This window comes from Caretta caretta, chromosome 24 (genome assembly GCF_965140235.1).
Source record: "Caretta caretta isolate rCarCar2 chromosome 24, rCarCar1.hap1, whole genome shotgun sequence".
NCBI lineage: Eukaryota > Metazoa > Chordata > Testudines > Cheloniidae > Caretta > Caretta caretta.
Genome location: NC_134229.1, coordinates 16,436,086 through 16,508,174, shown reverse-complemented (window position 1 = coordinate 16,508,174; position 72,089 = coordinate 16,436,086). Strand labels below are relative to the sequence as shown.

At 48.9% G+C, this 72,089-nt stretch overlaps 3 long non-coding RNA genes across 3 annotated transcripts; 1 reads left to right on the top strand and 2 right to left on the bottom strand.

Moving 5' to 3' along the window:
• Window positions 1-4,767: 4,767 nt before the first annotated feature.
• On the bottom strand, window positions 4,768-9,230 carry LOC125625980 (uncharacterized). Its single transcript, XR_007353666.2, has 5 exons — window positions 9,176-9,230; window positions 8,053-8,076; window positions 7,544-7,600; window positions 6,859-6,882; window positions 4,768-4,978 (listed from the first exon to the last, which is right to left on the bottom strand). It is a non-coding gene; the product is annotated as an uncharacterized LOC125625980 (long non-coding RNA).
• A 29,381-nt stretch (window positions 9,231-38,611) lies between these two features.
• LOC125625981 (uncharacterized) lies at window positions 38,612-42,364 on the bottom strand. Its single transcript, XR_012665903.1, has 5 exons — window positions 42,266-42,364; window positions 41,807-41,827; window positions 40,218-40,274; window positions 39,119-39,142; window positions 38,612-38,666 (listed from the first exon to the last, which is right to left on the bottom strand). It is a non-coding gene; the product is annotated as an uncharacterized LOC125625981 (long non-coding RNA).
• A 21,130-nt stretch (window positions 42,365-63,494) lies between these two features.
• On the top strand, window positions 63,495-68,666 carry LOC142069974 (uncharacterized). The gene is made up of 2 exons (XR_012665933.1): window positions 63,495-63,686; window positions 66,189-68,666. It is a non-coding gene; the product is annotated as an uncharacterized LOC142069974 (long non-coding RNA).
• The last annotated feature ends 3,423 nt before the right edge of the window (window positions 68,667-72,089 follow it).

Below are 72,089 nucleotides of genomic sequence, written 5' to 3'. Positions count from 1 at the left end.
CCCGGCACTCGTGGCAGGATTAAGTATTATCTAGACCATTCCTGACAGATGTTTGTCTAAATTGCTATTCAAAATCTCCAATGATGGAGATTCCACCACCACGCTAGGCAATTTATTCCAGCGCTTAACTATCCTGACAGGAAGGTTTTCCTAATGTCCAACCTAAACCGTCCTTGCTGAAATTTAAGCCCATTGCTTCTTGTCCTAAGGAATTTAGGAACATAAGAATTGCCACACCGGATCAGACCTATGGGCCAATCTGCCCTGGTATCCCTCCTGCCCCTCACACAACAATGGGGCCATAGTCTGGTATCCTGTCTCCTTCAGTGGCCATCAGCAGCTGTTCTAGGAGAATGGGAACAAAGTTCCCCCTAGTGGACAATGTTGGAACATCATGGGGGAAGGTTTTCTCTTAACTCCCTTTAGTTAGAGGTTGATCTTACCCTTGAGCAGAAGGGTTTAGATCCCTTCCCAAACTCTTAGTTATTTTTCAGAAGTCCTTATTATCCTGACGCTGGATGTTCTTCTTATCCATATCAACGGCTAGGATACCTCTCTGCAGCCTGCGGCAGTGAGCCTCCCAGCTAGGGTTGCCAACCCTCCAGGATTGTCCAGGAATTAAAGATTCATCTTTAATTAACGATTATGGCATGTGATGAAACCTCCAGGAATACGTCCCACCAAATTTGGCAGCTCTACTCCCAGCCCGGGTCGACAGATGTGGGCTTGCTGACTCGCACTCCTGGTCTAAGAATAGCCACCCCTCTCGCGAGCCTTCAGAGCCCAAACTCCAGCCGGAGCTGCAATTTCAGAGCTTTGTTTACACCGCTATTTTTAGAGTGAGAGCCCTGCAATCCGGGCTGGGAGCCTTGCTTCCACGGGCTGAGTACATGTACTTGTAGATGTAACTTAGGGCCCAGATCTTCAAAGGTAGCTAGGTCTGGGTGTTGGGAGTCTAGGCCCCATTTTCCAAAGTGAACTAGGCACTTAAGAGCCTAACTGTTACCAAGCCAAAGGCAGTTAGGCTCCTAGAGAGGCAGAGGGGCCAGCTACCCCATGACAGAAGGTTACTGTATTTGACCATCCTAAAATGGAGGCACCCAAAATCACTGGTGTCATAAAAATAAAGGGAAGGGTGAAACCCCTTTAAAATCCCTCCTGGCCAGAGGAAAAATCCTCTCACCTGTAAAGGGTTAAGAAGCTAAAGGTAACCTCGCTGGCACCTGACCACAATGACCAATGAGGAGACAAGATACTTTCAAAAGCTGGGAGGAGGGAGAAAAACAAAGGGTCTGTGTCTGTCGGTGTGATGCTTTTGCCGGAGACAGAACAGGAATGGAGTCTTAGAACTTTTAGTAAGTAATCTAGCTAGGTATGTGTTAGATTATGATTTCTTTAAATGGCTGAGAAAAGAACTGTGCTGAATAGAATAACTATTTCTGCCTATGTATCTTTTTTGTAACTTAAGGTTTTGCCGAGAGGGGTTCTCTATGTTTTGAATCTAATTACCCTGTAAGGTATCTACCATCCTGATTTTACAGGGGGGATTTCTTTATTTCTATTTACTTCTATTTTTATTAAAAGTCTTCTTGTAAGAAAACTGAATGCTTTTTCATTGTTCTCAGATCCAAGGGTTTGGGTCTGTGGTCACCTATGCAAATTGGTGAGGCTTTTTTATCCAACATTTCCCAGGAAAGGGGGGGTGCAAGTGTTGGGAGGATTGTTCATTGTTCTTAAGATCCAAGGGTCTGGGTCTGTAGTCACCTAGGCAAATTGGTGAGGCTTTTTACCAAACCTTGTCCAGGAAGTGGGGTGCAAGGTTTTGGGAAGTATTTTGGTGGGAAAGACATGTCCAAACAGCTCTTCCCAAGTAACCAGTATTAGTTTGGTGGTGGTAGCGGCCAATCCAAGGACAAAGGGTGGAATATTTTGTACTTTGGGGAAGTTTTGACCTAAGCTGGTAAAGATAAGCTTAGGAGGTTTTTCATGCAGGTCCCCACATCTGTACCCTAGAGTTCAGAGTGGGGGAGGAACCTTGACAGCATATAAGTATTCTGGAAAGGATTCATTTTATAGAGACACCTGCAGATTTCTGGGGATTATGTGCCGGAACTTCCTTTCCTCCTTTAAGTCACTATTTTTTGTAAGGTTTCAGAGTAACAGCCGTGTTAGTCTGTATTCGCAAAAAGAAAAGGAGTACTTGTGGCACCTTGGAGACTAACCAATTTTGTAAAGCACTTTTCCTCCTCCGAAGGAACGTACTGGAGAAGGACCGAGTAACAAACAAAAAATAATTTCCTTCTGGGGTATCTGGCTGGTGAGTCTTGCCCACGTGCTCAGGGTTTAGCTGATCGCCATATTTGGGGTGGGGAAGAAATTTTCCTCCAGGGCAGATTGGCAGAAGCCCTGAGGGTTTTTCGCCTTCCTCTTCAGCATGGGGCATGGGTCACTTGCTGGAGGATACTCTGCACCTTGAAGTCTTTAAACCATGATTTGAGGACTTCAGTAGCTCAGACATAGGTGAGAGGTTTATTGCAGGAGTGCGTGGGTGAGATTCAGTGGCCTGCATTGTGCAGGAGGTCAGACTAGATGATCATAATGATCCCTTCTGACCTTAATATCTATGAGTCTATGATTGGATCTAAACAGGGTTAATGAAATCCTCCCCAGCACCTGTCACATTTGCACTGCTACCTGGGGGCGGTAGCCTTATGGGTAGGTGGATCATAACAGAAGAGACAAGCGCTGTCATTGCCAATGGCTTCTGGGTGTACTGATTAGGGATTATTTCTCAGTCAGTGCTGGAATTGAGCAATGAGGCTGACCCCTCGCCCTGTGAGATACTGATGTGAAAGAGCCTTAGAGGCAAGAGAACATCTGATATTTACCACAGCTCTTTTGTCCAGCACTTTGTCCGCTACCCCTTTTGCAGGTTCCTGCAAAATACAACCAGGAGTTCCTTGTTTCTGCTCTGTCACGCAGATCACTGGAACAAAGCTGATTTAATTGGCAGAAGCAGAGGGGGAGGCCCTGGATGATAGTGGGAAGTATTTATTCCTCTTGGAAACTTCCACATTTGGCACAAACATCTCAGCCAGAGAGTGCTGCCTTTGGGCAACACTGACTGTGCCAGGGATATCTTCTGTGGCCAGCGTCGTGTTCTTAGGTGTATTAGGAAGCACCATGGAAGGGGCTTCCGCCACAGCTATAAAGACCAGAGAAAACCAGACCACAACAATATGGACTATACACTAGGAACCAAAGCTGCAACCTGCTCAAGGTTACACCAGGTCCTTCCACAATCCATTTGTTAATAACCTGTATCAAAATGCTATCTCTGCAGGGAGGACTGTTCTGATCACTAGTAACTCTTTCCAAGGAGCATTATTGATAGGAACTGGCACAGCAATCAAGTCAGAAAGAAGAAGGGGGATAGAGGAGGCATTTGTAGAGAGGTGGGACTAATTCAATACTCCTGGTTGAGAGAAGGATTAAATTTTATAAATGTATTATTTCTCCAAATTAATCTCAAACATCACCGCTTCCTGCCTGAATCATTCCTGCGAAGGTCGGACACAGGAACGAGAACTACAAGGTGCATGGGGGCAAAGTGTTATTTTCTGAGATTTACTTCCTATCTTAAGAGGAACCAGGGTTTGGCTCTAGACTGTTCTCAATGGTAGCAGATGACAGAACGAGGAGTAATGGTCTCAAGTTGCAGTGGGGGAGGTTTAGATTGGATATTAGGAAAAACTTTTTCACTAAGAGGGTGGTGAAACACTGGAATGCGTTACCTAGGGAGGTGGTAGAATCTCCTTCCTTAGAGGTTTTTAAGGTCAGGCTTGACAAAGCCCTGGCTGGGATGATTTAACTGGGAATTGGTCCTGCTTCGAGCAGGGGGTTGGACTAGATGACCTTCTGGGGTCCCTTCCAACCCTGATATTCTATGATTCTATGATTCTATGATTCTCCTTCATCTGCTGGTTGTTCTTCAGTAGCTGGGGATGATTCCATTGATTTACTGTCCGGGGGAGATCACAGTGCATGGAAGCACCTGGGGAGGTCCAGTAATTAAAGCTGTGGGGACCCGACTTCACTGAGACTCAGTGAGCCCCAGGTTATAAAGCAAGAGCTGAAAACCACTCTGGTGCCCCCCGGGAGTTTCCACTCTCAACAGATTCACCATTGACTAGATACTGATATCTCCTTATTTGGGGCTTTTCCGGGGACAACTCTACCCCATTGGTGTCATTGCCTTGGGAAGGAGCATTGCTGATGGGTCTGGCACAAGGACGCCTTTGGGGCATGGAGAGGGCGCAATGTACAATGAAAAGTCAAATCAGAGACAGAAGATTCTGAAAGTCCCGAAGGGATCATTGTGATCATCTCCTCTGACTTTCTGCATAACACAGGCCAGAGAGCCTCACCGAGGCATTTCTGCCTGCACAAATAATGAGTCTCAGATCTCACTTGGGGCAGGGACTGTTCCTCACTGTGTGTCTATGCAGCACATAGCACAATGGGGCACAGCCCCCCATGGAGTCGGGGCAGTCTCTCAGTACATGACGGTGCTGGGCCAGGTGCAGTGGGGCCCTGATCTTGGTTGGGGCTACTACCATGAAGAATTGTTTATTCTGAGTGATTTTGAGGTTGTGGTTGCAGAATGTGGCAATTTTCAGTGTGCTGCCATGGAGGTGGGGGGGGAGTCCCTGTTCAAAAGCTTGGGAAACTGCTGCTCAAAAGCCGTTAAGACACAAGATGAGGATCTGAGTGGAAACAGGTTTATTTGCATTATTGCAGAGGCATCCGAGGGGCAATGGAAGGGTAAGAACTGTGCCCTACAGTCAAATCATTGAACAAGGCAAAATCAAATTCCACTGGAGAGTGCTGCGTTACTCATGGTCAGGCTGAGATGGGTGAGAGCACGGGACAGAAAGCATCAGGGCAGTTGTCGTGGTGGGTTTCTGGGAGCCTCGTACTGGGAGATAAGAAGAAAAGAAACATCCATCAGGACCAAAATACAGTGGGACCCCAATAAATTGTCATAGATTTTAAGGCCAAAAGAGACCAATGTGAACATCTAGTCTGACTTCCTGCATCACACAGGCCAGAGAACCTCGCCCAGTAATTTCTGCATTAAGCCCGTAACTTTTGTTTGAGTGAGAGCATATATTTTAGAAAGAGATCCAGCCTTGACTTAAAGACTTCAATCCACCACTTGCCTAAGGAACTTGTTCAAATAGCTAATTCCCCTCCCTGTTAAAAAGTGCACCTTATTTCTAGACTGAATTTATCTGCCATTAGGACTTGTTATGCCTCGGTTAGATTAAAGAGCTACCTACTATCAGGAGTCTCATCCCCCCATATAGGTGATTGTATACCAGGATCAAGTAATCTTTTAACCTTCTCTTGGATAAGCTAAATAGATTAAACACCTTGAGATGCTTTTTTCCAGGCTTTGAATCTGTCCCAGAGCTCTTCTTCAAACCCTCTCCAATTATCTCAACATCCTTTCTAAAGTAGGAACACCAGAATGAGACAAAGTGGGGCCAATTCTCTACTGATGTAACTTCATTTCAAGTAAATGGAAAGTTTGGTCCAGTATTCCACTGCTGGCCTCATCGACTTCAGCTCCCTGCTACTGTAACATTGCTAGGCTCTGCTGAGAGAAGCTCAGAGCAAAGGTAGTTTCTGATTCATAGATATCTGGGGCTCCTTTGTTATTGTGGAAGAAAAAAACCATGTGTTATTCCCATTCAGATGACTTGATGCACATTTAATATAATAGCAAAGGAATCAGCCAAAGCATGCTTCATAGGAAACAATTTACCCTGACTTCCTAGGACAGTTGCCAAGACCACTGCATTCTGGGTGATTTTAGAGGACCCTCCTGTAAGAGATTTCATGGGTACCCAAAAGAAATTATGGGACACTTTCATGCCTCTCGAGTGGACTTGTGGGAGAAGAGGTCATCCTCCAATAAAGCCATGGGAAATTGTCATGAGGCCCCTGCTGCCAGCTGACTCTGTATTCTAGAATTCCTGGGACAGCTCCCAGCTGCAATAAATTCCAGGTGATTTTAGAGGAACTTTTTGCAAAATGTTCCATGAGTCCTGAAGGGAACTATCGAGATGTCAACATTCCATAGCCCCTGGCAATCTCCCATAACCACCCTGGAGCTACTGTGTATTCACTAGGAGACTGTTCGACATAACTCCCAGTAGCAATGCCTTCTGGGTGATACAGAAAGCTTTTTGTTTTCTGCATCATGGATACACGGATATGCCGTAAGCCCTCTGGAGCAGCTGGTCTCTCCAAAGTGCCTTTGCAGCATTTGAAAACACAGCCAATACACCTTACTTGGCAAATGTTACCAGCCAACAAACCAGCCAAAACATGGTTGATTCCCCTGATGTGTGTGAAAACAAATGACATGGAGAAGTAATCTCTGCTACTTACACTGTTGTCTTTACAGCTGTTGCCACTTACGGTATTGCTGTTGAAACTACTGAAGCCCCGCAAGTTGCAGAATATTTATTATGTGTATTATGGTAAAACCTGGAGGTCCCCAACTGATAATCAAATGACTCAAAGTTATGGACTGTTTAAACCAGCTGGGGATCTGACCCCAACATCACTCTCATCCACTGCTGGAAAAGAATATAATCCTTGCAAAAGTTGATACATCTAAATACTGCATAAATAGTTTCACCACAACTCATTGATGAAATACAGGGGGACAGAAGTTGCTTAGAAAATTTCGAAAGCAAAGGGTTAGGCTGATAGTGAGCAGCGATGCAGGATACTCTTGAGGCAAAATATGATAGTCAGACAGCAAAGATAACTGCTGATACTCACCGCTGACTAGAATTGGTTGTTTTGCTACAACAGAAAGAGAAGTTAGGAATGCACACTGTTCAACCCCCCACCAGTGTAAGAGAGGTTGTACCATCTAGTAACTTCAGAATAGGACAAAGTAACAGTGGGACACTTAATGCTTCTACAGTGGACATGTGGGAGAAGAGATCATCCTCCCATGAGGCCATGGGAAATTCTGATGAGGCCCCAAGTGGGGATGGGCAGGTATCCCAAAACACTTCTCCCAGGTGCATTGCATTGTGGGTGATGTCAAAGACTCTCTTGCAGGATATTTCATGGGTGCCCAGAGGAATTGTGGAGAGGGCAACCTCCCATCAACCCTGGCAATCTCTTATAAGCCTTCCAAATATGTGTTCCCCTAGGCACCCCGTGAGGTAGCTCCCAGCAGAAGTGTCTTCTGAGCAAAATCAAAAAACCTCTTCTGGTATTTCTCATTGCTACCCCAGGGACTGTGTGAGAGGAGGTCAAACTGCTATAAGTCCCGGGAGATACTCATAAGCCCTGTGGAGTGGGAGGACTGTCCATGCTACCTTTGCAACATGGGCAAACGTAGCCAATGCTCCACGGAGGCAAACGTTACCAGACCTCAAACTAGCTGAAACGGGATCCATTCACTGATGTGTGTGAAGCTACATGGCATGGAGAGGTAATCTCTGGTACTTACGCTGTTGTCGTCAAAGCTGCCGTCACCCACGTTGCCGGTGTTTACGCTTCCGGAGTCCTGCAAGATGGGGAATGTTTGTTTTGTGTATTGTGGTAACACGTATAGGGCTCCAACGGTTAGTTTATTGATCCCACAGGGCCATGGACAATTTCTAGCACCTGGGGATGTGGCGTATTGATTCCAGTGCTTCTATGGACAATTTACACCAGTGCGAAACTGGCCCTGTTGATTTCTATGAAGCTACGGCAAATTTACATGAACTGGGGATCTGGCCCCAATATCATTCTCATGCACCGGTGGAAACGAAGAGAGAATCCTTGGTAAAGCGCCGACATCACAAGGCTGCAGATTTGTTATACCAAGCCCAACTCATGGGATCAAAGGGGTGAGAATGGAAATTACGTAGAGGCCTTTGCCAGCAAAAGGTCGGGCTGTTAATGAGCAGCGATACAGAATACTATTGAGGCAAAGCATGATAGCCGATAGCAAAGATAACTGCTGATACTCACCACTGACCAGAATTGGTTGTTTTTCTACAACAGAAAGAGAAGTTAGGAATGCACAGTGTTTAACCACCCACCAGGGTTTCAGAGGCTGTACCATCTAGTAACTTCAGAATAACCACACCAGATCAGACCAATACGTCAGTCTACACTGATGACCCTCCCCGGGCTGGAGCGGGGGAACGGGCGCCCCCTAATCCTATCTCCTAAAAGGCCCACTCTTCCAGTGCTGGCCTGATCAATACCACAGACATAGGTAATATCTCCTCGATGCTACTCTAACATTTTGGTTTTATACGTTGCTGAGAATTCCTCACACATAAATAGGTTTCTTATTCATAGATATCTAGGTCTCCTTTATTATGCCACAAAAACAACCCAAGTATTATTCCCACTCAGATGACATGATGCAAATTTATTTTAATACCAAAGGAGTCAGCCAAAGGAATCCTTGATAGGACACAATTTGCCCTCCATTCCTAGGACTGCTGCCAAGAGCAGGGCATTCAATGTGATTTCGGAAGGATCTCTTGTGAGAGATTTAGTGGGTGACCAAAGGAACTGTGAGACACTTCATGCCTGTCCAGCGGACTTGTAGGAGAAGAGATCATCCTTCCATGAGACCATGTGAAATTCTCATGAGGCCCCCAGTGTGGATGGGGATGAATCCAAAAAATTTAGGATATCTCCCAGGTGCAATTCATTGTCGGTGATGTCAAAGACTCTCTTTCCGGCTATTTCAGGTTGCCCAAAGGAATAGTGGATATGACAACCTCCCATCAACCCTGGCAATCTCATATAAGCCTCCCAAATATTTGTTCACCTGGGAACCCCCTGAGGTAGCTCTCAGGAAAAGTACATTTGTTCTGAGTCATGTCAAAAAGCCTCTCCTGGCATGCCTCATTGCTACCCTGGGGACTGTGGGAGAGGAGGTCAACCTGCTATAAGCCTTTGGAGATATTCATAAGCTCTGTGGAGTTGGAGGTCATTCCTTGCAGCCTTTCCAACATGGACAAACGCACCCAATGCTACTCGCAGCGAAAGAGTACCAAACATCAAATTAGCTGAAACGGGGTCATTCACTGTATGTGAACCTACATGGCGTGGAGAGGTAATCTCCTGTACTTACGCTGTTGTCGTCAAAGCTGCCGTCGCCCACGTTGCCGGTATTTACGCTTCCGTAGTCCTGCAAGATGGGGAATGTTTGTTTTGTGTATTGTGGTAACACCTATAGGGCTCCAACGGTTAGTTTATTGATCCCACAGGGCCATGGACAATTTCTAGCACCTGGGGATGTGGCGTATTGATTCCAGTGCTTCTATGGACAATTTACACCAGTGCGAACCTGGCCTTGTTGATTTCTTTGAAGCTACAGCAAATTTACATGAACTGGGGATCTGGCCCCAATATCATTCTCATCCACCGGTGGAAACCAAGAGATAATCCTTGGTAAAGCTCCGACATCACAAGGCTGCAGATTTGTTATACCAAGCCCAACTCATGGGATCAAAGGGGTCAGAATGGAAATTACGTAGAGGCCTTTGCCAGCAAAGGGTTGGGCTGTTAGTGAGCAGCGATATAGAATAGTATTGAGGCAAAGCATGTTAGACCGATAGCAAAGATTTTTGCTGATACTCACCACTGACCAGAACTGGTTGTTTTTCTACAAGAGAAAGAGAAGTTAGGAATGCCCCCTGTTCAACTCCCCACCAGGATAGCAGGGGTTGTACCATCTAGTAATTTCAAAACAGCCACACCAGATCAGAGCAATCGGTCAAGCTACCCTGATGTCCCTCCCCGGGCTGGAACACAGGAATGGGCTCCTCAGTCATATCTCCTAAAAGGCCCACTACTCCAGGGCTGGCCTCAGCAATGCCATAGACATAGGTAATATCTCCTCAGTGCTAATCTACAACTTCAGCTCTTATACTATTCTGAGATCCCCTCACAGCTGAGGACGTTCCTTATTCATAGATATGTGGGTCTCCTTTATTATTCCACAAGAAACAAGCCACATGTTATTCTCAGTCAGGTGACACGATGCAAATTTTATCTAATAGCAAAGGAGTCAGCCAGGGTATCCTTGATAAGCCACAATTTACATGGAGTTCCAAGGACTGTTGCCAAGAGCAGTGCATTTCGTGTGATTTCGGACGGATCACTGATGAGATATTTTGTGGGCACCCAAAGTAACTGTGGGACACTTCCTGCCTATCGAGTGGACTTGTAGAAGAACAGATCATCTTCCATGAGGCCATGGGAAATTCTCATGAGGCCCCAAGTGGGGATGGGCAGGTATCCCAAAACTCTTGGGATATCTCCCAGGTGCAATGCATTGTGGGTGATGTCAAAGACTCTCTTGCAGGATATTTCATGGGTGCCCAAAGGAACTGTGGGGACGGCAACCTCCCCTCCGTCCTGGCAATCTCCTATAAGCCTTCCAAATATGTGTTCCTCTCGTGACCCCCTGAGGTAGCTCCCAGCAGAAGTGTCTTCTGAGCAAAATCAATAAACCTCTTCTGGCATTTCTCATTGCTACCCCAGGGACTGTGTGAGAGAAGGTCAAACTGCTATAAGCCCTGGGAGATATTCATCAACTCTGTGCAGTAGAAGGACTGTCCATGCCACATTCGCAACATGGGCAAACGCAGCCATTGCTCCACGCAGGTAAACGTTACCAGACCTCAAAGTAGCTGAAATGGGGTCCATTCACTGATGTGTGTGAAACTACATAGCTTGGAAAGATAATCTCTGGTACTTACGCTGTTGTCGTCAAAGCTGCCGTCGCCCACGTTGCCGGTGTTTACGCTTCCGGAGTCCTGCAAGATGGGGAATGTTTATTATGTGTATTGTGGTAACACCTATAGGGCTGCAACACATATTCCATCACACCAGTGCGGCCATGGACAATTTCTAGCTTCTGGGAATGTGGCGTATTGATTCCAGTGATTCTCTGAACAATTGCACCAGTGGCAGCCAGGCCCTGTGGATTTCTATGAAGCTACGGCAAATTTACATGAACTGGGCATCTGCCCTCAACATCATTCTCATCCATGGGTGGAAATCAAGAGATAATTCTTGGTAAAGCTCCGACGTCCCAAGGCTGCAGATTTGTTATAGCAAGCCCGACTGATGGGATCAAACGGGTCTGGACGGCAATTGCCTCGAGAGCTTTGCCAGCAAAGGGTTGGGCTGTTAGTGAGCAGAGATACAGAATAGAATCATACAATCATAAAATCATAGAATATCAGGGTTGGAAGGGACCTCAGGAGGTCATCTAGTCCAACCCCCTGCTCAAAGCAGGACCGATCCCCAATTAAATCGTCCCAGCCAGGGCTTTGTCAAGCCTGACCTTAAAAACTTCTAAGGAAGGAGATTCCACCACCTCCCTAGGTAACGCATTCCAGTGTTTCACCACCCTCCTAGTGAAAAAGTTTTTCCTAATATCCAACCTAAATCTCCCCCACTGCAATTGAGACCATTACTCCTTATTCTGTCATCTGTTACCACTCAGAACAGTCTAGAGCCAACCTCTTTGGAACCCCCTTTAGGTAGTTGAAAGCAGCTATCAAATCCCCCCTCATTCTTCTCTTCCACAGACTAAACAATCCCAGTTCCCTCAGCCTCTCCCCATCAGTCATGTGTTCCAGTTCCCCCATCATTTTTGTTGCCCTCCGCTGGACTCTTTCCAATTTTTCCACATCCTTCTTGTAGTGTGGGGCCCAAAACTGGACACAGTACTCCAGATGAGGCCTCACCAGTGTCGAATAGAGGGGAACGATCACATCCCTTGATCTGCTGGCAATGCCCCTACTTATACAACCCAAAATGCCATTGGCCTTCTTGGCAACAAGGGCACACTGCTGACTCATATCCAGCTTCTCGTCCACTGTCACCCCTAGGTCCTTTTCCGCAGAACTGCTGCCTAGCCATTCGGTCCCTAGTCTGTAGCTGTGCATCGGGTTCTTCGGTCCTAAGTGCAGGACCCTGCACTTATCCTTATTGAACCTCATCAGATTTCTTTTGGCCCAATCCTCCAATTTGTCTAGGTCCCTCTGTATCCTATCCCTACCCTCCAGCGTATCTACCTCTCCTCCCAGTTTAGTGTCAATAGTATTGAGGCAAAACATGTCAGTCCGATAGCAAAGATAACTGCTGATACTCACCACTGACCAGAACTGGTTGTTTTTCTACAACAGAAAGAGAAGTTAGGAATGCCCTCTGTTCAACCCCCCACCAGGATAGCAGAGGTTGCACCATCTAGTAACTTCAAAACAGCCACACCAGATCAGAGCAATCGGTCAAGCTACCCTGATGACCTTCCACAGGCTGGAACAGAGGAATGGGCCCCCCAATCATCTCTACTAAAAGGACCGGTATTCCAATGCTGGCCTCAGCAATGCCGTAGACATAGGTAATATCTCCTCAGTGCTAATCTACAACTTCAGCTCTTATATTATGCTGAGATCCCCTCACAACTGAGGACGTTCCTTATTCATAGATATGTGGGTCTCCTTTATTATTCCACAAGAAACAAGCCGCATGTTAATCCCACTCAGATGAGATGATGCAAATTTAATCTAATAGAAAAGGAGTCAGCCAAGATAGGCCTCAATTTGTCCTCCGTTCCTACGACTCTTGCCAAAAGCAGTGCATTACGTGTAATTTCGGAAGGATCTCTTGTGAGAGATTTAGTGGGTGCCCAAAGGAACTGTGAGACACTTCATGCCTATCCAGTAGACTTGTAGGAGAAGAGATCATCTACCATGAGACCATGGGAAATTCTCATGAGGCCCCCAGTGGGGATGAGGATGAATCCGAAAAATTTGGGATATCTCCCAGGTGCAATTCATTGTGGGTGATGTCAAAGACTCTCTTTCAGGATATTTCAGGGGTGCCCAAAGGAATTGTGGATATGACAACCTCACATCTCTCCTATAAGCCTCCCAAATATTTGTTCACCTGGGGACCCCCTGAGATATCTCCCAGCAGAAGTGCATTCTATGTCATGTCAAAAAGCTTCTTCTGGCATGCCTCATTGCTATCCTGGGGACTGTGGAAGAGGCGACCTGCTATAAGCCTCTGGAGATAGTTATAAGCCCTGTGGAGTAGGAGGACATTCCTTGCTGCCTTCGCAACATGGGCAAATGGAGCCAATGCTACTCACAGGCGTACGTTAACAGACATCAAACTAGCTGAAACGGGATCCATTCACTGATGTGTGTGAAGCTACATGGCATGGAGAGGTAATCTCTGGTACTTACGCTGTTGTCGTCAAAGCTGCCGTCTCCCACGTTGCCGGTCTTTACACTTCCGGAGTCCTGCAAAATGGGGAATGTTTATTATGTGTATTGTGGTAACACCTATAGGGCTGCAACACATATTCCATCACACCAGTGCAGCCATGGACAATTTCTAGCGTCTGGGAATGTGACGTATTGATCCAGTGATTCTCTGAACAATTTGCACCAGTGGCAGCCAGGCCCTGTGGATTTCTATGAAGCTACGGCAAATTTACATGAACTGGGCATCTGCCCCCAACATCATTCTCATCCACCGGTGGAAATCAAGAGATAATCCTTGGTAAAGCTCCAACATCCCAAGGCTGCAGATCTGTTACACCACGCCCAAGTGATGGGATCAAAGGGGTCAGGACAGCAATTGCCTGGAGGGCTTTGCCAGCAAAGGGTTGAGCTGTTAGTGAGCAGCGATACAGAATAGTATTGAGGCAAAACACATTAGACCGATAGCAAAGATAACTGCTGATACTCACCACTGACCAGAACTGGTTGTTTTTCTACAAGAGAAAGAGAAGTTAGGAATGCCCCCTATTCAACTCCCCATCAGGGTAGCAGAGGTTGTACTATCTAGTAACTTAAGAATAGCCACAGCAGATCAGAGCAATAGGTCAATCTACCCTGATGACCCTCCCCAGATTAGAACAGTGGAATGGGCCCCTCAATCATATCTCCTAAAACGCCCACACTTCCAGTGCTGGCCTGATGAATGCCACAAACCTAGGTAATATCTCCTTGGTGCTACTCTAACATTTTGGTTTTATACGGTGCTGATATCCTCTCACAGCTAAGTAGGTTTCTTATTCATAGATATCTAGGTCTCCTTTATTATGCCACAAAAACAACCCAAGTATTATTCCCACTCAGATGACATGATGCAAATTTATTTTAATACCAAAGGAGTCAGCCAAAGGAATCCTGGTAGGACACAATTTGCCCTCCATTCCTAGGACTGTTGCCAAAAGCAGGGCATTCCATGTGATTTCGGAAGGATCTCTTGTGAGAGATTTAGTGGGTGACCAAAGGAACTGTGAGACAATTCATGCCTGTCCAGCGGACTTTTGGAGAAGAGATCATCCTCCCATGAGGCCATGTGAAATTCTCATGAGGCCCCCAGTGCGGATGGGGATGAATCCAAAAAAATTGGGATATCTCCCGGGTGCAATTCATTGTCGGTGATGTCAAAGACCCTCTTTCCGGCTATTTCAGGGTTGCCCAAAGGAATAGAGGATATGACAGCCTCCCATCAACCCTGGCAATCTCATATAAGCCTGCCAAATATTTGTTCACCTGGGAACCCACTGAGGTAGCTCCCAGGAAAAGTGCATTTGTTCTGAGTCATGTCAAAAAGCCTCTCCTGGCACGCCTCATTGCTACCCCGGTGACTGTGGAAGAGGAGGTCAACCTGCTATAAGCCTCTGGAGATATTCATAAGCTCTGTGGAGTTGGAGGACATTCCTTGCAGCCTTTCCAACATGGGCAAACGCACCCAATGCTACTCGCAGCGAAAGATTACCAAACATCAAATTAGCTGAAACGGGATCATTCACTGTATGTGAACCTACATGGTGTGGAGAGGTAATCTCCTGTACTTACGCTGTTGTCGTCAAAACTGCCGTCACCCACGTTGCCGGTGTTTACGCTTCCGTAGTCCTGCAAGATGGGGAATGTTTGTTTTGTGTATTGTGGTAACACCTATAGGGCTCCAACGGTTAGTTTATTGATCCCACAGGGTCATGGACAATTTCTAGCACCTGGGGATGTGGCATATTGATTCCAGTGCTTCTATGGACAATTTACACCGGTGCGAAACTGGCCCTGTGGATTTCTATGAAGCTACGGCAAATTTACATGAACTGGGCATCTGCCCCCAACATCATTCTCATCCACGGGTGGAAACGAAGAGATAATCCTTGGTAAAGCTCCGACATCACAAGGCTGCAGATCAGTTACACCAAGCCCAACTGATGGGATCAAAGGGGTCGGGACAGCAATTGCCTGGAGGGCTTTGCCAGCAAAGGGTTGAGCTGTTAGTGAGCAGCGATACAGAACAGTATTGAGGCAAAACACATTAGACCGATAGCAAAGATAACTGCTGATACTCACCACTGACCAGAACTGGTTGTTTTTCTACAAGAGAAAGAGAAGTTAGGAATGCCCCCTATTCAACTCCCCATCAGGGTAGCAGAGGTTGTACTATCTAGTAACTTAAGAATAGCCACAGCAGATCAGAGCAATAGGTCAATCTACCCTGATGACCCTCCCCAGATTAGAACAGTGGAATGGGCCCCTCAATCATATCTCCTAAAACGCCCACACTTCCAGTGCTGGCCTGATGAATGCCACAAACCTAGGTAATATCTCCTTGGTGCTACTCTAACATTTTGGTTTTATACGGTGCTGATATCCTCTCACAGCTAAGTAGGTTTCTTATTCATAGATATCTAGGTCTCCCTTATTATGCCACAAAAACAACCCAAGTATTATTCCCACTCAGATGACATGATGCAAATTTATTTTAATACCAAAGGAGTCAGCCAAAGGAATCCTGGATAGGACACAATTTGCCCTCCATTCCTAGGACTGTTGCCAAAAGCAGGGCATTCCATGTGATTTCAGAAGGATCTCTTGTGAGAGATTTAGTGGGTGACCAAAGGAACTGTGAGACAATTCATGCCTGTCCAGCGGACTTTTGGAGAAGAGATCATCCTCCCATGAGGCCATGGGAAATTCTCATGAGGCCCCCAGTGCGGATGGGGATGAATCCAAAAAATTTGGGATATCTCCCGGGTGCAATTCATTGTCGGTGATGTCAAAGACCCTCTTTCAGGCTATTTCAGGGTTGCCCAAAGGAATAGTGGATATGACAGCCTCCCATCAACCCTGGCAATCTCATATAAGCCTCCCAAATATTTGTTCACCTGGGAGCCCCCTGAGGTTGCTCCCAGGAAAAGTGCATTCTGAGTCATGTCAAAAAGCCTCTCCTGGCACGCCTCATTGCTACCCCGGGGACTGTGGAAGAGGAGGTCAACCTGCTATAAGCCTCTGGAGATATTCATAAGCTCTGTGGAGTTGGAGGACATTCCTTACCACCTTTCCAACATGGGCAAACGCACCCAATGCTACTCGCAGCGAAAGATTACCAAATATGAAATTAGCTGAAACGGGGTCATTCACTGTATGTGAACCTATATGGCGTGGAGAGGTAATCTCCTGTACTTACGCTGTTGTCATCAAAGCTGCCGTCGCCCACGTTGCCGGTGTTTACGCTTCCGGAGTCCTGCAAGATGGGGAATGTTTGTTTTGTGTATCTTGGTAACACCTATAGGGCTCCAACGGTTAGTTTATTGATCCCACAGGGCCATGGACAATTTCCAGCACCTGGGGATGTGGCGTATTGATTCCAGTGCTTCTATGGACAATTTACACCAGTGCGAACCTGGCCCTGTTGATTTCTATGAAACTACGGCAAATTTACATGAACTGGGGATCTGGCCCCAATATCATTCTCATCCACCGGTGGAAACCAAGAGATAATCCTTGGTAAAGCTCCGACATCACAAGGCTGCAGATTTGTTATACCAAGCCCAACTCATGGGATCAAAGGGGTCAGAATGGAAATTACGTAGAGGCCTTTGCCAGCAAAGGGTTGGGCTGTTAGTGAGCAGCGATATAGAATAGTATTGAGGCAAAGCATGTTAGACCGATAGCAAAGATTTCTGCTGATACTCACCACTGACCAGAACTGGTTGTTTTTCTACAAGAGAGAGAGAAGTTAGGAATGCCCCCTGTTCAACTCCCCACCAGGATAGCAGGGGTTGTACCATCTAGTAATTTCAAAACAGCCACACCAGATCAGAGCAATCGGTCAAGCTACCCTGATGTCCCTCCCCGGGCTGGAACAGAGGAATGGGCTCCTCAGTCATATCTCCTAAAAGGCCCACTACTCCAGGGCTGGCCTCAGCAATGCCATAGACATAGGTAATATCTCCTCAGTGCTAATCTACAACTTCAGCTCTTATACTATGCTGAGATCCTCTCACATCTGAGGGCGTTCCTTATTCATACATATGTGGGTCTCCTTTATTATTCTACAAGAAACAAGCCACATGTTATTCTCAGTCAGGTGACACGATGCAAATTTAATCTAATAGCAAAGGAGTCAGCCAGGGTATCCTTGATAAGCCACAATTTACATGGAGTTCCAAGGACTGTTGCCAAGAGCAGTGCATGTCGTGTGATTTCGGAAGGATCACTGATGAGATATTTTGTGGGCACCCAAAGTAACTGTGGGACACTTTCTGCCTATCGAGTGGACTTGTAGAAGAACAGATCATCTTCCATGAGGCCATGGGAAATTCTCATGAGGCCCCAAGTGGGGATGGGCAGGTATCCCAAAACTCTTGGGATATCTCCCAGGTGCAATGCATTGTGGGTGATGTCAAAGACTCCCCTGTTCAACTCCCCACCAGGATAGCAGAGGTTGTACCATCTAGTAACTTCAAAACAGCCACACCAGATCAGAGCAATCGGTCAAGCTACCATGATGTCCCTCCCCGGGCTGGAACAGAGGAATGGGCCCCCCAATCATCTCTACTAAAAGGACCGGTATTCCAATGCTGGCCTCAGCAATGCCGTAGACATAGGTAATATCTCCTCAGTGCCAATCTACAACTTCAGCTCTTATACTATTCTGAGATCCCCTCACAGCTGAGGACGTTCCTTATTCATAGATATGTGGGTCTCCTTTATTATTCCACAAGAAACAAGCCGCATTTTTTTCCCACTCAGATGAGATGATGCAAATTTAATCTAATAGCAAAGAGTCAGCCAAGATAGGCCTCAATTTGCGCTCCGTTCCTACGACTCTTGCCAAAAGCAGTGCATTACGTGTAATTTTGGAAGGATCTCTTGTAAGAGATTTAGTGGGTGTGCAAAGGAACTGTGAGACACTTCATGCCTATCCAGTAGACTTGTAGGAGAAGAGATCATCTACCATGAGACCATGGGAAATTCTCATGAGGCCCCCAGTGGAGATGAGGATGAATCCGAAAAATTTGGGATATCTCCCAGGTGCAATTCATTGTCGGTGATGTCAAAGACCCTCTTTCCGGCTATTTCAGGGTTGCCCAAAGGAATAGTGGATATGACAACCTCCCATCAACCCTGGCAATCTCATATAAGCCTCCCAAATATTTGTTCACCTGGGAACCCACTGAGGTAGCTCCCAGGAAAAGTGCATTTGTTCTGAGTCATGTCAAAAAGCCTCTCCTGGCACGCCTCATTGCTACCCCGGGGACTGTGGAAGAGGAGGTCAACCTGCTATAAGCCTCTGGAGATATTCATAAGCTCTGTGGAGTTGGAGGTCATTCCTTGCAGCCTTTCTAACATGGGCAAACGCACCCAATGATACTCGCAGCGAAAGATTACCAAACATCAAACTAGCTGAAACGGGATCATTCACTGTATGTGAACCTATATGGCGTGGAGAGGTAATCTCCTGTACTTACGCTGTTGTCGTCAAAACTGCCGTCACCCACGTTGCCGGTGTTTACGCTTCCGGAGTCCTGCAAGATGGGGAATGTTTGTTTTGTGTATTGTGGTAACACCTATAGGGCTCCAAAGGTTAGTTTATTGATCCCACAGGGCCATGGACAATTTCTAGCACCTGGGGATGTGGCATATTGATTCCAGTGCTTCTATGGACAATTTACACCAGTGCGAAACTGGCCCTGTTGATTTCTCTGAAGCTACGGCAAATTTACATGAACTGGGCATCTGCCCCCAACATCATTCTCATCCACGGGTGGAAACGAAGAGATAATCCTTGGTTAAGCTCCGACATCACAAGGCTGCAGATCAGTTACACCAAGCCCAACTGATGGGATCAAAGGGGTCAGAATGGAAATTACGTAGAGGCCTTTGCCAGCAAAGGGTTGGGCTGTTAGCGAGCAGCGATATAGAATAGTATTGAGGCAAAGCATGTTAGACCGATAGCAAAGATTTTTGCTGATACTCACCACTGACCAGAACTGGTTGTTTTTCTACAAGAGAAAGAGAAGTTAGGAATGCCCCCTGTTCAACTCCCCACCAGGATAGCAGGGGTTGTACCATCTAGTAACTTCAAAACAGCCACACCAGATCAGAGCAATCGGTCAAGCTACCCTGATGTCCCTCCCCGGGCTGGAACAGAGGAATGGGCTTCTCAGTCCTATCTCCTAAAAGGCCCACTACTCCAGGGCTGGCCTCAGCAATGCCATAGACATAGGTAATATCTCCTCAGTGCTAATCTACAACTTCAGCTCTTATACTATGCTGAGATCCCCTCACAGCTGAGGACGTTCCTTATTCATACATATGTGGGTCTCCTTTATTATTCCACAAGAAACAAGCCACATGTTATTCTCAGTCAGGTGACACGATGCAAATTTTATCTAATAGCAAAGGAGTCAGCCAGGGTATCCTTGATAAGCCACAATTTACATGGAGTTCCAAGGACTGTTGCCAAGAGCAGTGCATGTCGTGTGATTTCGGAAGGATCACTGATGAGATATTTTGTGGGCACCCAAGGTAACTGTGGGACACTTCCTGCCTATCGAGTGGACTTGTAGAAGAACAGATCATCTTCCATGAGGCCATGGGAAATTCTCATGAGGACCCAAGTGGGGATGGGCAGGTATCCCAAAACTCTTGGGATATCTCCCAGGTGCAATGCATTGTGGGTGATGTCAAAGACTCCCCTGTTCAACTCCCCACCAGGATAGCAGAGGTTGTACCATCTAGTAACTTCAAAACAGCCACACCAGATCAGATCAATCGGTCAAGCTACCCTGATGTCCCTCCCCGGGCTGGAACAGAGGAATGGCCCCCCAATCATCTCTACTAAAAGGACCGGTATTCCAATGCTGGCCTCAGCAATGCCGTAGACATAGGTAATATCTCCTCAGTGCTAATCTACAACTTCAGCTCTTATATTATGCTGAGATCCCCTCACAACTGAGGACGTTCCTTATTCATAGATATGTGGGTCTCCTTTATTATTCCACAAGAAACAAGCCGCATGTTAATCCCACTCAGATGAGATGATGCAAATTTAATCTAATAGAAAAGGAGTCAGCCAAGATAGGCCTCAATTTGTCCTCCGTTCCTACGACTCTTGCCAAAAGCAGTGCATTACGTGTAATTTCGGAAGGATCTCTTGTGAGAGATTTAGTGGGTGCCCAAAGGAACTGTGAGACACTTCATGCCTATCCAGTAGACTTGTAGGAGAAGAGATCATCTACCATGAGACCATGGGAAATTCTCATGAGGCCCCCAGTGGGGATGAGGATGAATCCGAAAAATTTGGGATATCTCCCAGGTGCAATTCATTGTGGGTGATGTCAAAGACTCTCTTTCAGGATATTTCAGGGGTGCCCAAAGGAATTGTGGATATGACAACCTCACATCTCTCCTATAAGCCTCCCAAATATTTGTTCACCTGGGGACCCCCTGAGATATCTCCCAGCAGAAGTGCATTCTATGTCATGTCAAAAAGCTTCTTCTGGCATGCCTCATTGCTATCCCGGGGACTGTGGAAGAGGCGACCTGCTATAAGCCTCTGGAGATAGTTATAAGCCCTGTGGAGTAGGAGGACATTCCTTGCTGCCTTCGCAACATGGGCAAATGGAGCCAATGCTACTCACAGGCGTACGTTAACAGACATCAAACTAGCTGAAACGGGATCCATTCACTGATGTGTGTGAAGCTACATGGCATGGAGAGGTAATCTCTGGTACTTACGCTGTTGTCGTCAAAGCTGCCGTCTCCCACGTTGCCGGTCTTTACACTTCCGGAGTCCTGCAAAATGGGGAATGTTTATTATGTGTATTGTGGTAACACCTATAGGGCTGCAACACATATTCCATCACACCAGTGTGGCCATGGACAATTTCTAGCGTCTGGGAATGTGGCGTATTGATTCCAGTGATTCTCTGAACAATTTGCACCAGTGGCAGCCAGGCCCTGTGGATTTCTATGAAGCTACGGCAAATTTACATGAACTGGGCATCTGCCCCCAACATCATTCTCATCCACCGGTGGAAATCAAGAGATAATCCTTGGTAAAGCTCCAACATCCCAAGGCTGCAGATCTGTTACACCACGCCCAAGTGATGGGATCAAAGGGGTCGGGACAGCAATTGCCTGGAGGGCTTTGCCAGCAAAGGGTTGAGCTGTTAGTGAGCAGCGATACAGAATAGTATTGAGGCAAAACACATTAGACCGATAGCAAAGATAACTGCTGATACTCACCACTGACCAGAACTGGTTGTTTTTCTACAAGAGAAAGAGAAGTTAGGAATGCCCCCTATTCAACTCCCCATCAGGGTAGCAGAGGTTGTACTATCTAGTAACTTAAGAATAGCCACAGCAGATCAGAGCAATAGGTCAATCTACCCTGATGACCCTCCCCAGATTAGAACAGTGGAATGGGCCCCTCAATCCTATCTCCTAAAAGGCCCACTCTTCCAGTGCTGGCCTGATCAATACCAAAGACATAGGTAATATCTCCTCGATGCTACTCTAACATTTTGGTTTTATACATTGCTGAGAATTCCTCACACATAAATAGGTTTCTTATTCATAGATATCTAGGTCTCCTTTATTATGCCACAAAAACAACCCAAGTATTATTCCCACTCAGATGACATGATGCAAATTTATTTTAATACCAAAGGAGTCAGCCAAAGGAATCCTGGATAGGACACAATTTGCCCTCCATTCCTAGGACTGCTGCCAAGAGCAGGGCATTCAATGTGATTTCGGAAGGATCTCTTGTGAGAGATTTAGTGGGTGACCAAAGGAACTGTGAGACACTTCATGCCTGTCCAGCGGACTTGTAGGAGAAGAGATCATCCTTCCATGAGACCATGTGAAATTCTCATGAGGCCCCCAGTGCGGATGGGGATGAATCCAAAAAATTTGGGATATCTCCCGGGTGCAATTCATTGTCGGTGATGTCAAAGACCCTCTTTCCGGCTATTTCAGGGTTGCCCAAAGGAATAGTGGATATGACAACCTCCCATCAACCCTGGCAATCTCATATAAGCCTCCCAAATATTTGTTCACCTGGGAGCCCCCTGAGGTAGCTCCCTGGAAAAGTGCATTCTGAGTCATGTCAAAAAGCCTCTCCTGGCATGCCTCATTGCTACCCCGGGGACTGTGGAAGAGGAGGTCAACCTGCTATAAGCCTCTGGAGATATTCATAAGCTCTGTGGAGTTGGAGGACATTCCTTACCACCTTTCCAACCTGGGCAAACGCACCCAATGCTACTCGCAGCGAAAGATTACCAAATATCAAATTTGCTGAAACGGGGTCATTCACTGTATGTGAACCTACATGGCGTGGAGAGGTAATCTCCTGTACTTACGCTGTTGTCATCAAAGCTGCCGTCGCCCACGTTGCCGGTGTTTACGCTTCCGGAGTCCTGCAAGATGGGGAATGTTTGTTTTGTGTATTGTGGTAACACCTATAGGGCTCCAACGGTTAGTTTATTGATCCCACAGGGCCATGGACAATTTCTAGCACCTGGGGATGTGGCATATTGATTCCAGTGCTTCTATGGACAATTTACACCAGTGCGAACCTGGCCTTGTTGATTTCTTTGAAGCTACAGCAAATTTACATGAACTGGGGATCTGGCCCCAATATCATTCTCATCCACCGGTGGAAACCAAGAGATAATCCTTGGTAAAGCTCCGACATCACAAGGCTGCAGATTTGTTATACCAAGCCCAACTCATGGGATCAAAGGGGTCAGAATGGAAATTACGTAGAGGCCTTTGCCAGCAAAGGGTTGGGCTGTTAGTGAGCAGCGATATAGAATAGTATTGAGGCAAAGCATGTTAGACCGATAGCAAAGATTTTTGCTGATACTCACCACTGACCAGAACTGGTTGTTTTTCTACAAGAGAAAGAGAAGTTAGGAATGCCCCCTGTTCAACTCCCCACCAGGATAGCAGAGGTTGTACCATCTAGTAACTTCAAAACAGCCACACCAGATCAGAGCAATCGGTCAAGCTACCCTGATGTCCCTCCCCGGGCTGGAACAGAGGAATGGGCCCCCCAATCATCTCTACTAAAAGGACCGGTATTCCAATGCTGGCCTCAGCAATGCCGTAGACATAGGTAATATCTCCTCAGTGCCAATCTACAACTTCAGCTCTTATACTATTCTGAGATCCCCTCACAGCTGAGGACGTTCCTTATTCATAGATATGTGGGTCTCCTTTATTATTCCACAAGAAACAAGCCGCATTTTTTTCCCACTCAGATGAGATGATGCAAATTTAATCTAATAGCAAAGAGTCAGCCAAGATAGGCCTCAATTTGCGCTCCGTTCCTACGACTCTTGCCAAAAGCAGTGCATTACGTGTAATTTTGGAAGGATCTCTTGTAAGAGATTTAGTGGGTGTGCAAAGGAACTGTGAGACACTTCATGCCTATCCAGTAGACTTGTAGGAGAAGAGATCATCTACCATGAGACCATGGGAAATTCTCATGAGGCCCCCAGTGGAGATGAGGATGAATCCGAAAAATTTGGGATATCTCCCAGGTGCAATTCATTGTCGGTGATGTCAAAGACCCTCTTTCCGGCTATTTCAGGGTTGCCCAAAGGAATAGTGGATATGACAACCTCCCATCAACCCTGGCAATCTCATATAAGCCTCCCAAATATTTGTTCACCTGGGAACCCACTGAGGTAGCTCCCAGGAAAAGTGCATTTGTTCTGAGTCATGTCAAAAAGCCTCTCCTGGCACGCCTCATTGCTACCCCGGGGACTGTGGAAGAGGAGGTCAACCTGCTATAAGCCTCTGGAGATATTCATAAGCTCTGTGGAGTTGGAGGTCATTCCTTGCAGCCTTTCTAACATGGGCAAACGCACCCAATGATACTCGCAGCGAAAGATTACCAAACATCAAACTAGCTGAAACGGGATCATTCACTGTATGTGAACCTATATGGCGTGGAGAGGTAATCTCCTGTACTTACGCTGTTGTCGTCAAAACTGCCGTCACCCACGTTGCCGGTGTTTACGCTTCCGGAGTCCTGCAAGATGGGGAATGTTTGTTTTGTGTATTGTGGTAACACCTATAGGGCTCCAAAGGTTAGTTTATTGATCCCACAGGGCCATGGACAATTTCTAGCACCTGGGGATGTGGCATATTGATTCCAGTGCTTCTATGGACAATTTACACCAGTGCGAAACTGGCCCTGTTGATTTCTATGAAGCTACGGCAAATTTACATGAACTGGGCATCTGCCCCCAACATCATTCTCATCCACGGGTGGAAACGAAGAGATAATCCTTGGTTAAGCTCCGACATCACAAGGCTGCAGATCAGTTACACCAAGCCCAACTGATGGGATCAAAGGGGTCAGAATGGAAATTACGTAGAGGCCTTTGCCAGCAAAGGGTTGGGCTGTTAGCGAGCAGCGATATAGAATAGTATTGAGGCAAAGCATGTTAGACCGATAGCAAAGATTTTTGCTGATACTCACCACTGACCAGAACTGGTTGTTTTTCTACAAGAGAAAGAGAAGTTAGGAATGCCCCCTGTTCAACTCCCCACCAGGATAGCAGGGGTTGTACCATCTAGTAACTTCAAAACAGCCACACCAGATCAGAGCAATCGGTCAAGCTACCCTGATGTCCCTCCCCGGGCTGGAACAGAGGAATGGGCTTCTCAGTCCTATCTCCTAAAAGGCCCACTACTCCAGGGCTGGCCTCAGCAATGCCATAGACATAGGTAATATCTCCTCAGTGCTAATCTACAACTTCAGCTCTTATACTATGCTGAGATCCCCTCACAGCTGAGGACGTTCCTTATTCATACATATGTGGGTCTCCTTTATTATTCCACAAGAAACAAGCCACATGTTATTCTCAGTCAGGTGACACGATGCAAATTTTATCTAATAGCAAAGGAGTCAGCCAGGGTATCCTTGATAAGCCACAATTTACATGGAGTTCCAAGGACTGTTGCCAAGAGCAGTGCATGTCGTGTGATTTCGGAAGGATCACTGATGAGATATTTTGTGGGCACCCAAGGTAACTGTGGGACACTTCCTGCCTATCGAGTGGACTTGTAGAAGAACAGATCATCTTCCATGAGGCCATGGGAAATTCTCATGAGGACCCAAGTGGGGATGGGCAGGTATCCCAAAACTCTTGGGATATCTCCCAGGTGCAATGCATTGTGGGTGATGTCAAAGACTCCCCTGTTCAACTCCCCACCAGGATAGCAGAGGTTGTACCATCTAGTAACTTCAAAACAGCCACACCAGATCAGATCAATCGGTCAAGCTACCCTGATGTCCCTCCCCGGGCTGGAACAGAGGAATGGCCCCCCAATCATCTCTACTAAAAGGACCGGTATTCCAATGCTGGCCTCAGCAATGCCGTAGACATAGGTAATATCTCCTCAGTGCTAATCTACAACTTCAGCTCTTATATTATGCTGAGATCCCCTCACAACTGAGGACGTTCCTTATTCATAGATATGTGGGTCTCCTTTATTATTCCACAAGAAACAAGCCGCATGTTAATCCCACTCAGATGAGATGATGCAAATTTAATCTAATAGAAAAGGAGTCAGCCAAGATAGGCCTCAATTTGTCCTCCGTTCCTACGACTCTTGCCAAAAGCAGTGCATTACGTGTAATTTCGGAAGGATCTCTTGTGAGAGATTTAGTGGGTGCCCAAAGGAACTGTGAGACACTTCATGCCTATCCAGTAGACTTGTAGGAGAAGAGATCATCTACCATGAGACCATGGGAAATTCTCATGAGGCCCCCAGTGGGGATGAGGATGAATCCGAAAAATTTGGGATATCTCCCAGGTGCAATTCATTGTGGGTGATGTCAAAGACTCTCTTTCAGGATATTTCAGGGGTGCCCAAAGGAATTGTGGATATGACAACCTCACATCTCTCCTATAAGCCTCCCAAATATTTGTTCACCTGGGGACCCCCTGAGATATCTCCCAGCAGAAGTGCATTCTATGTCATGTCAAAAAGCTTCTTCTGGCATGCCTCATTGCTATCCCGGGGACTGTGGAAGAGGCGACCTGCTATAAGCCTCTGGAGATAGTTATAAGCCCTGTGGAGTAGGAGGACATTCCTTGCTGCCTTCGCAACATGGGCAAATGGAGCCAATGCTACTCACAGGCGTACGTTAACAGACATCAAACTAGCTGAAACGGGATCCATTCACTGATGTGTGTGAAGCTACATGGCATGGAGAGGTAATCTCTGGTACTTACGCTGTTGTCGTCAAAGCTGCCGTCTCCCACGTTGCCGGTCTTTACACTTCCGGAGTCCTGCAAAATGGGGAATGTTTATTATGTGTATTGTGGTAACACCTATAGGGCTGCAACACATATTCCATCACACCAGTGCGGCCATGGACAATTTCTAGCGTCTGGGAATGTGGCGTATTGATTCCAGTGATTCTCTGAACAATTTGCACCAGTGGCAGCCAGGCCCTGTGGATTTCTATGAAGCTACGGCAAATTTACATGAACTGGGCATCTGCCCCCAACATCATTCTCATCCACCGGTGGAAATCAAGAGATAATCCTTGGTAAAGCTCCAACATCCCAAGGCTGCAGATCTGTTACACCACGCCCAAGTGATGGGATCAAAGGGGTCGGGACAGCAATTGCCTGGAGGGCTTTGCCAGCAAAGGGTTGAGCTGTTAGTGAGCAGCGATACAGAATAGTATTGAGGCAAAACACATTAGACCGATAGCAAAGATAACTGCTGATACTCACCACTGACCAGAACTGGTTGTTTTTCTACAAGAGAAAGAGAAGTTAGGAATGCCCCCTATTCAACTCCCCATCAGGGTAGCAGAGGTTGTACTATCTAGTAACTTAAGAATAGCCACAGCAGATCAGAGCAATAGGTCAATCTACCCTGATGACCCTCCCCAGATTAGAACAGTGGAATGGGCCCCTCAATCCTATCTCCTAAAAGGCCCACTCTTCCAGTGCTGGCCTGATCAATACCAAAGACATAGGTAATATCTCCTCGATGCTACTCTAACATTTTGGTTTTATACATTGCTGAGAATTCCTCACACATAAATAGGTTTCTTATTCATAGATATCTAGGTCTCCTTTATTATGCCACAAAAACAACCCAAGTATTATTCCCACTCAGATGACATGATGCAAATTTATTTTAATACCAAAGGAGTCAGCCAAAGGAATCCTGGATAGGACACAATTTGCCCTCCATTCCTAGGACTGCTGCCAAGAGCAGGGCATTCAATGTGATTTCGGAAGGATCTCTTGTGAGAGATTTAGTGGGTGACCAAAGGAACTGTGAGACACTTCATGCCTGTCCAGCGGACTTGTAGGAGAAGAGATCATCCTTCCATGAGACCATGTGAAATTCTCATGAGGCCCCCAGTGCGGATGGGGATGAATCCAAAAAATTTGGGATATCTCCCGGGTGCAATTCATTGTCGGTGATGTCAAAGACCCTCTTTCCGGCTATTTCAGGGTTGCCCAAAGGAATAGTGGATATGACAACCTCCCATCAACCCTGGCAATCTCATATAAGCCTCCCAAATATTTGTTCACCTGGGAGCCCCCTGAGGTAGCTCCCTGGAAAAGTGCATTCTGAGTCATGTCAAAAAGCCTCTCCTGGCATGCCTCATTGCTACCCCGGGGACTGTGGAAGAGGAGGTCAACCTGCTATAAGCCTCTGGAGATATTCATAAGCTCTGTGGAGTTGGAGGACATTCCTTACCACCTTTCCAACCTGGGCAAACGCACCCAATGCTACTCGCAGCGAAAGATTACCAAATATCAAATTTGCTGAAACGGGGTCATTCACTGTATGTGAACCTACATGGCGTGGAGAGGTAATCTCCTGTACTTACGCTGTTGTCATCAAAGCTGCCGTCGCCCACGTTGCCGGTGTTTACGCTTCCGGAGTCCTGCAAGATGGGGAATGTTTGTTTTGTGTATTGTGGTAACACCTATAGGGCTCCAACGGTTAGTTTATTGATCCCACAGGGCCATGGACAATTTCTAGCACCTGGGGATGTGGCGTATTGATTCCAGTGCTTCTATGGACAATTTACACCAGTGCGAACCTGGCCTTGTTGATTTCTTTGAAGCTACAGCAAATTTACATGAACTGGGGATCTGGCCCCAATATCATTCTCATCCACCGGTGGAAACCAAGAGATAATCCTTGGTAAAGCTCCGACATCACAAGGCTGCAGATTTGTTATACCAAGCCCAACTCATGGGATCAAAGGGGTCAGAATGGAAATTACGTAGAGGCCTTTGCCAGCAAAGGGTTGGGCTGTTAGTGAGCAGCGATATAGAATAGTATTGAGGCAAAGCATGTTAGACCGATAGCAAAGATTTTTGCTGATACTCACCACTGACCAGAACTGGTTGTTTTTCTACAAGAGAAAGAGAAGTTAGGAATGCCCCCTGTTCAACTCCCCACCAGGATAGCAGAGGTTGTACCATCTAGTAACTTCAAAACAGCCACACCAGATCAGAGCAATCGGTCAAGCTACCCTGATGTCCCTCCCCGGGCTGGAACACAGGAATGGGCTCCTCAGTCATATCTCCTAAAAGGCCCACTACTCCAGGGCTGGCCTCAGCAATGCCATAGACATAGGTAATATCTCCTCAGTGCTAATCTACAACTTCAGCTCTTATACTATGCTGAGATCCCCTCACAGCTGCGGACGTTCCTTATTCATAGATATGTGGGTCTCCTTTATTATTCCACAAGAAACAAGCCACATGTTATTCTCAGTCAGGTGACACGATGCAAATTTTATCTAATAGCAAAGGAGTCAGCCAGGGTATCCTTGATAAGCCACAATTTACATGGAGTTCCAAGGACTCTTGCCAAGAGCAGTGCATTTCGTGTGATTTCGGAAGGGTCACTGATGAGATATTTTGTGGGCACCCAAAGTAACTGTGGGACACTTCCTGCCTATCGAGTGGACTTGTAGAAGAACAGATCATCTTCCATGAGGCCATGGGAAATTCTCATGAGGCCCCAAGTGGGGATGAGCAGGTATCCCAAAACTCTTGGGATATCTCCCAGGTGCAATGCATTGTGGGTGATGTCAAAGACTCCCCTGTTCAACTCCCCACCAGGATAGCAGAGGTTGTACCATCTAGTAACTTCAAAACAGCCACACCAGATCAGATCAATCGGTCAAGCTACCATGATGTCCCTCCCCGGGCTGGAACAGAGGAATGGGCCCCCCAATCATCTCTACTAAAAGGACCGGTATTCCAATGCTGGCCTCAGCAATGCCGTAGACATAGGTAAAATCTCCTCAGTGCCAATCTACAACTTCAGCTCTTATACTATTCTGAGATCCCCTCACAGCTGAGGACGTTCCTTATTCATAGATATGTGGGTCTCCTTTATTATTCCACAAGAAACAAGCCGCATTTTTTCCCACTCAGATGAGATGATGCAAATTTAATCTAATAGCAAAGAGTCAGCCAAGATAGGCCTCAATTTGCACTCCGTTCCTACGACTCTTGCCAAAAACAGTGCATTACGTGTAATTTTGGAAGGATCTCTTGTAAGAGATTTAGTGGGTGTGCAAAGGAACTGTGAGACACTTCATGCCTATCCAGTAGACTTGTAGGAGAAGAGATCATCTACCATGAGACCATGGGAAATTCTCATGAGGCCCCCAGTGGAGATGAGGATGAATCCGAAAAATTTGGGATATCTCCCAGGTGCAATTCATTGTGGGTGATGTCAAAGACTCTCTTTCAGGCTATTTCGGGGGTGCCCAAAGGAATTGTGGATATGAAAACGTCACATCTGTCCTGGCAATCTCATATAAACCTCCCAAATATTTGTTCACCTGGGAACCCCCTGAGGTAGCTCCCAGGAAAAGTGCATTCTGAGTCATGTCAAAAAGCTTCTTCTGGCATGCCTCATTGCTGCCCTGGCACTGTGGAAGAGGCGGTCAACCTGCTATAAGCCTCTGGAGATAGTCATAAGCCCTGTGGAGTAGGAGGACATTCCTTGCTGCCTTCGCAACATGGGCAAATGCAGCCAATGCTACTCACAGGCATATGTTAACAGACATCAAACTAGCTGAAACGGGATCCATTCACTGATGTGTGTGAAGCTACATGGCATGGAGAGGTAATCTCTGGTACTTACGCTGTTGTCGTCAAAGCTGCCGTCTCCAACGTTGCCGGTCTTTACACTTCCGGAGTCCTGCAAGATGGGGAATGTTTGTTTTGTGTATTGTGGTAACACCTATAGGGCTACAACACATATTCCATCACAACAGTGCGGCCATGGACAATTTCTAGCATCTGGGAATGTGGCGTATTGATTCCAGTGATTCTCTGGACAATTTGCACCAGTGGCAGCCAGGCCCTGTGGATTTCTATGAAGCTACGGCAAATTTACATGAACTGGGCATCTGCCCCCAACATCATTCTCATCCACGGATGGAAACGAAGAGATAATCCTTGGTAAAGCTCCAACATCCCAAGGCTGCAGATCTGTTACACCAAGCCCAAGTGATGGGATCAAAGGGGTCAGGACAGCAATTGCCTGGAGGGGTTTGCCAGCAAAGGGTTGGGCTGTTAGTGAGCAGCGATACAGAATAGTATTGAGGCAAAACACGTTAGACCGATAGCAAAGATTTCTGCTGATACTCACCACTGACCAGAACTGGTTGTTTTTCTACAAGAGAAAGAGAAGTTAGGAATGCCCCCTGTTCAACTCCCCACCAGGATAGCAGGGGTTGTACCATCTAGTAACTTCAAAACAGCCACACCAGATCAGAGCAATCGGTCAAGCTACCCTGATGTCCCTCCCCGGGCTGGAACACAGGAATGGGCTCCTCAGTCATATCTCCTAAAAGGCCCACTACTCCAGGGCTGGCCTCAGCAATGCCATAGACATAGGTAATATCTCCTCAGTGCTAATCTACAACTTCAGCTCTTATACTATTCTGAGATCCCCTCACAGCTGAGGACGTTCCTTATTCATACATATGTGGGTCTCCTTTATTATTCCACAAGAAACAAGCCACATGTTATTCTCAGTCAGGTGACACGATGCAAATTTTATCTAATAGCAAAGGAGTCAGCCAGGGTATCCTTGATAAGCCACAATTTACATGGAGTTCCAAGGACTGTTGCCAAGACCAGTGCATTTCGTGTGATTTCGGACGGATCACTGATGAGATATTTTGTGGGCACCCAAAGTAACTGTGGGACACTTCCTGCCTATCGAGTGGACTTGTAGAAGAACAGATCATCTTCCATGAGGCCATGGGAAATTCTCATGAGGCCCCAAGTGGGGATGGGCAGGTATCCCAAAACTCTTGGGATATCTCCCAGGTGCAATGCATTGTGGGTGATGTCAAAGACTCTCTTGCAGGATATTTCATGGGTGCCCAAAGGAACTGTGGGGACGGCAACCTCCCCTCCGTCCTGGCAATCTCCTATAAGCCTTCCAAATATGTGTTCCTCTCGTGACCCTCTGAGGTAGCTCCCAGCAGAAGTGTCTTCTGAGCAAAATCAATAAACCTCTTCTGGCATTTCTCATTGCTACCCCAGGGACTGTGTGAGAGAAGGTCAAACTGCTATAAGCCCTGGGAGATATTCATCAACTCTGTGCAGTAGAAGGACTGTCCATGCCACATTCGCAACATGGGCAAACGCAGCCATTGCTCCACGCAGGTAAACGTTACCAGACCTCAAAGTAGCTGAAATGGGGTCCATTCACTGATGTGTGTGAAACTACATAGCTTGGAAAGATAATCTCTGGTACTTACGCTGTTGTCGTCAAAGCTGCCGTCGCCCACGTTGCCGGTGTTTACGCTTCCGGAGTCCTGCAAGATGGGGAATGTTTATTATGTGTATTGTGGTAACACCTATAGGGCTGCAACACATATTCCATCACACCAGTGCGGCCATGGACAATTTCTAGCTTCTGGGAATGTGGCGTATTGATTCCAGTGATTCTCTGAACAATTGCACCAGTGGCAGCCAGGCCCTGTGGATTTCTATGAAGCTACGGCAAATTTACATGAACTGGGCATCTGCCCTCAACATCATTCTCATCCATGGGTGGAAATCAAGAGATAATTCTTGGTAAAGCTCCGACGTCCCAAGGCTGCAGATTTGTTATAGCAAGCCCGACTGATGGGATCAAACGGGTCTGGACGGCAATTGCCTCGAGAGCTTTGCCAGCAAAGGGTTGGGCTGTTAGTGAGCAGAGATACAGAATAGAATCATACAATCATAAAATCATAGAATATCAGGGTTGGAAGGGACCTCAGGAGGTCATCTAGTCCAACCCCCTGCTCAAAGCAGGACCGATCCCCAATTAAATCGTCCCAGCCAGGGCTTTGTCAAGCCTGACCTTAAAAACTTCTAAGGAAGGAGATTCCACCACCTCCCTAGGTAACGCATTCCAGTGTTTCACCACCCTCCTAGTGAAAAAGTTTTTCCTAATATCCAACCTAAATCTCCCCCACTGCAATTGAGACCATTACTCCTTATTCTGTCATCTGTTACCACTCAGAACAGTCTAGAGCCAACCTCTTTGGAACCCCCTTTAGGTAGTTGAAAGCAGCTATCAAATCCCCCCTCATTCTTCTCTTCCACAGACTAAACAATCCCAGTTCCCTCAGCCTCTCCCCATCAGTCATGTGTTCCAGTTCCCCCATCATTTTTGTTGCCCTCCGCTGGACTCTTTCCAATTTTTCCACATCCTTCTTGTAGTGTGGGGCCCAAAACTGGACACAGTACTCCAGATGAGGCCTCACCAGTGTCGAATAGAGGGGAACGATCACATCCCTTGATCTGCTGGCAATGCCCCTACTTATACAACCCAAAATGCCATTGGCCTTCTTGGCAACAAGGGCACACTGCTGACTCATATCCAGCTTCTCGTCCACTGTCACCCCTAGGTCCTTTTCCGCAGAACTGCTGCCTAGCCATTCGGTCCCTAGTCTGTAGCTGTGCATCGGGTTCTTCGGTCCTAAGTGCAGGACCCTGCACTTATCCTTATTGAACCTCATCAGATTTCTTTTGGCCCAATCCTCCAATTTGTCTAGGTCCCTCTGTATCCTATCCCTACCCTCCAGCGTATCTACCTCTCCTCCCAGTTTAGTGTCAATAGTATTGAGGCAAAACATGTCAGTCCGATAGCAAAGATAACTGCTGATACTCACCACTGACCAGAACTGGTTGTTTTTCTACAACAGAAAGAGAAGTTAGGAATGCCCTCTGTTCAACCCCCCACCAGGATAGCAGAGGTTGCACCATCTAGTAACTTCAAAACAGCCACACCAGATCAGAGCAATCGGTCAAGCTACCCTGATGACCTTCCACAGGCTGGAACAGAGGAATGGGCCCCCCAATCATCTCTACTAAAAGGACCGGTATTCCAATGCTGGCCTCAGCAATGCCGTAGACATAGGTAATATCTCCTCAGTGCTAATCTACAACTTCAGCTCTTATATTATGCTGAGATCCCCTCACAACTGAGGACGTTCCTTATTCATAGATATGTGGGTCTCCTTTATTATTCCACAAGAAACAAGCCGCATGTTAATCCCACTCAGATGAGATGATGCAAATTTAATCTAATAGAAAAGGAGTCAGCCAAGATAGGCCTCAATTTGTCCTCCGTTCCTACGACTCTTGCCAAAAGCAGTGCATTACGTGTAATTTCGGAAGGATCTCTTGTGAGAGATTTAGTGGGTGCCCAAAGGAACTGTGAGACACTTCATGCCTATCCAGTAGACTTGTAGGAGAAGAGATCATCTACCATGAGACCATGGGAAATTCTCATGAGGCCCCCAGTGGGGATGAGGATGAATCCGAAAAATTTGGGATATCTCCCAGGTGCAATTCATTGTGGGTGATGTCAAAGACTCTCTTTCAGGATATTTCAGGGGTGCCCAAAGGAATTGTGGATATGACAACCTCACATCTCTCCTATAAGCCTCCCAAATATTTGTTCACCTGGGGACCCCCTGAGATATCTCCCAGCAGAAGTGCATTCTATGTCATGTCAAAAAGCTTCTTCTGGCATGCCTCATTGCTATCCCGGGGACTGTGGAAGAGGCGACCTGCTATAAGCCTCTGGAGATAGTTATAAGCCCTGTGGAGTAGGAGGACATTCCTTGCTGCCTTCGCAACATGGGCAAATGGAGCCAATGCTACTCACAGGCGTACGTTAACAGACATCAAACTAGCTGAAACGGGATCCATTCACTGATGTGTGTGAAGCTACATGGCATGGAGAGGTAATCTCTGGTACTTACGCTGTTGTCGTCAAAGCTGCCGTCTCCCACGTTGCCGGTCTTTACACTTCCGGAGTCCTGCAAAATGGGGAATGTTTATTATGTGTATTGTGGTAACACCTATAGGGCTGCAACACATATTCCATCACACCAGTGCGGCCATGGACAATTTCTAGCGTCTGGGAATGTGGCGTATTGATTCCAGTGATTCTCTGAACAATTTGCACCAGTGGCAGCCAGGCCCTGTGGATTTCTATGAAGCTACGGCAAATTTACATGAACTGGGCATCTGCCCCCAACATCATTCTCATCCACCGGTGGAAATCAAGAGATAATCCTTGGTAAAGCTCCAACATCCCAAGGCTGCAGATCTGTTACACCACGCCCAAGTGATGGGATCAAAGGGGTCGGGACAGCAATTGCCTGGAGGGCTTTGCCAGCAAAGGGTTGAGCTGTTAGTGAGCAGCGATACAGAATAGTATTGAGGCAAAACACATTAGACCGATAGCAAAGATAACTGCTGATACTCACCACTGACCAGAACTGGTTGTTTTTCTACAAGAGAAAGAGAAGTTAGGAATGCCCCCTATTCAACTCCCCATCAGGGTAGCAGAGGTTGTACTATCTAGTAACTTAAGAATAGCCACAGCAGATCAGAGCAATAGGTCAATCTACCCTGATGACCCTCCCCAGATTAGAACAGTGGAATGGGCCCCTCAATCCTATCTCCTAAAAGGCCCACTCTTCCAGTGCTGGCCTGATCAATACCAAAGACATAGGTAATATCTCCTCGATGCTACTCTAACATTTTGGTTTTATACATTGCTGAGAATTCCTCACACATAAATAGGTTTCTTATTCATAGATATCTAGGTCTCCTTTATTATGCCACAAAAACAACCCAAGTATTATTCCCACTCAGATGACATGATGCAAATTTATTTTAATACCAAAGGAGTCAGCCAAAGGAATCCTGGATAGGACACAATTTGCCCTCCATTCCTAGGACTGCTGCCAAGAGCAGGGCATTCAATGTGATTTCGGAAGGATCTCTTGTGAGAGATTTAGTGGGTGACCAAAGGAACTGTGAGACACTTCATGCCTGTCCAGCGGACTTGTAGGAGAAGAGATCATCCTTCCATGAGACCATGTGAAATTCTCATGAGGCCCCCAGTGCGGATGGGGATGAATCCAAAAAATTTGGGATATCTCCCGGGTGCAATTCATTGTCGGTGATGTCAAAGACCCTCTTTCCGGCTATTTCAGGGTTGCCCAAAGGAATAGTGGATATGACAACCTCCCATCAACCCTGGCAATCTCATATAAGCCTCCCAAATATTTGTTCACCTGGGAGCCCCCTGAGGTAGCTCCCTGGAAAAGTGCATTCTGAGTCATGTCAAAAAGCCTCTCCTGGCATGCCTCATTGCTACCCCGGGGACTGTGGAAGAGGAGGTCAACCTGCTATAAGCCTCTGGAGATATTCATAAGCTCTGTGGAGTTGGAGGACATTCCTTACCACCTTTCCAACCTGGGCAAACGCACCCAATGCTACTCGCAGCGAAAGATTACCAAATATCAAATTTGCTGAAACGGGGTCATTCACTGTATGTGAACCTACATGGCGTGGAGAGGTAATCTCCTGTACTTACGCTGTTGTCATCAAAGCTGCCGTCGCCCACGTTGCCGGTGTTTACGCTTCCGGAGTCCTGCAAGATGGGGAATGTTTGTTTTGTGTATTGTGGTAACACCTATAGGGCTCCAACGGTTAGTTTATTGATCCCACAGGGCCATGGACAATTTCTAGCACCTGGGGATGTGGCGTATTGATTCCAGTGCTTCTATGGACAATTTACACCAGTGCGAACCTGGCCTTGTTGATTTCTTTGAAGCTACAGCAAATTTACATGAACTGGGGATCTGGCCCCAATATCATTCTCATCCACCGGTGGAAACCAAGAGATAATCCTTGGTAAAGCTCCGACATCACAAGGCTGCAGATTTGTTATACCAAGCCCAACTCATGGGATCAAAGGGGTCAGAATGGAAATTACGTAGAGGCCTTTGCCAGCAAAGGGTTGGGCTGTTAGTGAGCAGCGATATAGAATAGTATTGAGGCAAAGCATGTTAGAGCGATAGCAAAGATTTTTGCTGATACTCACCACTGACCAGAACTGGTTGTTTTTCTACAAGAGAAAGAGAAGTTAGGAATGCCCCCTGTTCAACTCCCCACCAGGATAGCAGGGGTTGTACCATCTAGTAATTTCAAAACAGCCACACCAGATCAGAGCAATCGGTCAAGCTACCCTGATGTCCCTCCCCGGGCTGGAACACAGGAATGGGCTCCTCAGTCATATCTCCTAAAAGGCCCACTACTCCAGGGCTGGCCTCAGCAATGCCATAGACATAGGTAATATCTCCTCAGTGCTAATCTACAACTTCAGCTCTTATACTATGCTGAGATCCCCTCACAGCTGCGGACGTTCCTTATTCATAGATATGTGGGTCTCCTTTATTATTCCACAAGAAACAAGCCACATGTTATTCTCAGTCAGGTGACACGATGCAAATTTTATCTAATAGCAAAGGAGTCAGCCAGGGTATCCTTGATAAGCCACAATTTACATGGAGTTCCAAGGACTCTTGCCAAGAGCAGTGCATTTCGTGTGATTTCGGAAGGGTCACTGATGAGATATTTTGTGGGCACCCAAAGTAACTGTGGGACACTTCCTGCCTATCGAGTGGACTTGTAGAAGAACAGATCATCTTCCATGAGGCCATGGGAAATTCTCATGAGGCCCCAAGTGGGGATGAGCAGGTATCCCAAAACTCTTGGGATATCTCCCAGGTGCAATGCATTGTGGGTGATGTCAAAGACTCCCCTGTTCAACTCCCCACCAGGATAGCAGAGGTTGTACCATCTAGTAACTTCAAAACAGCCACACCAGATCAGATCAATCGGTCAAGCTACCATGATGTCCCTCCCCGGGCTGGAACAGAGGAATGGGCCCCCCCAATCATCTCTACTAAAAGGACCGGTATTCCAATGCTGGCCTCAGCAATGCCGTAGACATAGGTAATATCTCCTCAGTGCCAATCTACAACTTCAGCTCTTATACTATTCTGAGATCCCCTCACAGCTGAGGACGTTCCTTATTCATAGATATGTGGGTCTCCTTTATTATTCCACAAGAAACAAGCCGCATTTTTTCCCACTCAGATGAGATGATGCAAATTTAATCTAATAGCAAAGAGTCAGCCAAGATAGGCCTCAATTTGCGCTCCGTTCCTACGACTCTTGCCAAAAACAGTGCATTACGTGTAATTTTGGAAGGATCTCTTGTAAGAGATTTAGTGGGTGTGCAAAGGAACTGTGAGACACTTCATGCCTATCCAGTAGACTTGTAGGAGAAGAGATCATCTACCATGAGACCATGGGAAATTCTCATGAGGCCCCCAGTGGAGATGAGGATGAATCCGAAAAATTTGGGATATCTCCCAGGTGCAATTCATTGTGGGTGATGTCAAAGACTCTCTTTCAGGCTATTTCGGGGGTGCCCAAAGGAATTGTGGATATGAAAACGTCACATCTGTCCTGGCAATCTCATATAAACCTCCCAAATATTTGTTCACCTGGGAACCCCCTGAGATAGCTCCCAGGAAAAGTGCATTCTGAGTCATGTCAAAAAGCTTCTTCTGGCATGCCTCATTGCTGCCCTGGCACTGTGGAAGAGGCGGTCAACCTGCTATACGCCTCTGGAGATAGTCATAAGCCCTGTGGAGTAGGAAGACATTCCTTGCTGCCTTCGCAACATGGGCAAATGCAGCCAATGCTACTCACAGGCATATGTGAACAGACATCAAACTAGCTGAAACGGGATCCATTCACTGATGTGTGTGAAGCTACATGGCATGGAGAGGTAATCTCTGGTACTTACGCTGTTGTCGTCAAAGCTGCCGTCTCCAACGTTGCCGGTCTTTACACTTCCGGAGTCCTGCAAGATGGGGAATGTTTATTATGTATATTTTGGTAACACCTATAGGGCTGCAACGGATATTCCATCGACCCAGTGGGCCATGGAGAATTTACAGCATCTGGGGATGTGGCATATTGATTTCAGTGCTTCTCTGGACAATTTGCACCAGTGGGAACCTGGCCCCATGGATTTCTATGAAGCTACGGCAAATTTACATGAACTGGGCGTCTGCCCCCATCATCATTCTCATCCACCGGTGGAAATCAAGAGATAATCCTTGGTAAAACTCCGACATCCCAAGACTGCAGATTTGTTATAGCAAGCCCAACTGACGGGATCAAAGGGGTCAGGACGGCAATTGCCTCGAGGGCTTTGCCAGCAAAAGATCGGGCTGTTAGTGAGCAGCGATACAGAATAGTATTGAGGCAAAGCAAGATTGTCGGATAGCAAAGATAACTGTTGATACTCACCACTGACCAGAACTGGTTGTTTTGCTGCAACAGAAAGAGAAGTTAGGAATGCCCCCTGTTCAACCCCTCACCAGGATAGCAGAGTTTGTACCATCTAGTAACTTAAGAATAGCCACAGCAGATCTGAGCAATAGGTCAATCTACCCTGATGACCCTCCCCAGATTGGAACAGTGGAATGGGCCCCTCAATCATATCTCCTAAAACGCCCACTCTTCCAGTGCTGGCCTGATGAATGCCACAAACCTAGGTAATATCTCCTTGGTGCTAATCTACAACTTCAGCTCTTATACTATGCTGATAACCTCTCACAGCTAAGTAGGTTTCTTATTCATAGCTATCTAGGTCTCCTTTATTGTGCCACAAGAAACAAGCCGCATGTTATTCCCACTCAGATGAGATGATGCAAATTTAGTCTACTAGCAAAGGAGTCAGCCAAGATAGGCCACAATTTACCCTGAGTTCCAAGGACTGTTGCCAAGAGCAGTGCATTTCGTGTGATTTCGGAAGGATCTCTGGTGAGATATTTTGTGGGCACCCAAAGTAACTGTGGGACACTTCCTGCCTATCGAGTGGATTTGTAGAAGAAGAGTTCATCTTCCGTGAGGCCATGGGAAATTCTCATGAGGCCCCAAGTGGGGATGAGCAGGTATCCCAAAGCTCTTGGGATATCTCCCAGGTGCAATGCATTGTGGGTGATGTCAAAGACTCTCTTGCAGGACATTTCATGGGTGCCCAAAGGAACTGTGGGGACGGCAACCTCCCTTCAACCCTGGCAATCTCATATCAGCCTTCCAAATATGTGTTCCCCTAGTGAACCCCTGAGGTAGCTCGCAGCAGAAGTGTCTTCTGAGCAATATGGAAAAATTCTTCTGGCATTTCTCATTGCTACCCCAGGGACTGTGTGAGAGAAGGTCAAACTGCTATAAGCCCTGGGAGATATTCATAAGCCCTGTGAAGCAGGAGGACATTCCTTGCTGCCTTCGCAACATGGGCAAATGCAGCCAATGCTACTCACAGGCGTACGGTAACAGACATCAAACTAGCTGAAACGGGATCCATTCACTGATGTGTGTGAAGCTACATGGCATGGGTACTTACGCTGTTGTCGTCAAAGCTGCCATCTCCAACGTTGCCGGTGTTTACACTTCCAGACTCCTGCAAGATGAGGAATGTTTATGTTTATTTTGGTAACACCTATAGGGCTGCAATGGATATTCCATCGACCCAGTGGGGCCATGGACAATTTCTAGCATCTGGTTATGTGGCATATTGATTCCAGTGCTTCTCTGGACAATTTACACCAGTGGGAACCTGGCCCTGTTGATTGCAATGAAGCTACATCAAATTTACATCAACTGGGGATCTGGCCCCAACATGCCGGAAACCAAGAGATAACTCTTGGTAAATCTGCGATATCCCAGTGCTGCAAATTTGTTACCCCAACCTGACTGATGGGGTAAAGAGGGGCAGGAAGTCAGTTGCCTAGATAATTTCGCCAGCAAAGGATTTGGCTGTTAGTGAGCAGTGATTCAGGATGCCCTGGAGGCAAAGCACGATAGTCTGATAGCAAAGATGACTGATGATAGTCACCACTGACCAGAACTGGTTGTTCTGCTTCAAGGGAAGGAAAAGTTAGCAAAGCGTACTGTTCAACTCCCCACCAGGGTGTCAGGGGTTATGTCACTGAGTAACTGAAGAATTGCCACACCCGATCAGAGCAATGGCCCAGTCTATCTTGATATCCCTGCCTAAGCTGGAGCAGAGAAATGAGTCCATCTAGCTTGGTTTTTAGGTGCAGTGTAGTGTGTGTGATTACCGAAATCACCCCTCTTTAGAAATTTTATGGGTGCCCAAGGGAACTGTGAGTTGTCAACCTCCCATCAGCCCCTTGCAATCACCCATAAACCTCCTGTGACCTACTCTGTGTTCATATGGGTTGGGGATCTTCTAAAGTAGCTCCAAGCAGCAGTGTCTTCTGGGCGATATTGGAAATCCCCTTGGGGCGTATTTATAGCCATGCAGGGGAGCTCTGGCAGAGATGCTCAACCTGCCATAAGCCTGCGGAGATTTTCGTAAGCCCCCTGCAGCAGGTGCCATTTCTGAATTGCCTTTGTAACATGGAAAAACTGCAAGAAATGCTACTTGCTTGGTAACCTTTACCAGACAAGAAACCAGCTGGAACAGGGTTGTTTGACCTGATATGTATAAAGCTACATGACATGAGGAGGGAATCACTGATATTTATGCTGTTGTCATTAAAGCTGCTATTGCCCACATTGTCATTACTGAAGCTACCAGAGCCCTGTTAGATGAGGGGTATTTATTCTGTGTTTTACGGTAACCTCTAGAAGCCCCCTCCTGATTATCCATTGACCAAATGGAGCTACAGACAATTTACATCATCTGGGAGAGCTGGCCTCATTGACTCCAGTAGTTCTATTGGCCATTTACAACAGCGTGGCCCTGCTCCTAACATCATTCTAGTCACTCCTATAGATAATCCTCAGGAAAAAAACAGACATTCCAAGGCTGTATAATTTGTTTCACCACGCCAGATTAATGGGTAGAGCAGGGCAGGGGGGCAGTTGCCTAGAGGGTTTTGCCGGCAAACAGTTGTGCTGTTAGTGAGGATACTGCTGAGGCAAAGCATTGAAGTCTGATAGCAAAGAGGACCAGCTGATACTCACCACCGACCACAACTGGTTTTTCTGCATCAACAGAAAGAAAAGTTAGGACTGCATGCTGCTCAGCCCCCCACCAGGCTACCAGAGGTCACATCACACAGTAACTTAAGAACTGCTGCTCCCGGTGAGACCGATGGGCCAGTGGACCCTGATATCCTGCCCGGAGCTGAAACAGAGGAATGGGCCCCTCTAGTCTGGTATCCTGCCTCCTACATGGGCCAGTTTTGCAGTCCTGCCCTCATGGTGTGTCTGTGCAGCACCTTAGGGGGCCCTGATTCCAGGTGGTTCCAGGTCTGCCCCTCGCTGTGCGTCTGTTGAACACCCGGCACAATGAATCCTCACCAGAGTGTGGGCAGGGACTGTCTCCCCTGTGTCAGGGCAGCGCCCGGCAAATCAGGGTCCTGGTTTCAGAGGGACCCTCTAAGTGCTATTGTAATGGAAATAATAAGTACATCATCTCACCAATGGAGCTGCTCTGGTGCTCTCCAGGGAGAAGAGCCCTATGAGGAAAGCTGCCACGTATGACACCTTCATCTTTGCTTCTTTACTCTCTCTGGAGTGGAGTTGTTTCTGGTCTGGCACGCTCCGTGGGAGATGGCAAGGCTGAGCACTATATTTATACTGTATGCTGTGCTGGGCACTGCCCACCTTATTGTTCCAAGCCCTGATAACGCAATTGCAGTGAGAGGCAATTTCTTCCTTCTCCTCCCCTAGATCCTCCCATTCCTCTTTCTCCCTGTCACACCCTCCTTGCCTCTTAATCTTTCCTCCACCACACCCTGCTGCAGCCCAGACTTTCACACTCACTTTTTCATCCTGCAGCAATCCCAGGGTTTTGAGAATCAAGAGAGGCTGAGCTAGGTCAGGCCGTAGGACACAGGTCACAACCCCAGTGGTCGTTGGCCTGGAGCACACCTTTGAAAACAGGAAGTAGGTTTCTAAGTCACCCAGGCACTTTGTGTTGATATAATTGAAGTGGTACAACTCCCCTAATGGTATTGCTCATGACCGTACGGAATTATGATGTAAGCTTTGTCTCCACTACCGCCTATGTCGGCAAAACGAATGTCGCTCAAGGGTGTGAATATTCCGCCCCCTGAGCGACATAAATTACACTTTTCAGAGTAGCAGCCTTAGTCTCTAAGGTGCCCCTAGTACATAAATTACACGGACATCAGCGCTTGTGTGCACAGCGCTATGTTGGTGGGAGAGTTTTTCCTCCCCACATAGCTTATGCTGCTCGCGGGAGTGGTTTCTTTTATGCTGACGGGACAGCTCTCTCCCATCGCCACAGAGCGTCTTCACCACACATACGTGTAGACATGGCTCATTCTGCCTTCTCACTCCCACAGTCAAGTGGTTTTATGAGACTCTCCGCTTTCATTTTCTAGAAAAGGTTACAAACGTGACCCTAGTGCAGCAAAAATGTTCAAACCCCAGACAGCAAAGAAGAAGAAGAACCCAATGGATGATTTTAAAATCTCATGATGTTTACGCCAATCTCACGATTTTGGGGGCCTGATTTGTGATTTTTTAATTGTGTGGGCTTGGCAGCACTGGACAGGAGTTGCCACCCTGGGTCAAGCCAGTGGGCCCATCCTGTCCATGGGCCAGATCCCCAGCTGGTATAAATTGGCCATAGCTCCACCGGAGTCAGTGGGGCCACGTACCTGTACTGGAGTGCTATTCTGATTCAAGCTGAGGATCCAAGTCATAGGTCTTAAGACCAATTAGGATCATTATGACCGTCTAGTCCGACCTCCTGCATTACAGAGGCCATAGAATTTCTTCCCACTGATTCCTACCTTAAGCTCAATGGCTTCAGGTTGAATGAGAGCATAAATATTTAGTGTCAATATGAAACATCGCATCTACCTTCTTGCCTTCTCACTTGGTGTCATAGGTGACTTGTCTTGCAATTTTGGATCTTATACACACACACACACACATTATCTGTGACACTGTGGTCCCATGGAGGATCAACACCAGGAGGTGCTTGATGTTCAGTGCTTTGGAGCAGCTGGATCTGGGCATGGCGGGCATGCAGGAAACTCATATTAATGACATTAGGGTAGCTTGTTAGGCAGAGGGTATGGTGACCAGACGTCCCAATATTAGGGACTTTGTCTTCTATATGCAGCTGTACCCCTCCCCCACACTTGCGATCTGGCCACCCTAGCAGAGGGTAACCAGAGGAAAGGCCTCTGTCTTTCTGGCCCTCTGGGCCTCCAAGGTGGTGTTTAGTGTGACCATTGGCATGTGATGTTGAGCATCAAAGGCTTCATACATCCATAGCCAGGAGGAACTGTTATAATCATTTAGTCTGAGCTCCTGCAAAACCCAACCCAGAGAAACTCATCCAATAATTTCTTCATCAAGGCCATAACTTCTTTTTGCACTGTGACGTGTCTTTTAGAAAGGCATCCAGGATAATCGCCTCAACCTAAACTGTCATTGCAATGCTGTGGCTTAAAGGACCAATTCGATCCTGGGTGTATGAAAAAGGGAACATCAAGCAGAAGGAGGGAAGAGATCGTGCCTGTGTATGGTGGAGGTAAGACCACTACTAAAATACTGTGTCCACTTTTGGTGTCTTTTACTTCAAGTAAGGTGTGGAAATACTGGAACCAGTTCAAAGGAGGGGCTGCAAAATGATCCAGGGGCTAGAAAACAAGGCTTGCAGTGAGAGAAGGTTGAACAGACACTTGATCATTGAGTATAGCTACTTACACACTGATAGCAGGAGGTTTTTCAGTCTTGTTGGTAAAGGCATAACAATATCTAATGGCTGGAAGCTGAAGCTGGACAAATTCAGCCTTGAAATAAGATGCGGTTTCTTAGCCACGAGGGTGATTCAATTTTGACACAGCTTACTGGGGAGTTGGTGGCCTCTCCCAGCCTCAACCTCAGCCCTGGGCCAGGAGCAGAGCAGCAGCCAGGGGCCGAGGCTGGGGGAGAGGGTGGGGCCGGGAGCGGAGCTGCAGCCAGGCCATTATGGGGGCCGGAAGCCAGGCCCCCAGCCAGTGCAGAGCCGCATCTAGTTTGGGGGCGGGGAGGGCTGGGCGGCACTCCCTCCCCACCCAGGCCCAGGCGGCACTCCCTCCCCACCCAGGCCCAGGCCCACCGCACCCCCTTGAATGTTCCTCTGTGCCCCCCCATGGGGACATGCGCCGCAGTTTGGGGACCTCTAGTCTAAGGGGTCCGCGAAAGGGTGACGTTACCATAGAACAGTGGTTTTCAGCTGGTGGTCCGCAGACCGCTGGGGGCTCACAGACTGCATCTAAGATTTCCAAAGGGGTCCGCACCTCCATTTGAAATTTTTTAGGGGTCCACAAATGAAAAAAAGTTGAAAACTCCTGATCTACACAGCTATTTTTAGTGCAGTCACACACGTCCCACCAGCAGCCGGGCTGGAAGGCTCTCTCTCATACGCAGGTAGATGTACCCCTAGAGTCTTTAAGACCGATATTAGATGTCTTTCTGAAAGGTGTGCTTTAATCCTGCTTCTGGGAGAAATTTTGTGGCCTGTTAATGTGAGGGTCCAGCTGAATGGTCACAGAGGTCCCTTTTGACCTTGGAATCTGTGAATGGATAAATCTCCGTGTTCCTCCCCTTCCTTCCTTTGCCTGAGTGACAGTAGGATTGTCCAACATGTTCATAACACTTTTTGCTCTGCATTTGATAATGTCTGTCATCTAGTCCCATGCTTCAGGGCTACAGCCAGTCACCTGCAGGGGTCAGGAGGGATGTTTTTCCTCGATGCACAATTGTAATTTGAAGGTGGGTTTCCACCTTCCTCTGATGCATCAGAAGGAAAATTCTGACATTTGGGGTTGAAATGAAACATTCTGATGGGTTGAAATGGAATTTTTCATTTTGAATCCATATTTCGAAAGAAAATGAAATTTTGATTCAAAAATGAAAATGTCGATTTGAAATTATATTTCTGTTTGTTGTATTTCTTCCCATTGGAAAATTCTGCTGAAATCAACCTTTGCCCATAGAAAAAACTGAAGTAGATGAAATCAGGTTTGTCAAAAAGAAACTTCTTGGGTGCAAAATTTCTAAATAGCCCCGCCTGGGATGGCCTGACATCTGCATTCCCACTGTCTCCCTCGCTGAGGGTGGGACGGGAGTGCCCCTTACTCCTATGATATGCACAGTCCAGAGCGATGGGGCCCCACTGTCCTAGCTGTTTCACAAACGAGTTGAATCCACAGATCTGAGGGAAGCCTGTGGCGCTGACTCAGAGAGCAGGAGGGAAGGTGCGATGTTAAATATTTACTCTAAATTTTTATCTTCGATAGGCTGAAGTTGTTGTTTTTGGACCGATACCAGACCAGGTCCCCAGCAACTTGCACGGAAATCACAGAGCCAGATTGCCAGAGAGTGCAAATCAGCATAGCTACATTTTAGGCAGTAGGGACAGATCCCAGATGGCATAAATCAGTGTCACTCCATTAGAGTCAGTAGGCCAGGTTTCAGCTGGTGTAAGTTGACTGTAGCACCTTTAAAGTAAACAGGTCAGAGCCCAGCTGGTGAGAATCAGCCACAGTCCAAATGGGGTCAGTGGGGTGATACCCCACCTGGTGTGAATCAGGCCTAGCTCTATTGACATGTACACCTATTTGCACCCGCTGAGGATCTGGTCCAGTAGGTTTTATGGGTGGTCATTTGCAGGCAGGATTTGGCCTGTCATCTTGATAAAGACCTTATCAACTCCTGGGTCATGAGAGAACTGGAACAGTAAACAGGGTAAGGAAAGCTCTGTGGGACAGTTCTCCCAAGAAGTCAGTGAAACAGCTAATAAAGGACGGCTGGTGCCAGATGGTGACTGCACTTCGATAAAACTTCTCACAAGGGGCGTCTAACAAACCATAAGGACTTGCCCGTTGAGTGGTAGGGCCCAGCTTGGCAGCTGCTGCTGTAAATCAGTGTAGCCCCACTGGACTCAATGCCAATTGGCCTCAGGTGAGGATCTGTCCCCTAAGTTTCTGTGGTAGGTTGGAACCAGGGCATCAAACCCATTCTGTGAAGAAAGCTGAATTCAGGCAAGATGCCCCACAGACGCACCTTGGCATGGTTCTATTAAATTCCGAGGGCCAGCTTCCTGGCTGATGTAAATATGTGCCTTTCACACAAAGTAAGAGCTTACAGGCTCAAAAGACATGGTAGGCAAAGGGCTGGAGAGGAAACAGTGGGACAGAGTGGGGTAATAACTTATTGCTTATCCACATGGAGTTAGTGCGTAGCAAGCTGGGGGGTAATCTGCAGAGCACAATCTTGCCTGTCATTCTGTGGCTGTGTGGCCCCTGCTACCCTGGGCACTTGGACATTGGAAACACCAGGATGTCAAAGTGCCCTGCAGAAGTTTTAGAGCACACTAGCAGGGTCCGCGCAGCCACTGTGTGCCCAGCAAGCGAGAGTGCTGTAGATGTTTACGCTGGCTTGTCATGCACTCAGGCTCTGGGTGGACAAGCCCGTCTCAAAGTCACCTAGCAGATCTGTGCTAGACCCAGCTGTAGGACATAGCTCTCCAGCCTGTGAAGCCAATGGCCTGTGGACTAGATCAATGAGCCAGCTCTCCAGTGGGTGTGTATCAGAGCAGCTTCAGTGGAGTCAAGGAAGTCAGATCCAGAGCTGGCATAATTCCAGAGCACGTGACACTCTTTCAGTCATAGAGTATCTGGCCCAGTGAGTTAATCTGGGAATTCACACAAGGTGAGAGTAATGCCAATGTTTAGGGTTGGCACAAAGACCTTTGCACCATATAATAAATCCCACACAGAATAATGATCAAACCCTCCTTGCATGTTATAAAAGACAGCTATGTATGGTGATTGGATCAGATCTTCAATGGGTGTAAACCAACGCCTCTCCATACGCTCCAACAGAGCAATGTCAATTTACACCAGTTGCAGACCTGGCCCATTGATGCCAGTGAAGTGACACTGATTTATATCATACGCAACGTGGCCCTGATCTCAGTGGGGGCAGGGACTATCTATCGCTGTGTCTGGGCAGCACCTGGCACAACAAGATCTGAGCACCAGAAAGGACCCTTATGATCATCCAGTCTGACCTCCTGCATAACAGAAGCCAGAGAACCTCACCCAATAATTCCTGCATCAAGCTGGTAAGTTCTGTTTGAGATAGTTCGGAAAGGGACCCAGTCTTGATTTAAAGACTTCCCTATGCTAGAGAATCCACCAGCTCTCTAGAGAGATGGAAAGTCCACCACTTCTTGACCAATCGCATAGCTTTGTTAGCTCCTTCTGAAGTGCCTCACAATCTTCTTTACACCCAACTAACCAATGTGTATTGTTGGTAAGTGGTGCCTTCTCATTGTCCACTCCTCCCTCCTCCAGACTGGTCTTACAAATGATACTTAGGTCTTAAATGGGGCATTTCATCCCTGTCATTTTACAAAAGCAGGTCACTTTGGGGAGCCTGTTTTACAGATGTGCCTAGAGAGAGGGCCAAGGACATACACTCAATCAGTGGCAGAGCTTGGAATGAAACCCAGGAGTCCTGACTCCCAAGTCTGCTGATCTAGCCACTGGCCCCACTCCCCTCCCAGAGCTGGGAATAAAACCCAACAGTCCTGGTTGCTACTCCTTGTGCTGGAACCCACTAGGCCCCGCTGCCCACCCAGAGCGGTGGATAGAACCCAGGGGTCCTGCCTGATTCCCATTTGGCTGGTCTAACTATCAGACTTCACTCCCTTCCCATAGTAGAACCTTGGAGTCCCTACTCCTGCCCCAACCACTAGTTCATACTGCCTTAGCGGGGGTATAAGCTGGAACCCCCACTGCTGAACTCCTTCCGTGTTAAAAACTGACCATCTACCCGTACGCTGATTCCTGTTCCTACTGATCCATGGGTACCTCTCACCCAAAGACCGGGCTCCTCAATATCCCGTAGTGCGGGGCTTTATCGCAGGAGTTGTGAGAGCCCAAACAAATCATATCTTCTGGACTCCTCCCTTTCACATTTGTCCACTCCCTTGAAAAATTCTAACAGGGTGGGGTGGCTCAGTACTTGACATCTGTCAGCAGCCAAGCCTATAGGGGCACAATAGCGTAGTGGGGCTCCTTATCTTTTATGCTTCCCTTAATAAATATGTGCAGCCCGTACTATTCTATAACTTTCAATATTAACTTTTTAACAGCCCCAAGCCCCACCCTGTTATTAGTATGAGCACTGTTTTTTATGTCAGTAATGCTTAGAGACTCCACCTGAAATCAGGTCCCAGTTGTGCCAGTGTGATGAAGTGGGAATGTTCTTAATGTTTTCTCTGAATACTGTGTGGGTGCCTCAGTTTCCCCGATGCATTTCTTAAGTATCTAGGTGAGGGGATAAGGGGGTGTGATTGTTGCAGAGCCCTAGAGGGCAGGTGTGATGGTGTCTGCACAGAGAATGGCCGACACCCTGTCTCCTGGCAATTGATGGCCTGGGCCCCTGCCCTGCAAGGTGCCAACTGAAGGTGTTGGAGAATAAAGAGATCAGGTGGCCTCCTTGCCCGGGAAAGAGACAAAGGCCAGAGGAGGGGGCTGGAGAGGGTGTCAGTTTGGAGCTGGCTGGGGAGACGGGGGGAGGCCCAAAATCTGGGTCTGGGCTCCCTACCCCCAAGATGGACCTAAGTGAAGGGTTCTGTTTTCTGTACCTACAAGCTCTGTTTTAGACCATGTTCCTGTTGTCTAATAAACCTTCTGTTTTAGTGGCTGGCTGAGAGTCACGGTGAATTGCAGGAAGTGGAGGGGGGTGCAGGGCCCTGACCCCCCCCCCCACTCCATGACAGCCAGGCACTGCATGGACACATGAGAGATAGTCCCTGCATCAGCTGAGATCAGGGCCCTATCGTGCCAGGCACTGCCAAGACACACAAAGAGGGAAACTGTCCTTGCCCCCAAAGAGTTCACACTCTAAACAGACCAACTAAGGGATATTCTCACCCTTTTATAGGCGAGGGAGCTGAGAGGATAAGTGACTTGCATGAGGTCACACAGAGATTCTGTAGCAGAGCCAGCAACTGAGAGCAGGAGTCCTGAGTCCTGATGCCTTAACCCAGACCAGCCTTCATACCACTCTTGAATAGGAATTGGCACTATCTTAAATGGTGCAACATTCCATTGTGATGCAAAGAAAAATATTAAATTTATCACCAATGAACATGGAGAGGAGAGAAATGGTTTGCTGGTGAGATTTATTTCCATTCCTTGTGAAGCTTCTGCTGTTCTTGGTGTAAACATTAGTGAACGTCCCCATTGTCTGCTTGCTGATTAAAGGCAGCAAAATCAACTCTCAGAACTTCATTCCTGCCCCAGCCCCTCACAGCACTTGTTACTACACAATTTGCGGTTAGCATTTGATTGAGGAGATGAGAGCGTGGAAGATGGGTCTTCCTTCTTACCATCATAGCCAGGTTCCCAGCTGACATTTCAATGATCATCCTGCTGTTTGAACCTCTACGGCTGGAAGGGGAAAGAAAACAAGTGTGAAGTACAGGGCACGTTTCATAGAGTCCTAGATATTAAGGCTATAGGGGACCATTATGATCATCTAGTCTGACCTCCAGTATAACACAGGCCGGAGAAATTCACCCAGTGGCCCCACTACTTGAGTCTGACTAAGGCACAAGTCTGGATTTGAAGACATTAGGAGCGAGAAAATCCACCATGTCCCTGGGGAGATTGTTCCAATGGTTAATCACCATCACTGTTAAAAATTTGGGCCTTATTTCTTATTTGAATTTGCCTGGCTTTAACTTCTAACTATTGGTTCTTACTCTGCTAGATTTAAAAGCCCTTTATTACCTGGTATTCCTCATGAAGGTCCTTATACCCGGTAACCAAGATACCAGCAAATAAGCCATATAATAAGCTGCAAAAAATCCTTAGTGCAGGGATTTCACATCTAGCTCCTCCCAGTTAACAGGGTATCAGTGTCTCTGTAGCTACCCCTCTCCCTTGTGGAATAGAGGACATTCTTGCAAGCCTTCTTAATGATGGGACATGGGCATCAGCATAATAGGAGGGAGAGGAGAGATTTTGGGGAGCAGCCCTCCTGATTTACACCAGGATCTGTGCAGCCCACGATGTTTCATAACACACACAACATCCATGGCCTGTTAGTTTACAGCTAATGACAGACTCATAAATCTCTCTACATGCGCCAGACAGGGACAAAGGGACAAACGGCTAGATAGGACATAAAATCCTTGTAAACAATTTTATAGCTTTCTCCAAGATGAACCCTATTGGTTTTATTAGCAGTGGTATGAGAATAGCATGGATAGGGGTCCACTCCTGGTTCAGGGCCCATCCACATAAGGGATGGCCCCTGCCCCCAAAATCTTACAGTTTAAGGCCTTGTCTACACTGGGAAGTTTTCCCACTATAAGCTAAAGTGTGAATTTAAACCAATATAGTTATACTGGTATAATGCACCATGTGGACGCTCTCTTTCCAGAGTAAATTCGGGGCAGCCTTGTAATGCCATGCCCCTGGGTGGGTGATCAGCAGGAATCCAACAGGGGACCGCTGAGTCTCGGAGCAGGAGTGGCTACTGCCTCAGCTAGAAGACTCGCATCCGTTAACCGAGGCTCCTACAGGCTCATCGAGTGTGAAGTACAGGGCACGTTTCATAGAGTCCTAGATGTTAAGGCTACAGGGGACCATTATGATCATCTAATCTGGTGGTTCTCAAACTTTTGTACTGGTGACCCCTTTCACATAGCAAGCCTCTGAGTGTGGGACCCCACTTAAAAATTAAAAACACATTTTTATATATTTACAACCATTATAAATGCTGGAGGCAAAGCCGGGTTTAGGGTGGAGGCTGACAGCTTGCGACCTCCCATGCAATAACCTTGCAACCCCCTGTGGGGTCCCGACCTCCAGTTTGAGAACCCCAGATCTAGTCTGACCTCCAGTAAAACACAGGCCAGAGAAATTCACCCAGTGGCCCTGCTAGTGATCTCACTACTTGAGTTTGACTAAGACATCGAGTCTGGATTTGAAGACATCAGGAAAGAGAGAATCCACCACTTCCCTGAGGAGATTGTTCCAATGGTTAATCACCATCACTATTAAAAATTTGGGCCTTATTTCTTATTTGAATTTTCCTGGCTTTAACTTCTAGCCATTGGTTCTTACTCTGCTAGGTTTAAAAGCCCATAGATGACACACAAAATAAGATCCTGCCCATAACTCATCTGGCCTGATGGGTTTTGTTCTTTGTCCTGCAAGAAATAATTGGAGGTTATTTCTCTTCACTTGGAATTTTTGTCCAGCAGGAGAGAACCCAGCACAGTGCTAGGGGCTGGGGGGATATCTCCCCCACGTTCCTATACTGTCCTCCTTCCCCAGTATGGCTGAGACCCTCCCCAATCTTGTTCCTTGTCCTCCCCCCGCCCCTGCTGCATTGGTTTTCCAGTCTAGCCATACCTTCTGCAGCAACCTTGCCCTGGTTCCTTATTGCTGGGCAAAGCAATAGAACAGAGGAGTCAGAACAGACAAGAAGCAACAGATATTTGGGACGTGAGGATTCGGCCCTAGAGACTCCAGCAATCTCATGGTTTTAGGATTGCTGGAGTCTCTACCACGTTGATGCCCATCTTAAAAGGATCCTGTAAAAAAGAGCCAGAGGTTAACATACCAGTCCCTATTTTCTCCCCTCTGTCATGGGGATACCTGAACTAGCAGGGGACCCAGTTAGATGGATCCCTCTGCTCACCCACCATGAGACGCAATGGGACTCCCATCATCACACTGGGGCTCTTGGTTCTGATCTCACCTCTCTGCCTAGGACACACTCAGATGATGTTAAATAACATCCAGCCCATAACTCACCTGGACGCCTGGGTTTTCTTATTGGCCCTGCAAGAAATAATTGCTGGTTATTTCTCTTCAGTCCTCCTCTCTCGTGTCCAGGATGAGACCCAACACAGTGCTAAGGGCTGACTGGGGGGCCTGCTGGAAATGTATCTCCCGAGGTTCTCACATTGAGTGTCAATTCCATCGTGTCAAAGCCCCACACCAAGAATTTCCTCCCAGCCCTGATTTTCCCCCTTCTGGCTGTAACTACACTTCATAGCAGTGACCTTGCGGGGCAAAGAACAGGCGATGGAAGACAGAACAGACAAGAGGCAGCGGGTAGTCGGGTCATTGAGACTCAGCCCTAGAGATTCCATCGGACTCAGAGTCTTCTGAAAACACTTATCGCCCGGGATGTGGCCAAATGTCACTGAAATCTGCTGGCTTTATCGGATGAACATAACCAAAAATAACAGCATCTCTCGTCTCCGGCAGATGGCCAGGAAAACAGAGCCACAGGCAGGGGAAGCTGAGCCAGCATCTGACCCATTTTCTACAGACAGGAGCTGCCAAAGCGTGGATGAGTAAGATCTGTCCAGCTTTTCAGCCTCCCCAAAGTCTGTCTGGCATTGACGGGACAGGATGAGCTGTTCCCGTGGTTACACCTCAAGGAGGAAACTGTGGCAGGGGGCACCTGCAGGGCCAGGCTCGGCCAGCAGGAGGTGCCACAGGGAAGACAAATCTTTTGACAGAGGTTTGGGGGCGGGAGCCATCCTTATACCGCAGCCTAGTGCAACGGTCCCTGTCCTCTAGGAGCTGCCATAATACAAACAAATAAGCAGACACTCACCAGCCCCAGGTTCAAACCAAAACCAGGCTGTAAGAAAGAACCAGAGGTTAACGTGCTGGTCCCCATTCTCTCCCCTCCGTCATGGGGACATCAGATCCAGCAGGGGACCCTGACCTGGAAACATCCCTTCTCCGGGGGTTTCCCTTCCCGCGTTGGGTCCTCGCACAGAGAGGGCGCTGGCCTGGGCCGAGCCAGACACGAGGTGGGGCAGAGTCTCCACTGGCCCCTTCATACAGAGTGGGGGGTAGGAGGAGCCAGCTGGGAAGGGGCCTGGAGTCCCAGCTGTGAAGCCCTGACTCTGCAGGGAACCGGCAGCTGAGATGCCCCTTGTGCGCTGATCACCGGGACTGCCCGTGTTACCCCACTGGGGAGCCCCTTGCAGTCACCGCTGGAATCCCGCTGGCAGAGCAGGACACTGGGTGGGCTCTTCCCTGGTAGATGGACCCCTCTGCCCACCCAGCATGAGAGACACGGGACTCCCATCGCTACACTGGGGCGCTTGGTTCGGATCTCATCTCCCTGCCTGGGGGGCCCTCAGGTGATACTAAATAACATCCAGCCCATAACTCACCGGGGCTCCTGGGTTTTGTTGTCCGCCCTGCAAGAAATAATGGGTGTTTTTTTCTCTCCATTAAGGGTGACCAGACGGCCTGATATTGGGACCGTCCTGACATTAGGGGCTTTGTCTTATATAGACCACTCTACTTCCCTTCTCCCTCCACCCCCCCCGCCCCCACTTGCTCTCCGGCACCTTACGTCTATTCTCCTCCCTGTGCCCAGGAAGAACCCCCCTCCCCAGGGGCTTACAGCGGAGCCTGCTGGGAACGTATCTCCCAGGTTCATAGAGTGGCCTCCAATCCCCTTGTGTCTGAAACCCTCACCACCCATTTCCCTCAGTACTGCCCGGCTTCCCCTTCCAGCCAGACCTGCATTTCCCAGCACTGACCTATCCCAACCCCTTATTGCCAGGCCAGGCAATGGACCAGGGGAGTCAGAGCGGACAAGAGGCAGCGGATATTAGGGGCATGGGGATTCGGCCCTAGAGACTCCAGCTGAGATGTCCCTTGCGCTCTGATTACCTGGCTGTCTGTGTAACCCCACTGGGGATCCCCTGGCAGTCACAGCTGGAATCCAGCTGCTAGAGGGTGTCGTTCTGTGCGCTCTTCCCTGTCAGATGGACCCCTCCACCCAGCCACCCTGAGAGGAAATGGGACTCCTCTAGCCCTATTGATGGCATTAGTTCCAAATTTTGTGGGATAGTCCTAAAATTGGAGAGCTCCTCGTGCAATGAAGATGAAGTCCCGGTTCTCAGTGGCGACTGTTCTGCGGTGTTTTGGAGGTGCAGGAAGGCAGGAGGTGGGGTCGGAAGAACTGGGGCCCATGAGCACAGAAAGCGGAGGGGAGAGAACAGGGAGTAACAGGCGAGCAGAAACAGACAGAATTCGGGGGCGAGGTGGGTCAGTGAGGGGAGAAGATCAGTGTGTACATGGCCTGCACTACGGGCTCCTGAATGCAGACGGGGCAGAGGTTGACTTTCACTGTGTGCCTATGCAGTGCCTGGCACAATGAGCCCCAGTCTCCCTTGTGTCCATGTCTGGGCCGCACTGGGGACATCTGGGCACGGCTGCAGGGCAAATCAGGATTGTGGGCCAAGATATAGCGACAAATGTTTTTGGGGGCCTCAGTTGCTGGGAGTGCAGCTGTAGACATCTGGAAGAGCCCTGATTTTCAGAAGGCAAGTGCTCGGCGCTTTCTGAAAACAGGGTCCTCGAAGGTTTTCAAAGCCGTACCCCCAAACACGAGGGATTCAAAATCACTAAGCACTTTTCAATTGTTGACTCATGAGAGGTTTCTGTCTGCCCAGCAGCTGCTGCCTTTTTGATGGGCTGAGATGGAAACATCTGTACTAGTCTTCAGTGAGCATCTGGCCCATTGACTCCAATTGACCTATGGAAAATTGACCCCGCCTGGAATCTGGCCCCATAGACACCAATGGAGCTACGGCCGATTGATCCCAGCTGGGGTCTGGTCCCATGGACTCCAATGGAGCTACGGCCCATTGACAGCAGCTGGGATCTAGCCTGTAAAGTGAAGTTACTCCCAAAGAAAGCAGCGTTTAGTACTTACCTGCTGGCAAAGGCCTGCTTGCCCCTGTGCCATATTTTGTTAGGAAAACCAGGAGTTAGAGCATTTGGGAGACAATGAGACGTGAGCAAAGGGCTGAAGATTTGCAGAAGTGAGTAGAGATTTTTAAGGCCCTACTTGGGACACTTTAATTTTCAGGAAGTGCTGAGCCCCCTGCCTCTGAAAATCAGACCCCTCTGGGACCCCAAACTGAGACCCCAAAATCACTGGTCATCCATCTGTTGACTAATATCTGCTGGCTAGCATATATATATACACACACACACTGCACCATCAATGTATATTAGCATGTATTAAGTAGCAGTAACATTCAGCACAAATATTGTAACAGGGATACAGGCTAAACTGGCCTATACCATAACACTGTTCCCTTAGGCTACGTATCCCATAACTCCTTGTGTTTTTGCTGAAGTAAGCCGTTTGGCATAAGCAGATAGGAAACTTGCCAAAATCAAGAGATAGTCATACAAGCTCAGGAAGTATCTTCACAGACTAGTACCTGGAATGCTGGTATCCAAAACAAAGATAAGGAAAGAACAGAACAAGAAGTTAGGGAACCGGGACAAACTCGTGGGCTGGATTTTAGTGACATATAAAGAGATGTGCAACTTGTAAAATCTTAACAAGAACAAGAATGGCCGGACTGGGTCAGACCAAAGGTCCATCTAGCCCAGTATCCTGTCTGCCGACAGTGCCCAATGCTAGGTGTCCCAGAGGGAGTGAACAGAACAGGTGAGCCATCAAGTGATCCATCCCATCGCCCATTCCCACCTTCTGGCCAACAGAGTCTAGGGACAACATTTCTGCCAATCCTGGCTGAGGAGGGAGGGGTAGCTCAGTGGTTTGAGCATTGGCCTGCTAAACCCAGGGTTGTAAATTCAATCCTTGAGGGGGCAATTTAGGGATCTGGGGCAAAATTGGGGATTGGTCCTGCTTTAAGCAATCGTTTGGACTAGATGACCTCCTGAGGTCCCTTCCAACCCTGATAGACTATGAAAGAATAATCTCTGTTAAACTGAAACATTTTGTGATCTTCATACATTAAACTCAGAGTAGCCAGGAAATCTGGCTGCTGGTGGAAGTGACAAGGCTGCAGGGGGTGATGTGGCATTGCAGGCAGCTGGGGCATCCAGGGCTGCCAGCACAGGGCTGCGTTCCTGGGGGTGGGGTGCACTGGTCAGACTGGGAGGTGATAGTGATGCTGGTTATTGATCATTGCAGGGAGTCAGAGTGGCTAGGGCAGGAAGCAGTGCTTTTTGCACAGTAGGGACTTTTACTGGGAAGCAATGGGGTGGAGTGGGTTAGAGCGGGGTAGTGGGGGAGCTGGGAGCCACGACTCCTGGCTTCTTTCCCCAGTTCTGGGAGCGGAGTGGGGTCTAGTGCATAGAACAAGGGTGATGGGGACTTTTCCATTGTGTTACCAGACTTACCATTGAGAAGCGTCATCGCAAGCAAATGTCTTAAGCTCTCTGTACCTGCAATCAGTGGTCCAGTGAGGGGGGCCCTCACTTTGCAGTCAGGGCTGGCCCTGATGCCCCAGTGTGGTACTAGGGGGTGCTGTGCTGCAGGGAACAGGGTGGGGAACAGCCCGACAGTGAATGGGCGACAAGCACATGGCACGTGAGAATAAAGACACAAACTCCATGTCTAGGCAGACACTTCATTGGGGTTGAGCAGGAGGGTTAGTGTCCCCCCAAACCCAGACAAATTCAGCCCCAGACTGCCTTCGATCTGCACCCAGGCAGGGCTAGGGAGCCTCATGGTGCCCACAGGGTGACGGACAAAGGGGGTCAGAAGTCGCAGCAGATCCCACAGCCTCGCCACCCAGGACAGCAGAAACAGCAGAAGTGACAGCCAGCGAAACTCTGAGCCTTTTGGAAGAGATGGAGAGACTAGAGTGAGGCCCGCCCTTAACCGACACCCCGATTACCTTCTCTCAAGCCGCTTTCCCCTCCCAGAGCTGGGGGACACAACCCTGACTGCCAGCCTCCCTGTGCTAATCACCAGGCCCCACACCCCTCCCAGAGCTGGGGGACACAATCCAGGAGTGCTGGCTCGCTGTCCCTTCCCATCTTTTCCCCAACCTGTTATTCCAATGTGGTGTTGGAGACACTTTTTGATCTGTACAGAAGAATTTAAATTTTAAAAGGCTTCTGGGAGGGGAGTGGGGTCTAGTGGTTAGATCGGGGGGGGAGGGGGTGGGAAGCAGAGGAAGAACAAGGCTGGGAATCAGGACACCTGGGTTCTATTCTTGACTCCCAGCAATGAGTGAAGACTAAAGGGTTATAAAGTTCTCTACATACAGGATGTCAGAGTTCATGGACTGACCACCGCTGCCCTCTGCTGGGCAGGAGAGAGGCTTGTTGGTAGGAATCTGCCATGAGATATTATTGGGGTTAACCCATGCAATAGTATTGGTATTAAACCGTGGTACTCATTGCCACGGGATATGTTGGGGTTAACCCATGGGACTCCCTACCACAGGCTTTCCTGGAGTTAGCCTGTGGGGCTCCCTACAACTGGATATTAATGCAGTCAACCTATTGGATATATCAGGCATTTATCTGATCAACCACCTGCCACAGGATTTTATTGGAGTTAGCCCATGGCACCCAGCATGCCCCTCCCCTTCCCCCATCAGTCCCAGCAGTGACGCAAGCGAAGCCACCTCCCGCTACTCACCGCTTCTCTCTTCACCATCTCCTTGGACTCGCCTCGTCTGGGACTCCGAGCCCTGACAGAGCGGGAGAGCAGGGAGTCACTTGTGCTCCACGTGTTTCTTTCACCAGCAGTGGTGGCTCCGGAGGGATCATGGGGAATCTAATGCCCGTCTCTAAAACACGTCCCGAGTGGACTGCTGGGCTCTGTCCCCAGCTCTGGCAGTGGAGCGGGGTCTAGGGGTCAGAGCAGGGGCGCTGGAAGTCAGGACTCCTGGGTGGTATCCCCGGCTTTGGGAGGGGAGGGAAATCCACTGCACTGGAGCAACGCGGGCCGGCGGCTCTGAGAGGCAGGACTACTGAATTTCATTCCCAGCTCTGCTGCTGATTTGCTCTGTGTCCAGGAGCAACGCACTTCCCCAGGCAGTGCCTCAGTTTCCCCTCCCACCCTTTACTGCATTGGAATCTCTTTGGGGCAGGGTCAGCCTCTCGCTGTGTGTCTGGGCAGCACCTGGCACACCAGGAATGGTACAGGGTCCCCCACTCACCCCAGCCAGGGACATTCCATGGATTCCCTCGGCGCAAAAGAGGGACACGAACAGGAGCAGGACAGCCAGCATCTGGACTCTCATCTTCTCTCGGGCTTGGATCTTCTCTGTGAGTAGCCGAGTGGAGCTGGGAGCTACAGGGGCCTTTATTCACTAGCTCAGAGCCCTCTTGGCCAGTGGAGTTAGTGATCGGCAGGGGAGGGGAGATTCCAGTCAGGACGGGGCTGGATGAATAGCTGTTTACCTACGATCCACGTCCTTTTGGGAAAAGACTCTTGTGGTTCCAAAATATGGGCAGTTTTTACCAGAATGCTTCCATCTCTAACCAGGTGACAACACCCTCTGCCAGTCAGTCCTGATTCTCAGCCCACTGCTCTGACCTGCTCGACCCCCCCTAAGTGGGGTAGAACGAGGGTTGCCAATTTTGGTTGGACGTATTCCTGGAGGTTTCATCACATGACATCATCTTTCATTAAAGCTTAATATTCAATTCCAGGAGACATCCTGGAGCGTGGGGAACCCAAGAGAACCCAGGAGTCCTGGCTCCCAATCCCCCTGCTCTGATCTACTACACCCCTCTTCCCTCCCAGACCTGGTGATGGAACCCAGGTGTCCTGACTCAATTCCCTTTAACAGCCTTCCACCCCACTCCACAGTCTGGCCTTCTTGTTTGGAGGACATAGGCCAATATTTTAAGACTTTGGCCAGAGATTTTGACGGACTCCGCGTTCATCTGGATCAGCTTGGAAAAGATTCCCAGAGGTGCTGCTCTCCCAGATTCCAGTGCTGTGGGGACTTGTCATTAGTTATATTACAGAGGTGCACGAATAGACCCCAACAGATCAGGGTTCCTTCGGGCCAGGTGCTGCCCAGACACAGCGAGAGACAGTCCCTGCCCTGCAGGTGAATACCCTGCTCAGCATTTCAATAACTGTGTCAGTCTGGGGCCGAGCTCCAGGCCGACGGGGCCGGGGAATCGCACTGCGGGGCTGCGGGCTGGGGCTGTTCATTAGCCAGAGTCCGAGCCGAGCTGTCGCTGCCTGGACGGCCTAGATTGGCTCCGAGATAGCGAGCTCAGCACAGCCCCTTCACTGGACCATGAGACGGGGGCAGGGGAGAGGACGGGGCCAGACCAGGGCCGGCTGCACCTGCCCCTTCCCTGACTGCAGCCGTCTCTGAGCCGCCACCTCCCTGGGGGGATCTCGCCGTCGGCTGCTCTAACCGGAACCGAGACTACACTGCCGGGGGATGAGCCGCCTTTGCTCTGCCGGCCCGATGGGATGCAGCCCCTGCGAGGAGACCTGTCTGAAAGACCAACTGTCTCTGGCTGTATCTGGGCAGCGCCCGGCCCAGTGGGGCCCTGATCTGTTGGGGTCTATCCGTGCACCTCTGTAATATAACTAATGACAAGTCCCCACAGCACTGGAGTCTGGGAGAGCAGCACCTCCGGGAATCTTTTCCAAGCTGATCCAGCTGAACGTGGAGTCCGTCAAAAACTGCCACAAACCTCTGAAAATGTTGCCCTGTGTCCTGCAGACAAGAAGGGCAGACCGTGGAGGGTCTTAATGTGTGCTCCCCATTCCCATGTCAGCACAGTCTGGGGAAGGAGGGGGAGGAGAATTTGCCCCTTTAGCTTTGGATTAAAAATGGCCCAGATCCTTAAACACTCCTAAATTCAAAGGCCAGGTCGCCCCACTTTTCAGACACCCTGCGGGGAGCGGGTGAAGGGCAGAGAGCAAAGATCCAGCCCCTGGCCCATGCCTGGCTCCCAGGTGGGTTCAGGGGTTAATCGTTAACCAGGCATGTTCCAGTAAAAGGCCAAGATCCCTGCTGTGAGGCTGCAAATCTGGAAATGCCCCAAACGGGGGTGCCGGGGAGGGGCTGGGAGTCTGCACTAGCCTCAGCTCTGGGAGGGGAGTGGGATCTAGGAGGGGTGGGGCTGGGAGTCAGGACTTCTGGGTTCTCGACTCTATCCCTGGCTTTAGGACCCCTTGTGTGCTGGCCTAGAAAGAGCCGGGGAAGCCCTACTCGTGGTGTGACCCCGTCTTGTTACAGTGTCCGGGATTTTCAGTGCTTGGAAGAGCCGCAGAGCTGGGGGCCTGCATGTCCCCTCTAAGGAAGGACTCCGATTTGCATGGCCGAGCCCACACGCCCCCTACCCTGCTGTGCTGTCTACGGCAGGGGCTGATCAGATCCTGTGAGGTCTCTGACAGGCTTCAAAGTAGAGACGTATGGCATGGGGCTCCCCTGTGCTCCCCACTCCCACCAGCTCTGCTGGAGCCCCTCACTCCTCACCCACAGCCCCATGCTTGCCCAGCCCTGGGATTTCGCGGTTACCCACTCCAGACCGGGCCTAGACGACACTCCCGGGGGATGAGCAGCATTTGTTCTGTAGACCCGACGGGATCTGATTCCCGGTTTGAAGCTGAGAATTTCCAGTTCTCAAGGTCTTTGTGTCCGAACATCCCACTGGTTCACCGCAACACGAACAGGAGACACTCCGGGTCCGGGCAGATCTCCGCTTTGCGCTGGAGGGGTGGCTCCCTGCTTGGAGAGCCGTCCCCACCCGAGCTGGTGCTGAGCACAGGCAGCTTCCCAGGGAAGGGATAATTGTAGCCGGCCAAAGGCTGTTTCTGCAGCTAACTGTCCCGTTCACAACATAGGGACCTAGAGCGAAGCCGGGCCGAGGTGCCCGCAGGGGCTGGGCCTGGGACCAGCGAGGGGGCAGGTCGCATCCTGCTGGTTTTCTCCTTCCCTGCCCCGAGAGCAGGGGGGGCTGCGTGTTCCCAGTCCCTGTCCCTACCCAGGATCGCCCCAAGGAGCAGAGCAACTCCTTCATCGCTCCCCACTGGCACTGAGGGAGCATCCACCTGCCCCCAGCTTTCCCCTTCCGGAGCCGCAGAGCCAGGAGCCCCCGTCCCTGATCATTAGCCTCAACCTCCTGTCGATAGCCCTGCTGGGGGCGCTCAGCCCGGGCGTGGGACCGCCTGGTAAGAGACTCCTGCCCCCGCGGCCACCCGGGTCCCTTCGAAAGCTGCTGGGGAAATGTCAAAGAGCATCAGACCCCAAAGGCAAAGGAGGGAGCAGGGGCCTGGCTGCCTCAGGGAATGGGACACAGGGCTGCTCGCTTCTAGGGGACAGGATATTAGGAAACACTATTTCACTCGGAGGGTGGTGAAGCACTGGAATGGGTTACCTAGGGAGGTTGTTGCATCTCCATCCTTAGAGGTTTTTAAGGTCAGGCTTGACAAAGCCCTGGCTGGGATGATTTAGTTGGGGTTGGTCCTGCTTTGAGCAGGGGTTGGACTAGATACCTCCTGAGGTCACTTCCAACCCTGATATTCTATGATTTTATGACAGGGGAATTTTGTGATTTCAGGATCTTTGCGTGTTAAGCTGTGAGTCGCCAGGAAAACTGGCTGCCGGTGAAAGTGATCAGGCTGCACGAATGCTCTTGACCACCAGGGGGTGATGTGGCCTTGCAGGCGGCTGGGGCGTCCAGGGCTGCCAGCAGAGGGCTGCGTTCCTGCGGGGGGGTTGTACTGCTCAGCCCGGGAGGTGATATTGATGCCCGTTATTGATCATTACAGGGAGTCAAAGCTGGGACGAAGCAGCGTCTCTTCTGCAATCCTTTTAGTGAGAAGCAGTGGGGTGTAGTGGGTTAGAGCGGAGGGAAGAGGGGGCTGGGAGTCAGGACTCCTGGGTTCTCTCCCCGGCTCTGGGAGGGGAGTGGGGTCTAGGGCATAGAACAAGGGTGACTGGCACTTTTCTACTGTGTTACCAGAATTACCATTGAGAGGCGTCATCTCAAGAAAATGTCTTAAGCTCTCTCTTACTTGCAGTCAGTGGCCCTCTGAGAGGGGCCCTCACTTTGCCATCAGTGCTGACCCACTACACCAGTGTGGCACTAGGGGGCACTGTGCTGCAGGGGTGGGGTAGGGTGGAGGATCTCCCCTGGCAGTCAGGCTGGCTCCAATGCCCCACTGCGCTGCTAGGGGGCACTCTGGTGTAGGGGGCGGGGTGGGAGACAAACTCACAGGGAATGGGAGAGAAGCACATGGCACGTGGGAATAAAGACAGAAACTCTACGTCTAGGCAGACACTTTATTGGGGTTGAGCAGGAGAGTTAGCGTCCGCCCTCCCCGAACCCAGTCGCTTGGTGCCAGGCGGTTTCGGCCCCAGGCTGGCTTGGATCTGCTCGCAGGCAGGGCTGGGGAGGATCACGGCGCCCGCAGGGTGACCGGCAAAAGGGGTCATGAGGAGCAGCAGAACCCAAAGCCACGGTTCCCAGGACAGCAGTTATAACAGAAGTAACAAACGAAATCCGGAGCCTTCTGGAAGAGATGGAGAGACTAGAGTGAGGCCTGTTCTTAACCGACTCCCCGACTACCTTCTCCCAAGCCGCTTTCCCCTCCCAGAGCCAGAGACACGACCCAGGAGTCCTGATTCCCAGCCCCGCTGTGCTAACCACGAGACCACACTCCGCTCCTAGAATTTTCCCCAAACTATTTTTCCATGTGATGTTTGAGGCACTTTTTCATTTGGGAGAGGAGTGGGGTCAAGTGGTTAGATCGGGGGCTGTGGGGAGCGGAGGAAGGACAAGGTGGGAATCAGGACTGTTGGATTCTATTCCTGGCTCCCAGCAATGAGTGAGTACTAAAGGGTTATGTTCTCTGCATTATATCAGAGTTCATGGACCGACCACCACTGCCCTTTGCTGGGCAGGAGTGATGCTTGTTAATGGGATATTATTGGGCCTTGTAGGAGACGCGATTTGATCGACCCCAGAGGGCACAACGGTGCAACGCACTCATATAGTGGAGAAGCTGTTGTGGACGGCGGTGAAGAACTGGTCCCTTGGATAAGGTAGGAACCTTTTAAAATCCGGATTATATGCTCTGTTGGAACCTGGGGACGCCCAGAATTACCCTGTAGGTATGGGACAGGGACAGAGCTCAGGGGTTAGGGCACGGTGTACGCCCCTAGAGTGCATTCTAGCAAAATGGAAGGTATTTGGTGCGGATCCAATGACTAAGAGCCAATTAAAACGATTCTGTACAGTTGACTGGCCTCAATATCAACTAGGGGACCAGGAGTGGTGGCCACCAGGAGGGTCAATTAATTACAACACGATCCTCCAATTAGTTTTGTTTTGTCAGTGAATGGGTAAATGGAATGAATATTTGTATGCACAAGTGTTTATGGCTTTAAGAAATAAAACAGAGCTGTAATTCTGCAAAGTTGTAATTTGACTCCGACTGGTTTGGTAGTAGCTAATGTTTGTCCCCAGACCCCCACCTCCACTGTAATGGCAGAGCCGGTGTCCCCTTCGGCCCCCACACTCCCACCGTATAAGGGTAGGATGCCTCGGGTTACAGAGATTGCCCCCTCGGTGGGACTCTATCCTTTGCTTACCGAGACTGTTGTGGCTCGCCCGGGGCAGACGGACGTCAGGCTACCACTATGCAAGTTTACACCCATGTGCCATTAAATCCCATAGACCTAACAGCTTTTAAAACACAGGCTGGGGAATTCTCAACGAACGCAAGCAGGTTTATTTCAGTCTTTGAGGGGTGCCTCAGTAGTCACAAGCCGATTGAGACGACTGTAATATCCCCCTGAGAACCCTGTTGTCTGAGGTGGAGAGGGATCAGGTTACAGCTAAGGCAAGGGGAGCGTCAGCGTTCAAGCGAAAAAAAAAAAGAAAGGAATCTATCTGTCAAGTTCCTCTCCAAATAATTGTAAGCGGCTCAGGGCATTTCTGGGTATGGCAGGCTTTTGCAGGATATGGATCCCAGAGTTTGGACTGTGGGCTAAACCCCTGTATGACTGTGTAAAAGGAGCAGATCATGACCCCTTCTATTGGACCCCAGAGGCTGATAGGGCATTTAAAATCCTGAAAAGAAAATTAATGGAAGCCCCAGCTCTGGACCTGCCGGATCTCTCTAAGCCGTTTCAGTTGTATGTACATGAACGAAGGGGGGTGGCCCTAGGAGTGCTTACACAGCTGTTAGGAGCATGGAGACGTCCGGTGGCTTATTTTTCTAAGCAATTGGATCAGGTTGCAAAGGGTTGGCCGGCATGTTTACGGGCGGTCGCAGCTACTGCCCTATTGCTTGAGGAAGCGGAGAAGCTAACATTGGGAGGGGTTATGCAAATCTATACTCCCCATATGGTCCGAGCCTTATTGGCTGCAAAGGGAGGGCTTTGGCTCACCCAGGCTCGGATTGCTCGGTACCAGGCTAAGCTGTTAGAGAACTCTGAAGTCACCCTACAGCCTTGCCCCTCCCTTAACCCAGCCACCCTCTTGCCAGAAACAGAGGAACAGAAACATGACTGTTTAGAGATCATAGATGCCCAGTACTCCAGCCGTCCGGATTTAAAGGATGTACCCCTCCCAAATGCAGATCATGAGTGGTACACTGATGGTAGCAGTACTGTAATAGGTGGGCAAAGGAGGGCGGGTTATGCTGTTGTGACCCTCCATGACACTGTGGAAGCTGAAGGTTTGCCTGCTGGGACCTCTGCCCAGCTGGCCGAACTAATAGCCCTGACCCGTGCACTTGAACTGTCAAAAGGAAAGCAGGTCAAGATTTTTACTGATTCAAAGTATGCTTTTGGTGTGCTGCATGCTCATGCTGGCAGGGAAGCACTTATCCAACTAATGGGAAAATATTTTATCACATCCGGACTCCAACCCCTGGCTGCCCAGGTACAAGCGGACTGCTTAGTCTGCCAAAAGAATAACCCCCGACCGGGACATCCTGTGCTACCAGCTGCCCTGGAACCCACTCCGGGCCCCGGACGAGTGTGGCAAATAGACTTTACTGAGTTTCCCCGGACCCAAGGGTTCAAATATCTCCTTGTTATAGTGGATCGGTTCAGCGGATGACCAGACGCCCTCCCATGCCGTAACTGCACTGCCAGAACAGTGGCCCTCAAGTTTGTTAAGGAGATCGTTCCTCGCTTTGGACTCCCCCGGTGGATGGAATCTGACCACGGGACACACTTCACGTCAAAAATCATTCAAAGCATCTCACATGCCTTACAGATCCCCTGGAAACTCCATACGCCCTGGAGACCGCAAGCCAGTGGTGTAGTGGAGCGTACCAATCAGACTCTTAAACGGCATCTCTCAAAAGTGTGCCAAGAAGCCTCACTGCGATGGCCTGATGCTTTGCCCCTCGTCCTACTCCGTATCCGCGTTCTCCCAAAGGGTAGATTAGGGCTCAGTCCCTTTGAAATTATGTTTGGAAGGGCATGGCCCATGAATGGCACCCCGGTTCTGTCAGGGGAATGGGAGCTGGGTAATGGCTTTTTGTCACAGTATATGTGTTCCCTGTCTGCTGTTCTCTTGTCTCTTCACAGGTATACCAAGGATTCCCAGCCTCTCCCCTTGGACACTCCCATCCACTCCTTACAGCCTGGTGACTCTGTACTTGTTCGCACCTGGAAAGACGAGCCTCTCCAGGAAAAGTGGAAAGGACCCTATACCGTCCTGCTGATCTCCCATACAGCGGCAAAGATCGAGGGACACAAGAATTGGATCCATCACTCTCGTCTGAAGGCAGTACCCGCCCCCTCGTCAGCAGAACAGTGGACCGTCCAACCTGCTGACTCCTCATCTAGTGATGATCTCGGGCTAAACTACTGTTTAAAAGACACAAATAGCGGGCACCTTAATGCTAAAATGGGCCCACCCAGGTACTGGAGACCCTGGGTTGGGAAGACTCTGGTCATAATTAATTGGGTAACATTGTTATTCTCTGTATTGGTATTTCCAAACTGTGCATATCGGGAGCATAACTCCTTTGTTTTGCTTGCACACCATGTTGCTAATTTAACAAACCAGACTGATTGCTGGGTATGTGCTCCAACTCCACTATCCCCCAAAACGGGAATGCCCCTTGACATGCTGCCCTTTACCCTAGCAGAATTAGCCACCACCAAAGAGCAGGAAAGAACGGACTCGCCGTTCTGGAACAAGACCTTTTTACAGCAAGCCACCTATCAGGAACAGGAGTATTCAGTTGCAGTACTCACTGAGGGAGTGTTATGTTTTACCCGAAACCAATCTGATTACTATGGGCGTCCTGTGGGAAAAAGCTCCTGTGTTATTATACAGTGGGCTGATGGGTAGTGGATAAAGACCAAAAGGGGAGGCCAGCAGTGTGGGTGTAATGGTTCCTCCCCTTTTAGGGAAACTCTTACAAATACTCTTACCACAAAAGAAAGGTTTGGAAATATAACTTGCCGTCCAGTTAATATCTCCAATGTAGCAAGCCAATGGTGGGTTTGTAGTGGTCCCTATGGCGAGTGTAATATGAACGGCACAATTAGAAACGCCCCCACTTGTACCCAATCAAAAAAAATAAGATGCCCCCGTAGGGGCATAAAAATTGTTTAAAAAAGCAGCCAACGCAGCCTTAAATATCCCAGGAATCCCCTTAAGAAACAGTCCTTACTGGGCCCTACAGGGTCACTATTTTGTATGTGGCCGAAAGGCTTACAAGGTGCTGCCAGCCAACTGGACAGGTAGCTGTTATATAGCTCATGGAGTTCCTCATCTTTCCATAACTGCCACACTGCCCAAAGGAAAGATTAGAAATGCCCGAGACACCTCTGTTGAGTCACGAGAAAAGACCCTGCGGCGACTGACTACGGCATTGGAGGGCAATATGAAGAATCCCCTCACAACTGAGAAGCTTGTAGGGTGCTCTGTACTGGGAATAGCGCCACTGTTTACCGGGCCAGCCATGGCATGCATAGGCCGCTATACTGTAAGGCTGCAAATGGTACTTGAGAAAGTGGCCTTAGAGTTAGTGATTTACGGTCAGCAGTAAAAACATTAAATAAAGAGGTACAGCAGCTCAGGACGTTTTCCCTCCAAAACAGACTGGCTTTGGACTATCTCTTGGCATCCCAAGGAGGGGTTTGTGCCCTCGTCGGGCCCCGATGTTGTGTATATGTAAATGATAGCAGTTATGAGATCTATGACAAGGTGGTACAGGCTGAGGCCCATGCCCGAGCCGGAGCACAGGTTGCCTATACTGTCCCCGAGAGCAATTGGTTGCAAACCTTGTTTTCAGGCTGGGGTTTGTTGTCTTGGCTGGGTGGTTTATTTAGCCTGTTATTGAAACTTCTCTTTCCTGTATTGCTTGTATTACTGGTATTATGCTGTGCAGTATCATGTGTCAGGGTCCTTTTGCAAAAGTTAATAAGTCACTCTCTTCAGGGCTATCACAAAGTGCTTAGGCAAAGTCCTATTGTAAAGAAATAAGTAGCCCAAGTGAGAAAACTCAGAGCCAAGGTTGTTGAGTGTTCTCAAAGGGGGGAGTTGTTGGGGACACTGGGGCATGGCCACTAGGTAACTCGAGGGGATGGAAGACCACGAGTGTCGATGAAGCCCCCTCGCACTAGGCCCCGGTGTCCTTGGCCCCCCCTCCTGCCTGGAGGCACTCGCAGCAGCTCTGCATACTAGGCCCAAGTGTCCTTGGCCCCCCCGCCTGGAGGCACACACAGCAGTTATGCTGAGAATCTGCAACAATATGTTGCAGAGTCAGACTGCCTGAAACTAAGCAAGGCCAAACAGGGGAGATAGGGAAGAACAATGCTGAATAAAGCAGCTTTATGTATAGTTTAACAAATGATACAGAGAACCAGGGAACTAGCTGGGAACTGGATTGGCTAGCTATATGGATACTTGGGGCAGCTTGCTATTGGATAAGTATGCTGGGAAAAAGGATGTATAAAAGCCTGTGTAACTTCCTGCTCTGTGTGCAGGATTTGAGATTTTATTCTCCCTGTACCTTTTTGCAGCTGCAAATAAACTTTTCTGCTTCTCCACCCCATTGTGATTATTGGGTGTAGCACACCGGGTAACGAACCAACTCAAGCTCTCGTTCAGCCTCTCGGCACTGGGTGCTGGCAACACCATTACACCCCATTTCCGTCCCAGACCTTGTGCTGGAACCCAGCTGTCATGACTCAATTCCCTTTAACACCCTTTCACCCCACTCCACAGTCTGGCCTTCTTGTTTGGAGGACAGAGGTCAATATTTTCAGACTGTGGACAGAGATTTTGATGGACTCCATGTTCAGCTGGATCAGCTTGGAAAAGATTCCCGGAGGTGCTGCTCTCCCAGACTCCAGTGCTGTGATGAAACTTCCAGGAATACATTCAACCAAAACTGGGAACCCGCATTCTACCACAGTGGGCCATTGGAGCCAGCCCCGACTGCCAAGGGAGAGGCCCCACCCCACTCCCTGCAGCACCGAGCCCCCTAGTGCCACGCTGGGGCACTGGGCCCAGCCCTGGCTGCAAAGTGAGGGCGCTTCTCACTGGGCCACTCACTGCAAGTACGGAGAATTTAAGAGATTTGCTTGAGATGACACCTCTCAGTGGTAAGTCTGGTAACTCAATGGAAGAGTCCCAGTCACCCTTGTTCTGGGACCCCACTGCCCTCCCAGAGCTGGGAAAAGAAGCCACTGGGATACAGGACCTTTCCCTTCTAGACAACGTCAGCTCCAATCCAGCCCAGGGCGGGGACTGGCTGGCTCAGGGGCTGGGGAATGGGACTCGCGGCCTTTCCCCTCTAGGGGGCACTGGTACCAATCCATCCCCAGGGCTGGAGACAGGACTGGCTGGCTCAGGGACTGGTATCCTGGGCCTTCTCTGTCTCAGCCACCGACAGTAGTGTCTCTGATGCGGAGCGCGAGAACAGCATGGCAAGCAGAGGAGAGACATTTGGTGGTTTAGGGGGAACTGGCAGCAAACTTTAACCTTTCCGCACATCCCTAAATGCAGGGGGGAGGAGGCAGAAACATGAGCAGAGAAGCCAAAACAATCTAGCAATCAAAGCTCAGGTTACAAATGTTCCCCCATACCTGGTGCTTCAGAGGAAGCAGCGACCAGAAACCAATTCTGCTGGGTCTGTCAGCTCTGGGAAGGGAGTAGGGTCTAGTGGTTAGAGCCGGGGAGCCAGGACTCCTGCGGGTCTATCCCCAGCCCTGGGAGGAGAGTGGGGATCTTCAGAGGTAAAAGCATGAACCTCAGCTGCTTGAGCTGGGTATTTTAATATACTCGTCCAACCATTGTTTTGGTCGTGCCCAGAGGCCCCAGCTGAGATCTGGGTCCCATTGTGCTGGGCGCTGCCCTGCCGAGACACAGTGAGAGACAGTCCCTGCTCCAGTCTCTGCTAACAGACTAAATGTATGGATGATTAACATCTCGGGGGGAAACTGAGGCACGGGCTCACAGACTCTAAGGCGAGATGTGACCATCATGATCATCTAGTCTGACTTCCTTCACATCGCAGGCCACAGACCCTCACCCACCCACTCCGCTAATAAGCCCATAACCTCTGGCTGAGTTACTGACATCCTCATATCTTGATTTAAAGACTTCAAGTTACAGAGAATCCACTAATTTAAACCTGCGAGCGACCTGGGCCCCATGCTGCAGGTGCTCGAAACACCACCACCACCCCTGGGTCTCTGCCAATCTGATCCTGGGGAAAATTCCTTCCCGGTTCCAAGTGTGGCTCCCACTGAGACCCTGAGCATGTGGGCAAGATCCACCGGCCAGACACCTGGGAAAGAATTCTCTGTAGGCAGCCCCGTCAGACCATCCCCTACAGAATCGTGTCAAGCTCCGTCTTGAAATAAGTCAGATATTTTGCCCCCACTGCTCCCCTTGGGAGGCTGCTCCAGAACTTCACTCCTCTGATGGTCAGAAACCTTTGCTGAATGTCAAGCCTAAACTTGCCGGGTGTATTGGTTGATTTCAAGAGGTCTCTGAGCCGCCCACGGGATGTGGCCGTGAAAAAGGCTCACACAGTCGTAGGATGCGTCCGGCGAGGTATTTCCAGTCGCGGCAGGGAAGTGTTAGGAGTAGGCAAGGCACTGGTGAGACCCCCTTGGGAGCATAGCGTGCAGTGCTGGGCTCGCAGGGTTAAGGAAGATGAATCCAAATGGGACCAGGTGCAGAGAAGGGCGACTAGGATAATCAGGCAGGGGCTGGAGTTGGTTCTAGCCAGATGCCTTTGTCTTCCGCGTCTTGATGCCAGCAGCAGGCTGCAAAATCTCCCAGTGAGTGCCAGATTCGTCGCCTTTCTCCTTTGCAGGGGTAGGTGCGGCTGCCAGGACTGGAGTCATGTTGCTGGTTTGGTGCCGACGGGGAGCAGATCTCCCGAACGGAGCAGCGCTGCTTCCAGCCGAATTGGGCTGGGGCCCTTCTGGTCAAGGAGCCCAGAGCTGCCGCTGCAATTGTGTGTGAGGAGCAATAGTGTCCCCTTCTGGAGAGAATCAGGTCTGCTCTTGCGTGTGGGTTTGAGCAGGGAGGCTGGGCTTGGAGCCTGGAGTCCGGGGTTCTATCCCCGGCTCTGGGAGGGGAGTGGGGTCTAGTGGGTTAGAGGAGGGGGGCTCTGCGATTAAGGACTCCTGGGTACTATCACGGCAGGGCTCTGGGATGGGAGTGGGGTCTATGGGTTAGAGCAGGGGGGCTGGGAGCCAGGACTCCTGGGTTGTATCCTCAGCTCTGGGAAGGGGCCCCACGGCATCCTGAATGAATTCCTGAAGTCAGTATCATGCAGTACTGCCACCTAGTGGACATGTGCATTCATTACACACACTGACTGCCTGAGCCCTAATGCTCAGCTCGGGTTTCTTAGTCATAGAATCATAGAATCTCAGGGTTGGAAGGGACCTCAGGAGGTCATCTAGTCCAACCCCCTGCTCAAAAGCAGGACCCACCCCCAATTAAATCATCCCAGCCAGGGCTTTGTCAAGCCTGACCTTAAAAACTTCTAAGGAAGGAGATTCCACCACCTCCCTAGGTAATGCATTCCAGTGTTTCACCACCCTCCTAGTGAAAAAGTTTTTCCTAATATCCAACCTAAACCTCCCCCACTGCAACTTGAGACCATTACTCCTTGTCCTGTCCTCTTCCACCACTGAGAATAGTCTAGAACCATCCTCTCTGGAACTACCTCTCAGGTAGCTGAAAGCAGCTATCAAATCCCCCCTCATTCTTCTCTTCTGCAGACTAAACAATCCCAGTTCCCTCAGCCTCTCCTTATAAGTCATGTGTTCCAGTCCCCTAATCATTTTTGTTGCCCTTCGCTGGACTCTCTCCAATTTATCCACATCCTTCTTGTAGTGTGGGGCCCAAAACTGGACACAGTACTCCAGATGAGGCCTCACCAATGTCGAATAGAGGGGGACGATCACGTCCCTCGATCTGCTCGCTATGCCCCTACTTATACATCC